General features: G+C 39.8%; 1 protein-coding gene across 1 annotated transcript; it reads left to right on the forward strand.

Annotated features, from left to right (window-relative positions):
• The first annotated feature begins 19,307 nt into the window (after positions 1-19,307).
• CNRIP1 (cannabinoid receptor interacting protein 1) lies at positions 19,308-39,340 on the forward strand. The gene is made up of 3 exons (XM_065891447.1): positions 19,308-19,859; positions 21,949-22,099; positions 38,329-39,340. The coding sequence occupies exons 1-3, from the start codon at positions 19,681-19,683 to the stop codon at positions 38,491-38,493; spliced, it is 495 nt and encodes a 164-aa protein (XP_065747519.1). The 5' UTR covers positions 19,308-19,680; the 3' UTR covers positions 38,494-39,340.
• The last annotated feature ends 32,749 nt before the right edge of the window (positions 39,341-72,089 follow it).

Raw genomic sequence — 72,089 nt, forward strand, 5'->3', positions numbered from 1 at the left:
TCCCCGGTATGTGGGATCTTCCCGGACCAGGGCTTGAAACCGTGTCCTCTGAATTGGCAAGAGGATTCTTAACCACTGCGCCACCAGGGAAGCCCCAAACTTAGAATTTTTATTAGGCTGAAAAGTTGTTGAGTTCTGTGATGATCTAGGTGCTGTGGAATCAACTGTCGATATTTTAATAAGAGCATGTTTAATAATGGTCTATAAAAATCTTAATAGTAACAGGTATAGATTGCTGGAGATTTGGGGGTATAGCTTTGGCGTCCAATGAACAGATAAATATGCCCTCTGGTTTGGTGTTGCTTCAGCTACACTGAAGGCTCCAGAAGACTAAGCACAGCTTGTCAGGGACTGGCAGTGGCACCCTCTGCAAGTGGCTACACAAGTGGGGGAAGTGCTCTCAGTGCAGACATCAGCACCTTTGGCATTACGAATCCCCAGCCTGAATGCAGCAGACCTAGGGAGGCATGGCCTGCTGCGGTGGCAGCCTGAGCTGCAGGAGAGAATGCTAAGAAGGGCCAATGGGGGAAACACACGGTAACTGATAGAGCTGTCCATGAGTCCCCATGAATCATTTCCTGCAGAATTTCCAAAATACACAGGGGACCAGAGAAGGGAGCCAGAGCTCCCATCACAGAAGGTATGTGCACAGCTTGAGAAATACCATGTACAACTGTTGTTGCATAGCTAGATTTTCCCCAGACTTGCAGGGCTGGGGATACACAAGTTCTATATCTACATCGCGGTCACTTGATACCAAGTGTATCTTCAATCTTCAACTTGTTCAGACAAGTTCTTTCCTAAAATGGGCTTCTGAAGATATAGCTGCTTGGAGTTCCAGTTGTCAACTATCCTTCTTACATTTCCTGCCCATGTCTAGATGAGCTAAGTGGCATTAAGTGTAGCTGAGGTCACGGAAGAGATTTTTAAATAAGCTATTTTAAAAGTTACTGACCTCATCAACTCAGAGCTGTTATTCCCGGGTCAGCACAACGTCCTCTCTGCAGCAGCGGCAGTGGTTGCTGATTACTGCCTGACTGTGCAGGACCACAGTGGGTACCAGATCTGAGTGGGTGCCAGGAGCGCTGTGAGATCTCCCGCCCTCTAGCAGCTAACTTCCCATGAAAGATGGAGGAAAGTGTTTCCCAAAAGAATTAAACCAAGTGAAATATCAGATCCTGATTTGGTTCTGAAAATATTTGACAAATTAGAAATAATAAATATACATTTCGTTCCGATTCAAACTGACTTCCCATTTCTTTCAAAAGACACCTTAGGGCTTCCCTGATGGCGCAGTGGTTGAGAGTCCGCCTGCCGATGCAGGGGACACGGGTTCGTGCCCCGGTCTGGGGAGATCCCACGTGCCTCGGAGCGGCTGGGCCCGTGAGCCATGGCCGCTGAGCCTGCGCGTCCGGAGCCTGTGCTCCGCAACGGGAGGGGCCACAATGGTGAGAGGCCCGCGTACCGCAAAAAAAAAGACACCTTTTTTTTTTTATAGGGGAAAAAAGTTAAAATTGGGGTTTATTTAAATATTTAGCAAATAACTCTGGGAAGGGAAACTGGACCAAATAACATCTAAATTCCTTTCTGACACCTAGATTCTATGAAATGAACAGGATTCACTCACATTTGCTTTGTTTGTTTGTTTTTGGACAGTTTGATCTTTTTCAAGCCCCTGGTTTCTAGGATGTTAAGGACAATAGCAAAAGAAATAATTCAGCTCCTCCTGGGAAGGACAGATGTCAATGCATCTAAGACTTACGTTAATCTCCCAAATGCTATAAACCATTTTTTAAATGGCATACTTCTTAACATTTTGATCAACACGAATCAATAATAATAATAATAAGCTAAGATTTATTGAACGCTTACTATGTTCTGGCATTGTGCTAACCCTTCATTTATTTTAACCTCATCTAATCCTCCCAATCTAACGAGGCAACTGTTATGATACCTGGCTTGCGGGTGAGGCAGTGAGCACAGAGAAGTTATGTGACTTGCCTAAGGACCTAGAGATTATCATATTAAGTGAAGTCAGTCAGACAGAGGAAGACAAATATAATATGATGTCACTTATATGTGGAATCTAAAAAATGATACAAATGAACTTACTTACAAAACAGACTCAGACACAGAAAACAAACTTATAGTTACCAAAGGGGAAAGGAGGAAGAGCTATAAATTAGGAATTCAGGACTAACAGATACACAGTATTATATATAAAATAGATAAATAACAAGGACCTACTGTATAGCACAGGGAACCATATTCAATATCCAGTAATAACCTATAATGGAAAAAAATCTATATATATGTATAACTGAATCACTTTGCTGTACCCCTGAAACATTGTAAATCAACTATAGTTCAATTAAAAAATTATTTAAAGGACAAACATTATTCATAAAAATAAATGAGAACACTCAGATAATAAATAAACAAATGGCTTGCCCAAGGCAGCTCAGCTCATAAGGACAATGGGATGGGATTTGATCCAGATCTGTCTCATTCCAGAGCCTACAAGCTCCACACAATACCTGGCATACCGTCCCTCAGGTGCTTGGCAGCCAAGAGAAATCAATTATTAAATTCACATCAACCCCACCCCAAAAAGAGTCACCATTTCAAAAGCAGAAACAAAGCTTCATTGACTCTTCATTTTAAAAAAAAAATGCTTACTGTGTTTTTTATACAGAAGTCACTGAATAAAATATCGCTACGATAAATGCAATCTTGGATTTTGTATAGCAATTTCTTAAAATCTCTCAACAAATCTGAGGTAAGGAAATAAATGCTCACCTTCAAAGGGCTCACCCTGGTGGCGCAGTGGTTGAGAGTCTGCCTGCCAATTCAGGGGACACGGGTTCGTGCCCCGGTCCGGGAAGATCCCACATGCCGCGGAGGGGCCCGTGAGCCGTGGCCGCTAAGCCTGCACGTCCGGAGCCTGTGCTCCGCAATGGGAGAGACCACAACAGTGAGAGGCCCGCGTACCGCAAAAAAAAAAAAACAAAAACCAATAGGTGTTATATATAAAACTCTCTGTCTTAATGCAGAAATAAAACTTGAACACACACACACCTATATAAAATCTCAGAGGAATATCCTTTAAACAATCTTCCATGTAAATCATCTTTCATCAAAGTGCTTAAGATAAAAGTTTAGCAGTAAAAATTTGAGGTTATAATCTTTGGCAAAGGCCTAAAGCGTGTATATTCTAGGTGGCCAATTAAGAGCAGATGTATATGCTCTGAAATTATATCAAGTTGTTATTCAATAAATCAAAGTGATGATAGACATATAGAAAAAGCAGATATATATATTCTACAGATATATATATTCTACATTTCACACCTTATGTCAAAATAAATTCCAGAGATGGATCAAAATATAAATACTAAAAATGATATCTGGAAATTCCTCTCAGAAAATATGAGATAAAATTATTTTTATAATCCCAGAGTGGTGATGCCATAAGAGGTTGATAGATTAAATTACATAAAAGTTAAAAAAAAAACTATGTATGAAAAAAGCATCACGTACAAAGCAAAAAATGTGTCAAATCGAAAAAAATATTTTATTACATATCCCAGGCAAAAGACTTATTTCCTTGATGTACTAAACATTCACACAAAGAAATAAGGTAAAGACAATAGAAAATGGTTAGAGAACATGAACAGGTCATGGGAAAGGAAGTTCATATGATTCTTAAACTTATGAAAAATGTGTGAACCCGAAAAAAGATGAGTGCAATTCTTTACATATCAGATGGCTCAGAGTCAAAAGTTAGATGGCATCCTGTATTGCTGAAGATGTAGGGAAATAGGCACGTGGCCGGTAGGAGTATAAAGGAGAGCAAACTCTACAGAAGAAAATTTGGCTAAATCAAAATTCCAGAAAGCTCATATTCTTTGACCTGGCAAATCTGCTTTTGAGCAAAAATCCTATGGATTTACTTACCAGTGTGCGAATAACAAGTATACAAGGACTCCCCTCCTCCAAGTATAAAGTAGCACCTTGCATCATCCTCTATTTCCTTCTCCTTCTTGGTCATCATAGCACCTACCGATATACAATTTGTTTTGTCTGTCTCCCCCTCGAGTGCATGTGTGTCAGTAAAGGGTGAGCAGCAGACTTGCTTGGGGAGCTGATCCTGGGTTTGCTTTCTCACAGCTCTACTTCCTTGCATAAATGTGGACCACTACATACTACATTTTTGTTATCTGTCTTGTTTACTGAGAGAGCAGCAAATGGGCACTCAAGCCTTGGGCTGACATAACTGGAATCATATAAAGAGACAGGAGGGGAACTAGGGCAGAAAAGTCTCTTTTTCAAGATGAATCACACATACCCTGACCTTGTTCATGGAAACTATGTTTGCACTCCCTGCTGGATCACTGATGAGCCCAAAGAAGTTTGTGTGCTGCTTTCCATGACCTATTTCCATTGACAGAGTACCCTTACTGCTAGACTCAGTCCCATTGAGTCCTGCCAATTGGATTGCCAGTCTGAACGTGGAGCTACCCTTGGTGGCAAGACAAAGCACCATAAGGCAGGCTGCATGCCTAGCATCTAGAACAGGACCTGGCACATATTAAGAACTCTATAAATAATATTTAAATGATAAATGAATGGATGAATGAGTACGTTGCTAAGTGGAAAAGAGCAGGGTACACAACTATGACATTGCATATTATCCTTTGCGTAAAAAGATTAATATTGCTTCCATCTTCACAGGCTAACTCCGGTCAAATGCACAAATAACTCACACCTTACACTTCTGCATTTGGTGGTTGCAGGGTTTTTTTACGCCAGGACAGAGGTTCTTCTTGGAAAACAGTTGGTGGTCCACTCTACCATATATATAAATATGTGAATGATTAATCAAGGTTGTATATCATAGGCAAGAGTGATTTTGAACTAGAAGAGTACAAAAGCAGACATTACTAGGACAGCTCTATTATCTGCTTCCCGAAGTAGAGCGTTCTAGATGCTCTTAGGGACATGAACATGCCACAGTAAGACAAAAAAGGCCCCGAACAAAGCTGGGAGTGGGATGCAGTAGATAGGCGGATGTTAAACAACACAGAAGCATAGTGACCCCACTAAGACAGAAGATTGAAAAGTAATATACCAAAAGTAATTAATCATCTTGGTCTTCCCTATGAAGTTGTTGAAGACCAATCAATGATTTTGAGCGGAGGGATGCTGATAAAAAATAACAGCTTTTAAGGTGTTTGTATTAAGCTTTCTGATCATAGTTAGATAACAGCTAAAAGTACATATATTGAAGCAGAGAAAGACACATTTTTTTCTATTTCCTATATAACAAATGGACAGATGAGGAGACGCTTACAGCTGATCCCAAAATTGTTAAAATTCATTGAGAAATAAACTTAAAAGATAGGGTTACAGCATTGCCTATCTTTATATCACTCAGAATGATCATGAGATTTAATAGAAGACGGTTCCTGCTAACCGGTTATCATAGGGTGGGCTCTGTATCAGGGCTCTAATTCAGGCAATACTTATCTACACAAGTTGTTTTTTTTTTTTATAGACTTTGGCCCATTAACTGCTTGTTTTCACCAAATCAAAGGTAATGTACAACAAAGGAGCTGCAACTATTACAAGGTCTTTCCACTCTGGTTGCTAGCAATGCAAACCATTCCCAGCCTTGTGTGAGTTCCAGGAATTATTCAACCTAGTGCTTTCTGGTGGTTCTTTCCTCATCTCATGGAATTTCACTCCACACGATCAGTTAGCCAAAGGTTCTCAGCGACTGCCCTGCAGATATCCAAAGCATCCTCATCCTCTCTCTCTCTCCCCACCCCCCGTCCCCCTGCCAATCCCCCCCTCACTGATATTCTGCCCTGCAAATTCTAGCCAGTCTCCAATAATTCCGATCTCTGCTCCTCAATCCAGTGTGTCCACTAGGCTCTGTTTCCATTCTCCTTCCTGCACCACAGCCTGGAAGTGGCCACAGACGGCAAGCTGGGACTCTACCATACGGCTCCCCTTGTGTATTTCACAGTCCTATGCTACCTGCCATCCACTGTCTAGCAATAGTTGTCACATATATTTTGTTTAATTTTCTAGTTTTTTATTACAGGAAAGAAATTCTTGTTGCAGTTAAACCTTCATGAGAAGAAACACAAGTCAATAATTTTATTCTTCATAATTTCTCCAAGAGTGATGAAGGGTATCTCCAAGGTCATTGTAAATGGTATTGTGGTCCTGTTTTACACACACACACACACACACACACACACACACACACACACACCAATTCTTATCTTTTAGGGATTCTATTGAATTATTTATGGACTAAGTGATACAATTTCTGGGATTTGCTTCAAAAATATGGGTGAGGGTGAAATTGCAAAGAGGTAAACATTGGCCAAGAATTGATAATTACTGAGGTTGGGTGATGAGTAGTGTCTACTTTTTAATGTTTGAAATTTTTCATAATAAAAAGCTTTCTGAAACCAATTCTAAGAAACCTCTAAGTTTAAGGCCCACTACATGACTTCTACTATGTCAGCTGAGTAAGAACAAATGAGCTAAGAGCAGGCCTTTGATGGTAGAAAGGGCGGAACACGAAGGCATGTGATATAAAAAAGAAACTGAAGGAAAGTGAAACAAAAGCTAATGGCAATCTTCAACTGCTACATCTTATCAGTCCAGAAGACAGCCCCTCCTAAAAAGGGGACAAATGAACTTATCTACAAAACAGAAATAGAGTTATAGATGTAGAACACAAACTTACGGTTACCAGGGGATAAGGATGGGGCAGAGATAAATTGGGAGATTGGGATTGACGTATACACACTACTACATATAAAATAGATAACTAATAAAGACCTACTGTATAGCACAGGGAACTCTACTCAATATTCTGTAATGGCCTATATGGGAAAAGAATCTAAAAAAGAGTGGATATATGTAAATGTATAACTGATTCACTTTGCTGTATACCTGAAACGAACACAACATTGTACATCAACTATACTCCAATAAAATTTAAAAAGAAAAAAATAAGAAGACAGCACCGGGACTTCCCTGGTGGCGCAGTGGATAAGAATCTGCCTGCCAATGCAGGGGACACGGGTTCAATCCCTGGTACGGGAAGGTCCCACATGCCGCGGAGCAACTAAGCCCGAGCACCACAACTACTGAAGCCTGTGCGCCTAGAGCCCGTGAGCCACAACTACTGAGCCCACGTGCTGCAACTACTGAAGCCTGTGCGCCTAGAGCCCGTGCTCCACAACAAGAGAAGCCACCACAGTGAGAAGCCCATGCACCACAACGAAGAGTAGCCCCCACTCGTCGCAGCTAGAGAAAAGCCCACGCGCAGCAACAAAGACCCAACGCAACCAAAAAAATTAAAAAATATATATTAAAAAGAAGACAGCACCAACCCAGGCTGACAATAGCTTCTCCACTTACTGTGTGACTGAGAGGTTGCAGAAGCTGTACCCAACACCATGTTGTTACTGCTGCCGTGACTGCCTGGTCCTTATTTTAGAGAGTGAGATTTCACAAATCGCAAAACCAATCTGTCCTGTCACAAACTCTGGCTAAATGGAACCTGGATCACCATGGTAACAGCAAAGGCAGGCAGTGGAGGAGGGATGCTACTTTGTCACAGAGACGAAGAAGCTGGTGAAAAGCAAAAGTCAGAGAAAGCATCCCATCCATCCCTCAAGATCCAGCCCCGAATTCTGCCTCCTCTCAAGCCCCATGGCCTCCTCCAAATAACTAGGTTTTTATAAAGCACCTAGTCTGTGCATCCAAGGAAGGTATAATTTTCTCCATTTAGCAGAAGGGAAATCTGAGGCTCAGCAAGACTAAGAAACTCTCTAAAGTCTGATAAGCACCAAAGCTGGGATTGAAGCCCAGACCTACCTAGTGCCAGGACCCATGTTCTCCCATCTCTGATCCTGTAGCATTTAGCATTTGAGAGTGCTCATTTAGAAATTATCTGTATTTGCTTTATACTATTTGTATAAAGCAAACACAGTGGACAACATCAAAAAGGCAGACGTAGACATAAAAATAATTTTTAAGCATTTAAAGGTCCAGAGTGTTTTGAGAACTCCTATTTCATTTCCCTCCTCTCCCAAATTTCAACCAAATAAGATCAAAATATTAGAATATAATAATAAGGGGGAAATCTCTTTCCATCATGGAAACCTGAGAAGAGACACATAAACAAAGAGATGCATTAAGGGACCAGCCAAACAAGCAATATTCTAAGACATCGATTTAAATATCACCGGGATAGAAAAAATTATACTGTTCAGTTCAGGTCTCCTTAGATAACTCCTCAAACAAAGAGTACAATGTAAGTTGGTCTTATTCTTGTTCAGTGTCTGTAATAAATCCTTTATTTAAACATTTTAAAATGTGGTAGAGAAAAGAATATTTATCATCACAAACTGGTTTCTAAGGAAGGTGTTTTTGTTTGTTGTTGTTATTTTGGAACATTGTTTAGGGATTTTTTATGTTTTGTTGAACACAAATATAATTTTTATCTTCAGTATAGTTGCCATACTTGAAGACAGAAACCTAGGTGTTCTGGAACGAATACTATGGCCAAGAGGCTGCTAGTATAGAGCATCCAATACTAACCACCCCCGCAGCTGATAAATTCTCACTATATTTTGGTCTTTGCATCATTCATTCAAGATTTAAATTTTTATTTTTAAAATGTATTTTATTGAAGTATTGTTGATTTACAATGTTGCATTAATTACTGCTGTACAGCAAAGTGATTCAGTTATACATGTATATTCTTTTTCATATTCTTTTCCATTATGGTCTATCACAGGATATTGAATATGGTTCCCTATGCTATACAGTAGGACCTTGTTGTTTATCCATTCTATATATAATAGTTTGCATCTGCTAACCCCAAGCTCCCAATCCATCCCTCCCTCACCTCTACCTTTCCCCTTGGCAACCACAAGTCTGTTCTCTATGTCTGTGAGTCTGTTTCTGTTTCGTAGATAAGGTGATTTGTGTCATATTTTAGATTCCACATATAAATGATACCATATGGTTAAACCTTAAATTTTTTAAGACCTATGACTCACACCTTATATAAAAATTAACTCAAAATAGATAATAACTCTAAATGTAAAGCTTAAAACTAAAAATCTTGCTGGGCTTCCCGGGTAGCACAGTGGTTAAGAATCTGCCTGCCAATGCAGGGGACACAGGTTCGAGCCCTGGTCCAGGAAGATCCCACATGCCACAGAGCAACTAAGCCTGTGCGCCACAACTACTGAGCCTGCGCTCTAGAGCCCGCGAGCCACAACTACTGAAGCCTGTGTGCCTAGAGCCCGTGCTCTACAAGAGAAGCCACCACAATGAGATGCCTGCGCACCGCAATGAAGAGTAGCCCCTGCTCGCCGCAACTAGAGAAAGCCACGCACAGCAACAAAGACCCAAGGCAGCCAAAAAGAAATAAATAAATTAATTTAAAAAAAGAAACTTGCAGAAGAAAAATAGGAAAAAATTTTGTTGAGATCTTAGATTAGGCAAAGATTTCTTAGATATGACAGCAAATCATGATCCAGAAGAAAAACGAATTGGAATTCTTCAAAATTAACAACTGAGGTCCTCAAAAGGCACCACTAAGAAAATGAAAAGACAAGGCATCTATCCGGAGAAAACATTTGCAGATCACTTCTGTATTAAGACTAAAACAAATGAAGAAATCTCAAAACTTAATAAAAAATACAAAAATTGACCCCCAAAAATTAAACACTTTGCAGTAAGCTGAACAATGGCTTCCCAAAGATGTCCACAGCCTAATCCCTGGAATTTGTGAATATGATCCTATTACCTTACATGGCAAGAGGACCCCTGCAAGTGTGATTAAATTAAGGATCTTGAAGTGGGAGATTATCCTGATTATTCAGTTGGGCCCAGTGTAACCACAAGGGTCCTTGTAAGAGGGAGGCATGAGGGTCAGAATCAGGAAAAGGTGATGTGATGACAGAAGCAGAGAGAGACATTGGAAGACTCTACGCTGCTGGTTTGGAAGATAGATGATGGAGCCACGAGCCAAGAGTACAAGTGGCCTCTAGAAGCTAGAAAAGGCAGGGAAAGGGATCGCCCAGAGCCATCAGAAGAAACATTTTGAGCTCCAAACTGTAAGACAAATTTATGTTGTTTTAAGCCACTAACTTCGTTGGAATTTGTTACAGAAGGAAAAAGAAATAAACTCATACGTATACATAGATATGTATACATACATATGCATATACATAGGTACATGCATATACATATACACATGCATATACATATATACACACACATTCACTTTGTAATTTTTCTTTAAACTGTTTCTATGTTTTATTCACTACTGGGTATATATACACATATATATGTATATATGTATACACAAGTTTTAAAGAAAAACATTAAAACTTTTATATATATGAATAAAACATAGGAACAGTTTAAAGAAAAATTACAAAGTGAATGTGTGTGTAACCATCACCCAAGTCAAGAAATAGGATATTCTCAGCAGCCTAGAAACCACATATGCCCTTCCATAGCATAAACTTCTCCCTCTTCCTGGAGATGACCATTATCTCGACTGTTTGATAATAACTGTGTTTTCCTTTGTAATTTATATGCACATGTAAATGCACACACAGAAGTGTATCTCTAACCACTATAGTTTTGTCCGTGTTTATGCCCAAGAGTGGGATCGCTGGATCATATGGTAGTTCTATTTTCAGTTTTCTGTGGAACTTGCCTACTGTTTTCCACAGTGGCTGCACCTTATTGGCCATTTTTATATCTTCTTTAAAGAAATGTCTATTCACGTCATTTGCCCATTTTTAAATGGTTATTTGAGTTTTTGTTGTTGAGTTGTAGAAATTCTTTATATATTCTGAAATATTAACCTTTATCAGGTATATGATTTACAAATATTTACTCCAATTCTACGGGTTGCCTTTTCACTTTGTTGATTGTGTCCTTTGACACAGAGAAGTTTTTAATTTTGATGCAGTCAAATTCATCTATTTTTACTTTTATTTCCTGAGCTGTTGGCGTTATATTCAAGAAATCATTGCCAAATCTAATGTCACAGAGATTTTGCCCTATGTTTTTTTCTAAGAGTTCTACAGTTTTAGGTCTTACATTTAAGGCTTTGATTCATTTTTAGTTAATTTTTTATGGCGTTAGTCAAGAGTTCAACTTCATTCTATTGCATGAGGATATTCAGTTTTCCCAACACCGTTTGTTGAAAAGACTATACTTTGCCCCACTGAAAATCATTTGAGCATATATGCAAGAGTTTATTTCTGGGCTCTCTATTCTATTCCATCGTCTATATGTCTGTCTTTATGCCAGTACCATACGGTTTTGATTACTGTAGCTTAATTTTGCTTGTTTTAGAACTATATGGAATCCTATTATTTGTATTTCTTGAGGATCTTGTTTCTTTTGTTTGGCATTGAGAGATGCATTTATATTATTGCATATAGCTCTAGTTTTTATTGAAGTATGGTATTTTATTGTCCAAAACCTATCCATTCTACTGCTGGTGAATATTTGATTCTATCCCCAAATTTTTTTGGAAAGGGATTGTCTCATTGACTTTAAACTTCTTTTTCATAGCCACCTGAGTCTATTTTATAGTCTCTTTTGACCTACCACATCATCGTGATTCCATCTTTTATTTCTTTAGACATTTCATCCATAGCTATTTTATAGTTGTTGTCTGATATTCTAATATCTGGAGTTCTTGGTAGTCTAAATTTGTTGTTTATTGTTTGTATGGAATCTCATTGTTTTCTTTTATCTAGATGGCTTTGGTGATCTTTGACTGTAAGCTGACATTGGGTTGATATTCATCTGTTTAAAATCTGTGGCCCAAGTTGAGGATGCTTCCTCCAGATATGATTTTTATTCACGTCTTCCAGGAGCTTGGAATTGCTGTGAACCTGCAACCACTTTTAACCCATATTTGGAGCATCAGGAGTCCTGGGCTCATCCCTCCCTTCCTCTCCCTCCTCCATCTTGCCACTGACCTAACAGCTTAGTTTCTGGATTGCAGGGCTGATATTGTGATTTCATTTCCCTCCTGTTCAACTCTGTCTTCTCAGAGGCACGAGAGTCACTGAGGTTTTGTTTTTTCCTTTGGAAAGTTCTCTGTTTGCTGTGATACAAGCAATATAATAAAAATTGTGCTTTTTGTAAGTTCTGGTTTTTTTGTAAGAGGAGATATCTGGTCCACCATCATGTCAAAAGCAGAAGACTTTCAGATCTCATTTCTTGGTAGGTTGGTAAGGCATTAAGGGTCTTGCTTGAGAACAATAAATGGAAATTATTCCACTAACCAAACTAGGCTTTTGTCTTATTGAACAAGACAGACAAGAGCTGGATTGTCTCCAACTGAGGACAAAAGCTAAACCTGGAACACAGAGAGTATTTGTAGTAATCTGGGGAAGAGAAAGGACAAAATGGAGTAACTGGAAAGAGGAACAAACTCTACTGGATGAGTTTGATTAAGTTCTTGCTGTTTGGTGAGGGATGTGAATCACAAACCAACCAAAAATATGTCCATTTTTTATAATAATGTGAATTTGGATCTACTTTGGAAGAAGCAATGAAATTCTGAATTTGGCTCTGAGGTAGGTGAGAGTGGGAGCCAGGGCCTATTACTTGTATTGGGTAATATCTGGAGAATGAAACTTACTTCGATCTTATTATTTTGGTCTCTGGCAGAAATGTTTCCACCATATTAAGATGTCTCATAGTTTTTACAGCATGCTAATATAAAAAAATCATCTTAAGAACATTCTGTCTTTTGCAAAAACACATCTTAAGATATCTATTGGATTACTCAGTGTACCTTAAACAAGAACCCACACATACAAAATCCATCCTCAAGTTCAGTGCCAGGAAAAACCTTGTCTTCTTAGAAAAATATGTGTCCTTCTTTTTATCAGACTAAATAACCCTTGTGTTTCCTGTCTCAACTTTTCTCCTTAACTCCCGAAAAGGTCAGATCTAAATTAAAATCACTTGTGGTAACCAGTCCATCCCAGCTGCCCGGCCCCATCTCTGTCTCTGATCCCAATTGTAAAAGTAGTTTGATTATCTTTTCATATTGTATCATAAAAGCAATACATTATTGCTTTTATGATTATACTTTCATATTGTATCATAAAAGCAATACATTAATACATTATTCATTGTGGGAAATATAGACACAAAAAATGAAGAAAAATAGCAACTGTTACTTTTGAAACATTAGTGTACATTCCCTGGTATTACCATCCCCACACCCATCCCAACTTCATTATTATTATTTGGTTGCCAGTAAGAAAAACTGACTCTGACCTATGCAGGGGAGGAAATTTTCGTTTTCTTCTACTCATCTTAGGTTCATTGACTGGGATCCTGCAAATTAGACAGACAAAGATAGGTTAGCAGGGGAAAAACAAACAGAGGCTTATTGACAGGCATATCATATTTGTACCTGGGAATACACAGAGAGCTTATATAGCATCTTAGCAAAGAACAATAATTTTCTAGTGAAGTGACAAGATTAAAGAAAAAGACTTTGGGTTTCTAGGGGCAGGCAGCAGATTATGGGAAGGCAAACATATGGGAAAGTCAATAGTGGATAAGAGCTAATTTCAGCTAGGTTCGTTATGTAGATTCTTCTGGTGCCTTCTCTGGGTTGATAAGGGTCTAGAATAGTCTTGGTGGTTAACTTCTGACCTTCCTGATAGAGAGAGGAGTGGGGTACATCTTTGTAAACTTATGTCCTACTTTTAGGCAAATGGGGAGAGCAGAGAGCTTTTCTTGTATCAGTTCTTCTCAGATGCCTTCGGCTCAAGTTAATCACTATGCCAAAGTGCCGTATCTGGGGGTGGCAAATCCTGCTACCCTTCAGTTATTTAAATAATAAAAAGTATTTATTAGGAGGACACTAGTAAGTTCCCATAGTTCAAGTAGAATGCTCAGGCCTCAGAAAGCACGGGAACCTTGGTGGCCCTCAGCCCGCAGCAGTGAAAATCACAATCTCCCTAGGACACATCTCCAAACTGCTTTTTTTCCCTGCCTGTCGGCCAGCACGGAGCACTGCATTTGGCAACCCCACTAAGACTGCAGGGAATCAGGCAGGGCCCGAGAGCCCGTGCAAATGGATGTGCGGTGGTTCTGTCACAGTCAAAGCAAAGTGGATAAAAAGGAGTGTTTCAAACCACTGGGCCACCTGTTTTTCCTCCTTTGTGTGGTCACAGCCAAATGTTCATGAATTTATGTTGCCCCACACCTATCGCCACTGCTGCGAGAAAGAAACCCTGGGCTGACTCTCATTCTGGTGGATTTCCTGATTGGGCATCAGTTGCTTAGGACTGTGGTTTTCTGCTGCCTCCATGCCCTTCCTGCCTCTCATCCCACCAAAGATAGCTGGGTGACCCAGAGGAGAGAAGAGGGAGTCCACACTGGACGGGAGGCCACAGTCCCCCTAAGTACATTACACATAATTAAAGCAAAATAGAGGTTGATTCTATTTATTTTAAAACTTACTAGTAGATGATGTGAGTCTATTCTAGACCCTCAACAAATGACACTTAAAAAAGAGAACATCCCCAGATGTGTATCCAACACAGTATTTCTCAATACTTATGGGAACACTCATTTATAGAACACTAGTGCAGTCGGTGATATTAATATTAATTTTGAGGAAAGAGTTTTGGCAGTCAAACTACATTTGGGAAACACTGCATACTATATTATATTTTTGGATATGCAAAATGTACTGTATCAAACTAAAGGCTCTAGGAAATTTCTGTCCTGTCTCTCTAATATATAAATATATACACTAAAATATACAGTGATTATATTCCACAGGGTAAGTGAAACTGTAGACATTTTTTCTTTGTTTTGCTTTCATTATATTCTGATTTTGATATTATACTCTGATTTTTCTGTAATACATATATATAAAAAGTTAACAACTCATACAAAATAGATGACAATTTAAAGATTATTTTTTAAAAAACAAAGATTAAATAGACGTTAGATACAACAAATAAGCAGAATTTGTTCTCATCAAACACCAGAAGTGTTTCATAATGCCTCCCATTATCTATTGAAGTATAGCACATTGTCCATTAAATATCTGAATTGGATATCTGAATGAACATAGAAATATCAGAGTGCCTGTAAAGTTAATATACTATTCCTATGTCATTACACAAATATTAATCCCTAAGATATACTCTACTATCAATTTTTAAAGTTCTTCATATTCTTTTGCCAATATGAGTAACAAGGACATTATTTCAAATGTTTTTTTAAATCAGGGATTGGCAAACTTTTTCTGCAAAGAGCCAGATGGTAAATCTTTTCGAATTTGCAGGCCATACAGTCTTGGTTGCAATTACTCAACTCTGCTATTTCAGAGTGAGAGCAGCCGTAGACAATACCTAAACAAGTGAGTATAGCTGTGTTCCAGGAAAGTGTATTTATGGACACTAAAATTTGAATCATGTCCTTCTCACATGTCATTAAATATAATTATTCTTTTAATTTTTTTTCCAACCATTTGAAAATGTAAAATCATTCTTAGTTCATGGGCCATGTGTAGTCCCTTCCCATATCACAATAGCATGCGGGAGAAGTGATGTTAAACGTCATTTCTAAGATGAAGTTATAAAGACTATAAATTCCTGTCTCGGATGCATGCTCTCTCTCTCTCAGATCTCTGCCATGTTGTGTGGTGAGGCCCATATGGCAAGGAACTGAAGCCTCCAGCCAACATCAGAGAGGAACTGGGGCCTCCTGACAACACCCATGTGAGTGAGCTTGGAAGCAGATTTTCCTCTTCCAGTCGAGCCTTCAGATGACTGCAGCCTCAGCTAACAGCTTGCATGCAACCTTATGGGAGAGGAGACTGCAATAAAATCATCCTAGAATCCTAACCCCACAGAAATTGTAAAATAATCAGTATGTATTGTTTTTAGCTGCTAAGTTTGGGGGTAATTTTTTATGCATGCCTATTAATACAGCACCTATGTTAGACCAAGATCTGTTGGGCTCCTAACACTAACCCTTCACATATTGCTGCTCTCAAGACTCCTCTGCTCTGACTCAAAACCCAACCCCTTGTCTGGGTGCCCAGCCTACGAACCCTGCTGTACTAAGACACTCCCTGAAACCCAGACTTAACTCCAGCCTTTGGAATGTCTGTGCGTCACATATGGAACTAGTAAAAGAAGAGGGGGAATTTTTTCCTGCACATTATTTTCCATAAAACACTGGTCAGATTTTCTGAATTTTGTGGTTTAAAGCATCTTTCCCTCTCAAGAAAAAGAAGTTAATTCACTGCTTCTTAACCTGCTGTGTAACTCTCCAGGCCTCCTCAATCACTCTTTTCAGTATCTTTGCAGACAGTATATGGTGCTTTAAGTGACAATGCACAATCTATCCCACTGTTTATTGCTTCTTACTTGTCAGTATTAAAGGTCCTGTGATTGTTCAAGATGACATTTTGAAAAACATAAGGCAGGAAAAGCAAGAAAATAATGATCACTCTGCCAAGTCAATCACATGATCCTAACAGAAGCTTGGAGCCAGGCCAGCCATTAGCAGGAAATCATCGCATTGTATTCTGTGGTTTCAGGGCACTGGAACTTCTTTATGTCCACAAACACGTCCTATACATTTAGAAAGTGACTGGGACTGTGCATTCTGTTCCAGTGTGAAGGGGTTTCAGTCACCTGAGCGTGTGGGCACATGTGTGCAGGAGGAGAAGAGAGACGAGGGGTGGGAAGTGGGGAACACCCAGTTGTTCTAACTTCCCTTATTCAATTTGTTTCTTAATTAATCAGAGAACTCTAAATGCAGAATAAACTTCAAGAGCTCATCAAAAATTCCCATTTGGTCTTTGAACTCCATCGTCGTATTTTCTACAAAGTTAGGCAGCGTCAAGGGAGCTGAATCTGACTAACTTGACAAGGGCTATCCATGATGACAGGGTTACCGGGCACTAGGCTCAGAGTTCGGGCACCAGACTTAGACCCTCTCAGCTCAAATACCCCTCCATCATTTATTTTTGTTTTTGTATTTTTTTTCTTTTTCCTGCCCAGCACCTTCCCTGGGCCTTCTTTGGGAAAGAGCACCCCTTATTTTGGGAGATGATTCTCTCTCTCCAAACATTTGGTTCTAAAAATTCTAGTTCCAGTTATTCCTGAGGTCCAGTTGACCCTTTCCCTCTGCTATATATTGCTTCATCCACTCTGGATGTTGGTGATGGTTGCACAAAGTGAATGTGCTTAATGCCACAGAACTGCACACTTTAAAATGGTCAAATGGGGCTTCCCTGGTGGCGCAGTGGTTGAGAGTCCGCCTGCCGATGCAGGGGACACGGGTTCGTGCCCCGGTCCGGGAAGATCCCACATGCCGCGGAGCGGCTGGGCCCGTGAGCCATGGCCGCTGAGCCTGCGCGTCCGGAGCCTGTGTTCCGCAACGGCAGAGGCCACAACAGTGAGGGGCCCGCGTACCGCAGGAAAAAAAAAACAAAAAAAAAACCAAGGACAGAAATTCAATTCAACAAATATTTACAGAGCACCTACTATGTGCCAGGCACTACTCTGTGTATTCTAGGGATCCAGCAATGAATGACACAGGCACAAATGCCTGCCCTCAGGCTTCCACAGTTTGCCACTATGTAGCTGCCCCAATTTTATCATTAATAGTTTTAAATATACATGTTTGCCAATAGAACATACAACTTCTTTTTAACAGTGGCATAAATCCTATAGTATGGGTGTATGAGAACTGTTCCAGCCATTTATTCATTGGTTAGCATTCAGTTTATGCTTGGTTTTGATTTTCACAATCAATGCTACAATAAACACCCATATTACCATTACATATATCCAATTATATACAATGTAATGATGCCTTTATTTCTTTTGAAGGGCAGGTTTTTTTGAAGCAGGATTTCTGACTCAAGATATATAGATAGACAGATATAGATATATACACATATATATGGTTTAATTTAATAAATTCATCGGATTACTTCTAAGAGGGCGGATTTCCCTACATCTTTACCAACATTGAATTTTAAGTCTTTTAAAATTTTGCCAAGCTGATAGGCCAAATAGTTTGATATTACTGATTCAATTTGCTTTCCTCTGGCTCTTCCGCTAGCGATGGTGAGCATCCTTACATATGCTTATCGACCATTTGCATTTCCACCTAATAATAATTGCAAATATTAGAGTCAGGCACCGCAATGTGCATTCTCTCATTTGATTCTCACAACAACCCTACCAAAAAAGATAGCATCTGCTTCCCTCCCTCCATTTTACAGATGAGAAAACCATTTCCAAGAGACAAATCACACCTTCGAGACGATGCTATTTCTAAAGAAAAGTAGTACTACCTTGAGTAAACAAAAACCACCAAATAGACGCATCCCTACCCATTCGTCCTCACTAACCCGTTTCTCCATTCCCCAGGTGTGCTCACCGGCCCTGGTACTATCCACCAGGTGGTGCTGAAGCAGGTGATCACGCTCCACTATCCGAAGTCATTCCCAGTGGAGCCATAACACCCTTGGTTTCCCCTTGTCTCCAAAATCGCGAGCTGTCAACTGACTTCATGCTTAATATGCAAACCTAAACTCTGCGGGTGTCGCACCGGGTGCCCTGCCATTAATCTTTTGACCGATGCCTCCCCTTGGCCACTGTCACCACCTATGTATGCCTTAGAGACATGCCAGTTACCTGTGACAGGATTAATAGCTCATCCTACAAGATCTGTGTAAATATATGTGATTCACTACACGGTGTCATTCTTGAGACAAGGATATGCATAATGGAAATAAACACCCATGAGAAGATGTAGCCCCTTGAATATATATGGGTTATTTTCTTTTTCTTGCACACATTCCTAGTTCAGCATGGCGTGCAGTCCACATTAGATGGAATTGCGCCTTCCCTCAGCCATGTCCCCTAAGCTTTGGAAAGACATGTTTCCTGAGATTAAAATCACTGGCTAACGGTTTCCAGCCCCGCTTCCCGTCTCCCTTTCGCCTCTCAGCCTCCTCCTGCCTGGTTGGGGCTCGATCTGCAAGCAATGGTATCCGCAGTCCTTCGCTGACAGAGGGGGTGTCCAGATTCCGAGGTGTCGCCCTTTGGTGTAGTGCCACTTAAACCCAGGACCTACCCTCTCCCTCCCAATCCTCTCCTCCCCCCGCCCCGCGCCGCTCTAGGAGGAGTCAAAATGTCTTCTTCCCCAGCTGGAGGGGATTGTAGTGCGTAAACAGGATTAACTCTCTCCCACCCAGCTGCGCTGAGCAGCCCGCGGCCTGCGGGCCGGAGCGAGCCCCTTGGTGCGCGGAGGGCGAGGCACGGGAAGCGGGGGATGGTGGAGCTCGGGACCTCGGAGCTGTCCCTGGGGCGCGCTTCCTCGCCAAGGGGGGCGGGGGGTCATAGCCTCGGGAGCTGCTCCTCGGAAGCCGGGGCTGACGGCCGCGACGGCTCGGACTCCTAGCCGCAGCCTCTCTCCACCACCTCCCTCTCCCTCCGCTCGCTTCCTCTCCGCCCACCGCGCTCTAGCCGCCGGGTCGCAGCCAGCGCAGTCCTCCGCCCCCCCCGAGCCGCCGCGCCCGCCCTCCCGCGCCCAGCCATGGGGGACCTGCCGGGCCTCGTGCGCCTCTCCATCGCGCTGCGCATCCAGCCTAACGAAGGCCCGGTCTTCTACAAGGTGGACGGCCAGCGCTTCGGCCAGAACCGCACCATCAAACTGCTCACGGGCTCCTCCTACAAGGTGGAGGTGAAGATTAAGCCCACCACGCTGCAGGTCGAGTGAGTGCGGGCGCGCGCAGCGGCTGACCGGCCCCACTTGGGGTACGCGGGGTGGACCGAGGCCCCCGGGACAGCCTGAGCCTCTCCTGGGCACCTCTTGCCTCGCACCGCGCCCAGCGGGCCCAGGAGGTTGGCGGGGAGGAAGTGGGGGGCGGGTATAAGGTCAGCTCCGTGCAACCTAGGTCCCGTCTTCTGCCTTACACTACTGTCTCCGCTGTTCTCGCTTCCCTCCACGTCTCGCGGGGTGGGATGTTTAAAACAGCGACAGGAAGCCAGGGGTTGGGGGCTTTTTTCTTTCCCTGTAGAATTTTCATCCCTTCTGTGCAGCCATCGGCGCGGACCCGAAGGCGGCCGGGGTGGGGCAGAGGGGAGAAGCTCGCCGCGGGGTTCACTTACCAAAATCTCGGTCCTCTGCCCCGTTCTGTGAGGCTGAAGGAGAGAGAAAGGCTGAGGAATGAGGTGTAAAGTCGGGGGCGGGTGATTATTGGGGCTCCCTGAGGGATGCTCCCCACTCCTCCATCAACCCTTATGAGCCTGGGACCCCGGAACTGGAAGAGCAAGACGGAAGGCAGCCTCCTCTGCTTAGGCCTAGTTTCCCGGTTTTCCTTGCCTGGTGTTTTTCTTTTTCTCCCGAATTGTCTGTTCAGCCTGGTGATTAGCAACATCCTGACAACAAAAGGATGGTTTTTTTATACTTATTTATTCGTGGCAGGTTTATCTCTTCTCTGCTACCAGAGGTTGATGCATCCAGTAGGCTCTGGCTGGCAAGTCAGTGTAGGAGGGTGCAGTAGCTTATGGGGAAGTATCCAGGACTGGAACCCTTTACCTCTCAGCTTCCACGTAAGCATGGTGTAAAGTCCAGCGTGGAAAGAGGAAATAAACCATCCTATACTGTATCTACCTTTGGCTGAGCTTGGGAGGTGGGGTGGAGAGGGCTTTGAATCCACCTGACACCTTTTATAGCTTAAGTGTCCTCCAGTAGTTGTTAATTCAACAAACTTGTATTGGCCTTCTAGATGCCAGGCTCCAACTGAACGACCTAGAGCCAAACCTGAGTTGTGTCTAATGCTCTTGGTCCATTTACTTGTCCCCATCACTGATAGCTCCAAGCACCCATCATCCTCACATTCCCCAGTGTTCTGTTCAGTGTTATAATGCAGACTTTTTCTTTCCCTTCTTTCCTGGCAAAACCCCTTCTACCAAGTTATCTGTTCTATTTCCTTCAAGATAGTTCTCTATTTTTCAAGTTAATGTAAAAACAAATTTGTGTTAATGATAAAACTATTTTTTTTTGTTACACTTTAATTTTATCAAAGTTTTTCAGTGCCCTAACCCAGTGGTTCTCAAACTTGAGTCTACATCGGAATCACCTGGAGGGCTCGTTAAAACACATATGGCTGAGCCCCATCCTAGATGTAGTAAACTCTAGTTTACTATATCTAGAGTGGAGCTTAAGAATTTGCTTTCTGATGGTTAGCAGGTGATACTGATACTGCTGGTCCAGGGATGACACTTTGAGAACCATTACCCTAACATGAAGAAATGATGCCAGTGAGAATTTTTGGTGTGTGGCTGGCTTGAGGAAGAGTACCCCAAATTATGGGACCCCTGATTGTTGGAACAGAAGAAAAAACCATTAGAGAACTAGTTCAGTGATTCTCAATCCTACCTGTGCATTAGAATCACCTATGCAACCTTAAAATAAATTTTCTAGTACCCAAACCACACCCCAGACCAACTGAATCCTATTCTCTGGGGTTTGAGATGGGGTGGGTATAGGTAGGTTTTTAATAGCTCCACAGATGAGAAACTAAAGAGGAAGACCATTGACAGAGTCTAACTCAGCCTTGTGCAAGTACTTTGGATGAGAATACTGATGTCAGTCCAGAAAGATTAAGTAGTTGACCTAGGGTCACATGACTGGTTAGCTGGGTAAGTCAAGCCCTCTAAACTCTCAGAACTTTCTGCCACACCACAGTGTCTCTGTTAGCCACACCCTATGGGGTTTTTGCCTGGAGTTGTGGTCCAGACCAGGACAGGGTGCCTAAGCTAGTTCCTACCATATGTGGTCAACTCAAGTCCATTGCAGGAACATTTCCATTGGTGGTGTGCTTGTCCCGCTGGAACTGAAGTCTAAAGAGCCTGATGGGGACAGAATCGTATATACAGGAACATATGAAACAGAAGGTGTGGCCCCAACCAAGAGTGGAGAACGGCAGCCCATCCAGATCACCATGCCGGTAAGGCCTACTTGGGTGTTGGACTGTGGTGCCAAGGCAAGCGGAAACCATGGAAAAGAAAATATGAAACATTATTTCAATTCATGGTTTCATATTCGAATATATTTGTTCATAATGTCCAAGTACAATTAATTAAATGATCCATGCTTCTCCAGTGATCAGTTTCATAGTAATTTCTTATGTGGCAAAAATTTAAGTCTCTCCCTACATTTTTGTAATCTGTTCCATTGATCTGTCTACACTTATGCCAAAGCTGCATTGTTTTAAATACATTGCTTTTACAGTACGTGTTTGTGTATTTTGTAATTGGTCACCTTACTGAACTTGCTTACTAAAATTCTTCATTTGACGATCTTGGGTTTTTCAGGTAGACAGTCATAATCTACATATAATTGTGTCATTTTTTGATTTTTTTTTCTGGCCTTCCTGCATTGGCTTATGTTTCTAGAATAATGTTGCCTACTAATAGTGGTAATCCTTGTCTCCAGGGTTTCACTGTTAGATACAATGTTAGTTTCAAATATTTATTATGTTAAAGCATTCTGTTTCTAGTTCACTAAGAGGTATTTTTTTTTAATTGGGAGGTGTGTTGAATTTCTTCTAATTCCTTTTCCCATCTACGGAGATAGTTTTTCTTCTTTGATATATTAATGGAATAAATATAAAATATACTTTGAAATACTAAACTTCCATTTATTTTTTAAAATAAACCCTACTTAATGTCATTTATTATTTGTAATATATTACTACATTCAATATGCTAATATTTCATTTAGGGTTTTAACATTTTTGTTTGTTTGGTTGATTTATTGGCAAATATATAAGGATTTCCTATATATATCAGGCACTGGGAGAAGAGTGGTGAACGAAATAGATATCCCTGGCTTCATGGGGCTTCTTATCTAGAGGAGAAAAACATACTTTATACATGATTATCAATAATAAAGTAGATCATTGTTATTAGACAAAATGTGCTGAAACAGTAGTGGTACCCTTGGGATATATACCAGGGGTCTTAGTCTAGCTCAAGATTTAGGGGATGGCTTTCTTGAGAAAGAACGAAAGATATGTAAGAGTTGAGGGAAGAGGGAGCATTTGAGGAAAAGGGAGGTACAAGGATCAACAGCTGGGGGAGAGCAGAATGTGTTTCAGTGAACGAGTAGAAAGAAGCCCTGTATAGCTGGAGCAGACAGTGAGGCAGAGACTGGCTCAAGGGTAAGACAGAGTTAACACAACATTGTAAATCAACTATACTCCAATAAAAATTTTAAAAATTAAAAAAAAAAAAAAAGATTAAGCTGGAGAGGAAAGTAGGGTTTAGATGTTACAGGACCTTCTTTCCTTATTGAATTTATCCTAATGCCTGTGGCAATTCATTGAAGGTTTGTAAGTCAACTTTGATAAGCAATTTACATACACATTGTATGTAAATACGTTAACACACCAATTTAAAGTATTCAGTTACATAGATTTTAACTACTGTATAATCACCACCCCAACAAAAATATAGAACATTTCTGTCATCCCAGAAAATTCCTCCAGGCCCATCTGTAATCGATGGCCCCAGGCTTAGCCCTCTCTGACCTTTTTGTCTCAATAACTTAGTTTTAACAGTTCTAGAATTTCATGTAAATAGAATCGTAGCATTGTGTCTGACTTCTTTCACTTAGCATAATGTTCTTGTATAACGTCATTGTAGCATAATGTTGTCACATAAATAGTTGGTTCCTTTTATCACTGAGTAGTATTCCATGGGAAGGATATACTACAGTTGATTTGTCCCTTCACCAATAAATGAACAGCTGGGGTGTTTTCAGCTTTTGAGGTTATGAATAAAGTTGCTATGAATATTTGAGTATGAGTTTTAGAGTGAGGATGTTTTCATTTCTGTTGAGTAAATACCTAAGAGGAGATTTGATGAGTCACATGGTAAGTACATGTTTAACCATATAAGAAATATCCAGACTGCTGTACCATTTCATATTTCAACCAGCAATGTATGAGAATTCCAGTTACTTTACATACTTAATTATATATCAATCTTTTAAATTTGGAAATGCAAAAGACCTAGAAGAGCCCAAACAATTTTGTTTCATGGTCTATAATGTAGTCTTTAAATCAGATAGCCTAAATCTTCCCTCTTTGTTTACTCAGTTATTTTGACTATTCTAGGCCCTTTGCATTGTTATATAGATTTTAGAATGAGCTTGTCAATTTCTCCAAAACATGGGGTATTAATTGGGTTTGCATTAAATCTATATGCCAGTTTGGAAAGATTTGACACTTTATTATTGAGCCTTCTGATACATGAATATATCTGCCTATTTAGGTTTTCTTTAATTCCTCTCTATAATGTATTACAGTGTTCCCTGTACAGATTTTATACGTACTTTGTTAAATTTACCATTAAGTATTTCATATTTAAATGCTACTATAAATGGTGGTTATTACTAGTATGTAGAAGTAAAATTGATTTTTTCTATACTCATCTAGAATCCTGAGGGCTTGCTGATTTCACTTATTAGTCCTAATAGTTGTTCGGGATTTTTTTTGGTAGAATCCCGAAGCTTTTCTATGTATGATACATTTTTTTTTTCATTTTTAAAAAAATATTTATTTATTTATTTTTGGCTTCAGCGGGTCTTAGTTGTGGCACTTGGGCTCTTCGTTGCGGCTGGGCTCTGTAGTTGTGGCGCACGGACTTAGTTGCCCCATGGCATGTGGGATCTTAGTTCCCCGACCAGAGATCAAACCCGCGTCCCCTGCAATGGAAGGCAGATTCTTAACCACTGGACCACCAGGGAAGTCCCTCATTAACATTTTATTGAGGATTTTATATCTGTGTTCCTGAGGAATATTGGTCTATGGTTTTCTTTTCTTGTCATTGTCTGGTTTTTGGTATCAGAGTAATAATACTAGCTGCATAAAATTATTTGGAAAGTTGTTCACTCTACTGTTTTCTGGAAGTTTGTATAGAATTAATATTATTCTTATTTAATGTTGGATAGAATTCACCAATAAAAGCATGCATTTCACTTTGTCTAAAGGTTTTTAGTTACAAATTCAATTTCCTTAATTGATATTGGGCTATTCAGGTTTTATTTCTTGAGTTAATTTTTTAAATAAATTTATTTATTTTTGGCTGCATTGGGTCTTCGTTGCTGCACGCGGGCTTTCTCAGTTGCAGCGAGCGGGGGCTACTCTTCGTTGCGGTACACAGGCTTCTCATAGCGGCGGCTTCTCTTGTTGCGGAGCACGGACTCTAGGCGTGAGGGCTTCAGTAGTTGTGGCACACAGGCTCAGTAGTTGTGGCTCGTGGGCTCTATAGCACAGGCTCAGTAGTTGTGGCGCGTGGGCTTAGTTGCTCTGTGGCATATGGGATCTTCCTGGACCAGGGCTCGAACCCGTGTCCCCTGCATTGGCAGGTGGATTCTTAACCACTGCATCACCAGGGAAGTCCCTTGAGTTAATTTTTGTAATTGGTCTTTGATATCATCCATTTATTTCAATTAAATTGTCAAATTTGTTGGCACAAAGTTGTTGGTAATAATCCTCCACCATACTTTGATGTCTTAGGATCTCTAATGATGTCCACTCTTTCATTCTTGATATTAATAATTTGCCATTCCCCCCCTCTACCAACCAGTCTAGCTAGAGATTTATCAATTTTATTGGCTTTTTCAAAAACCCAGCTTTGTTTTCATATGCTCCACTGGCCTATTTTTCTGTTTCATTGCTTTCTGATCCTATCTTTTTTTAAAGTTAGTTTTTATTTGTATGTTTGTTTGTTTGTTTATTTACGGCTGTGCTGTGTCTTTGTTGCAGCGCATGGGCTTACTTGTGGTATGTGGGATCTTAGTTCCCCGACCAGGGATCGAACCCAGCTCCCCTGCATTGGGAGCCTGGAGTCTTAAGCACTGGACCATCAGGGAAGTCCCCTGATCCTATCTTAATTATTTATTTCCTTCTTTTGTTTGCATTAAGGTATTTTAATTGAGGCTATACACACACACATATACACACAGAGTAAAATGATCTCTTTGTATATTGTACAGTTCGGTTTTCCATAGTTGGACTATATGCACTGAAGTGTGCATTTCTTTGAATCTTTTCTTCTTGGGGCTCACTGAATTTCTTGAATCTGTAAGTTAGTGTTCTTCCAAATTTGGGTATTTTTAACTGTTATTTTGTTTCAAATTTCTTTTCAACTTTATTCTTTTCTTGTAGTTCCTCAATTACACATCGGACAGCTTGGTATTATCCCACAGATCTTTACAGTCCTGTCCAGTTTCCTAAAAGAAAATTGGTTGTTCAAATTAGATCATTTCTATTGATGTATACTCAAGCTCAGTGATTTTTTTTCTTCTGCCATTCCCAGGCTACTCTTGTGTTTATTTTCTGAAATTTTTTCTGTCATTGTACTTTTCAGCTCTAGAGTTTTCTATTTGTATTTTCTATAGTTTCCATCGCTCAAGATTCCCTATGTTTGCTCATTGAGACCATGTGCCCCTTTACTTCTTTGAGCATATTTATAATTGCTGGTTTGAAATACTTGTTTGGTAGATCCAGTATCTGGCCCCATTTAGAGTAGGAATGACTTTTTTTTCCTGAATGTGGGTCATGCTTTCCTGTTTTGTTACATGTTTGATAATATTTGATTAGAAACTAAACATTGTAGATAATATATTATTGATTCTAGTTTCTTTTATTCTTCTGAGGATTAGTCTCTTTTTAAATTCTAGCAATTCTAGTAACATTGCTGGACTCAAACTACAAATTCTGTCTTCTCAGCAGGGTAGCAGCTGATATCTCTGCTTAATTTTTTTCAACTTCCAGTTGCTGCTTTTCTAGCCTGGTTCCCTTGTTCCAGTGGAGTTTAGCAGTCAGCCAAGGAATTGGACAGTTTATACTAAGATTTTGGGATCCATCCACCCTGAGGTTTCTCTAAATTTCCAGCTGCTCTGCCAGTCCTGAGCCCTTTGCTTTGATACTTTCAAACCAGTAAGATTCCAACTTCTCAGGTTTGGGAATGCATTCAATTAAAAAAACAAAACAAACAAACAAACAAAAAGTGAACTTACAAATCTTATTCAGCATAATTTTCTCTTTCAAGAATAAAGTCTTCTCTTAGACGAAACCAACCCTGCTGACACCTTGATCTGGGACATCTAACCTCTCAAACTGTGAGACAATAAACTTCTGTTGTTTGGAAAAGAAAGAAGAAAAGAGACTCTTTACTGGTTTGTCTGCTTTTTCAAGCAGAAGAAGCTCCCTCCCACCAGCCCATACAAGCAGTTAGGGAAGAATTATGGCAGAGTTATAGTCAGATTTTGGGTCTCACCTCTTCCGTAGCTCTCTTGTTTCCAGGATTTTCTCCCTAAATTTCCAGCTGCTCTGCCAGCCCTGAACACTGTCTTCTGCCACTTCTCGCAGGTAAAGCTGCCATTTACATGGGCCAGAACTGCCAGGGGATTGGGGAGTACCCTCAAGCAAAAAAGCCGCACGGACAATTCTTAACTGTTATAGTTGAGATCTTTCAAGGGTAACTCTGGTTTCTGTCCTGCTTTTAGTTGCTTTTTAAAGCCTTCAAATAGTTTTTGTTTATATTTTGTCAGATTTTATAATTCTCTATGTAAGTTTCACCCACCAACTCCCCATTTTTAAAAACATTTCAATGTAGGACTTCCAGTTCCTGGTAATGTGACGAGATTTGCATGTTGTTAAAATCGGTCTAGTAGCAATATGTAGGAGATAGGCAAAGGACAATTAGAAGATTCTTCACCATTTAAGATGTGGTGTTAGGGTAAATAACTTAATAAAAAGAATTGGGCACATTTTCATAGTTTGTGCTCTGAAACAATTTACATAGCATAGGACTTAGCTGTTACTTGAAAGTCTGACAGAATTTCCCCATAAAAGTCAGGATCCAAAATAATGGTATTTGGAAGGAATATCCCTAACTTTCAACTTAGTCCATAATGTTTGCCTTTGGGGGGCTTCGAAGATTTTACTGAGTCAATTTTAGTTGTTTTTCTGAGGAAATCATCCATTTCTACAGAAACACATTTTAAAAGGTATTTTTAGACTTCTAGGAAAATATTTGAAGATCACACATCCAACAAAGGGCTGGTGGATCAAAATAAATCTCTTTTAAATCATAAGTGTCCTTCTACCGTAGTGTATCGAGAATAGCATATGTAATTAGAGTTGAAAGGAAACATTAACTCGAAGCAAAACTGCAAATACTAAAGTTATTAGAGGGCTTCCCTGGTGGCGCAGTGGTTGAGAATCTGCCTGCCAATGCAGGGGACACAGGTTCGAGCCCTGGTCTGGGAGGATCCCACATGCTGCGGAGCAACTAGGCCTGTGAGCCACAGCTACTGAGCCTGCGCGTCTGGAGCCTGTGCTCCGCAACAAGAAAGGCTTCAATAGTGAGAGGCCCGCGCACCGCGATGAAGAGTGGCCCCCGCTTGCCACAACTAGAGAAAGCCCTCGCACGGAAATGAAGACCCAACACAGCAAAAATAAATTAATTAATAAAAAAAATAAAGTTATTAGAATTTTATTTTTGTTTATTTTTTAAAATTTTGTTGAAGTATAGTTGATTTACAATGTGTTGATTTCTTCTGTACAGCTAAGGGACTCAGTTATACATATATATAGATATATATATTCTTTTTCATATTCTTTTCCATTATGGTTTGTCACAAAATATTGAATATAGTTCCCCATTGCTATACAGTATGACCTTGTTGTTTTTCCATCCTATATATAATAGTTTGCCTCTGCTAATCCCAAACCCCTATTCCTTTCCTCCCCTACTCTCCCTCCCGCTTGGCAACCACAAGTCTGTTCTCTATACCTGTGAGTCTGCAGTTTCATAGATGTGTTGATTTGTATAGTATTTTAGACTCCACGTATAAGTGACATCGTGTGGTATTTGTCTTTCTCTTTCTGACTTATTTCACTTAGTATGATAACCTCTAGGTCCATCCATGTTGCTGCAAATGGCATTATTTCATTCTTTCTGATGGCTAAGTAATATTCCATTGTGTGTATGTATGTATGTATATATATATATATATATATATATATATATATCACATCTTCTTTATCCATTCACTGTCAATGGACATTTAGGTTATTTCCATGTCTTGGCTATTGTAAATAGTGCTGCTATGACCATAGGGGTGCATTTATCTTTTCAAATTATAGTTTTGTCTGGGTATATGCCCAGGAGTGGGATTGCTGGATCATGTGGTAGTTCTATTTTCAGTTTTTTGAGGAACCTCCATACCATTTTCCATAGTGGCTGCACCAATTTACATTCTCACCAACCGTACAGAGGTTCCCTTTTCTCCACACCCTCTCCAGCATTTGTTATTTGTAGACTTTTTAATGATGGCTATTCTGACTGGTATGAAGTGGTCCTCATTATAGTTTTGATTTGTGTTTCTCTAATAGTTAGTGATGTTGAGCATCTTTTCATGTGCCTATTGGCCATCTGTCAGAATTTTAATGAGAGCCCAAGGGCCAGTGAGCTAACTTTAAGTTGTTCATTCTTTCACTGAACTGGTACTGAGCACTGGGTCAAGTGCAGGAGTGGTCACCATAGATGAGACTGTACCCCATCTTCCAGGTGGTCACAGAGCAGGAGAGCAGACCTCCCCACCTTCTCCCTGGAACCAGTATGGGCTGAGGGGACCAGAGGTATAACTTGCTCTGGTTTTAGAAGGCTGGAGTCATACTTCTTTTGCTATAGGTGTAAACAGAACCCTAGGGAGGAAGATTAACTTATTTTAGAAAGAACTCAATTAAACACTTCTTAATTGGATCTGTAAAGTGAGAACTTCTACATAATTTTGAATGAGAATGAAACAAAGTTATTTTTTTAATGTGAGAATGATTTAGACCAAGTCATGAAACAAAAGATTTTCTTACTCACCATAAGTCTGGATTGCCTGTCCAGGCACGGCTGAAAGGTTGGAGAGCCTTTAGATGCTTTGGGAGGATGTTGTAGTGACAAGGATCTCTATGCTGTAACTAATGAATCCTGAGTCCCAACAGTAAAACCTAGATTCTTCCATATAATTTCCACTCTAGAAGAAGCAGGTGATTGATAGTTGATTGTTCCAACAATGATCGCACAGTGTTTGGTTTGAGCATTGGCCATGCATTTGTATCTTATTTGTAATAGGCTGATTCTAAGGAAAACAATTGAAATTAGAGGTTTCCTGATCATGTCAGCGGCTCTTATGTTAAATTCAAATGTTCATTCTAGTGGTGAAGCTTTCAGCTAGCCTTCATCATTATCCTACAATGTTTTTAAGTTACCAATATTTCAAACTTAAGTTTTAAAAAGTATGGACATACCCCATTCTCACAGACAACACCAAAACATTGAAATATCCAGGTAAATGCAATCAATTAAGCAGGAAGTTCCTGGATTATTAAATTTACATTCTTCACCAAGGGAAACATCAGTGCTATGGGTGCCTGAGGAAACGTCTGGAATGTCAGAATTAGAACTGGAAATTATTAAGGTATTGGGATGCCATCTACTTCTGTAATTAACTGTGATCCCAGGCAAACCTTCATTCAATGGGCCTGTTTCCTCAATGCAAATAGGTGGATTCCACTATCTGATCACTAAGACCACTGTCAGCCCTAACATGGTGTGAAAATTACAAACTTACCTTTAGGGGTGTGGTACTAATTATTTGCTGAAGAAAGTCAGATTCTCAAATACTGTCATTTAGGATCACACCAAATAGGACTGAAATCCCACAAATTTAGGTAGGATTCCTTTCTGGTTGGGCACAGACTCACAGAGAAGTGTGGGGATGCATCCCAGCATTTCAAGGGCTTTGCGTGATTTTCTTAAAAAATTGTAATATATCATGACAAGGTTCAGAAATGTGCATAAACTTTTAAGGCACCAGTAATCCCTACATTTTGGTATGGCTCATTTTCAGATTACCTTCCACATATATACATTCTGTAGTTGCAATAGCTTTTAATACATATTTTGTACAACTTTCTACATATTCATTTTTATAATTTTAAGGGTAACATAAGACTCTATCACAATATATCATAATGATTACACTCTTACCCAGATATTAGCTATATAGATTGTCCAATCATAAAAAGTGCTATAATGTAAAGTTTTGTGCATATAGTTACCTCAATCTGAGTAAAAATACTTGGTCAAGAGAACTGAATCTTTATGGCTGTTCCCACATATGGCCTTTTTGCTGGTTTTTTTTTTTTTAAGATGTACATACTATTTTACAATGTTACTAGCAATAAACAGCATTGAGAATTACTTTAAAAAAATAGATTTTCTATATTACTTTTCACTATCACAAGAATGAACATTTCTACATGTTAATTTAATTTTGTTTCTCCTTGTGTATATTATTCTTTCATGTTTCATCAATACTTCTGTTGGAAATTATTTTTTAAAAAACTCAGACTCCTAATAAAGATAAACAGTCTGTTGTATCTGTCATATTTCTCTCACTATCGCTTTATTTTTATTTTCCATTGTGTAGAAATATAATTACATTAAAATTTTTCATTTTCTGTTACGATTTCTTCTTTTAAAATTAAGACGGTTATTTTTTCCATAGACTTGACAGTCTATTTTGGTTTTCCCATAGTTTTGGATTTTATGAGATTTAACTTTCCTCTTATTCAAACTTGATTTATATGTTTATACTGTACATCATTTTCCAAAAGATTTAAGCTGGTATTTAGCATTTTATGAGTCCCAGCAGCAAAGCCTAGGCTCTTAAATATAATTTCCACTCTAGAAGAAGCAGGTGAATGATTGTTCCAACAGTGCTCGCACAGCTTTTGGTGTGAGCATTGGCCATGCATTTGTATTTTATCTGTAATACGTGATTCTATTACAATTGAAATTAGTATTTTTTTTTTAATTTTTATTCATTTATTTTTTGGTTGCACTGGGTCTTTGTTGTGGTGCGCGGGCTTCTGATTGCAGTGGCTTCTCTTGTTGTGGAGCATGGGCTCCAGGTACACGGGCTTCAATAGTTGTGGTGTGCGGGTGGGCTCAGTAGTTGTGGCTTGCAGGCTCTAGAGCGCAGGCTCAGTAGTTGTGGCGCATGGGCTTAGTTGCTCTGCAGCATGTGGAATCTTCCCGGACCAGGGCTCGAACCCATGTCCCCTGCATTGGCAGGCAGATTCTTAACCACTGTGCCACCAGGGAAGTCCTAGAATTATTATTAATTGAAATTAGAGAAGGTTTCCTGATCAAGTCAGCAACTATAATGTTAATTGAAAATTTCATTCTAGTGATGAAAGCCTTACATATGTTTTAACACTATATTACGACTTTTGTCAAGCTTAAGTATTGTAAATTACAGACACAACCACTTTCACAGGTAATAAGGAAGTCTTGAGATCCCCAAGTAAATGCAGTTAATCAAGTAGGTGAATCCAGCAAGGGAAGCTGAATTAAAGGTACACCAAAGCAACTTCTTACGAGTCTAAGGTTACCTCAGAGTAGTTTGTCAGATTTTTATAAATCATTGGCTAAATGATGCTAGGGTAATTGGCTATTTGGAGGAAACATCACTGCTGTTCTTTCTGGATGCCATACTTCAAAAAGATATTTCAGATGGATCCCAGGGTTATCTGTAAAAAGTCAACTTTGTAAAAAATCAAAGTGAAAAGAATTAATCTAAACCTTAAAGAAATGGAAGAAATCTAAAGGTGAAAATGGAAAGCTTTGATTACATAAATGTAAAATTCCTGTTAAACATTGTAAACAAAGTTAAATTTTCCTTAAAAGGCAATTTAAATTAAAAGGCAAATGATGGTTAGTGAAAAACTTATTTGTAACATGGATGGTTAAGCTGTGTTGCCTCGATTTGCCGCTGCGCCACTAGGGAAGCCCCAAGATGCTTATTTATACTGATTTTATTTACTAAGGAAATAACATCATGTCTCTATCAATATAATCTCATTCTGTGCTCCCAAGTCAGTGGATTTCTAAGTGACTCTATTCTTGGTGAATTTCACATGTCTCCAGTGGATTTGGGTGGAATGGTGAGTAGAGAGAAGTACTCTGGGAATTCTAGGGCATCTGGTTGTAAGACCACCCTGGAAATTGTTTAAAACAAGTTCTTCAGATTCCTCATTTATTACTGAGCACAACAAATGAGTCTCCTCTCTTTGGAAGCTGATGGGTTCTCTTCCACATTGGTTATGAAATAAAAGTGTACCAAGCCTTGCAACTTATAAGAACACTAGGGCAAATAAAATGTCCAGGTACGTAGTAGAGTGTCAGTGTCAGAATAGACTGGGTGGCTTAAACAGCAAATATTTATTTTTCACAGTTCTGGAGGCTGGAAGTCCAAGATCAAGGCGCCAGCAGACCTGGTATCTGGTGAGAACAATCTTTCTGATTCACAGACAGCTGCTTTCTTGCTGTGTTCGCACATGAAGGAAAGCAGAGAAAGACAGAGATCATCCCTCTCGTGTCTATTTTTATAGGGGACACTAATCCGATTCATGAGGGCTCCATCTTCACACCCTAATTACTTCTGGAAGGCCCCACTTCCAGATACCATCACGTTGGGGATTTAGGCTTCAACATATGAATTTTGGGGAGCTACAAACACTCAGTCCATAGTAGTGTCCTAAAGCACTCTACACACGGCAGTTCATAGATGTTCTCACTCAGGGAGAAAAAAGAAAAACCATTCAGTACCTGTTAGCTCATTTGCTTATATAAATAATTTGGTACATTGATTATAGTTTCTAGATAGGAATTAGGAAACCTAGCTTCTTGACCTGCCTCTAGCATTAGCTGGCTACACAGTGTAGACCTAGGCCAACTCACTTAACCTCTCTGAATATTAGTTCTTTCATCCTTAAAATGGAGATGTTAAAACCAGTCACAACACCAATGTGGAATGACATGTGAAAGTAATTGTATTAAAAAAAAAGAGCTATTAAATGCACAGAATTATACCATGTATAATTGCATTACCTGGGAGCCTGCCTGGGTGAATTTTCCTTGGAAGGCACAGATGGGTTGGGAGGGAATGGAGAGCTTGTAGTTGCTTCCTCTGTTCTTCAAGAGTAATGTCAGCTTTGGATAGCACATCTGTTCTTAGCCAGAAGAGAAGAAATCCTGAGTTAGGTAGAGAGATGCCCAGGAAATAGAACTCTAGAAGGAAGAATAGGAAGAAGGTTAATGGGAAGTTAAAACAACTAAGGTGTGGGAGAGAGGAAGACATATGCCTATTTAGCAGCAGTTAAGTTTACTTTAATAAGACCTTGGGTCCAACATTAATAACAGAGAAACAAAGTAGAAGCACCTAAACATCCCATATCTTTAGCTGTGACTTGCTGTCAACAGACTTCTATTTTGGTCTCCTGTGTTGCTGAGAACTCTTAGATTGAGACTTTATTAATTTTAAGGTCATTCAGGTGTAAGTGTAGTGCCTTAAGGCTTTTTGTTTTGTTTTGTTTTGTTTTTTTGCCTGTGGTTGTGATCATCTTTGTTTGTTTGTTTTTGTGACCAACTTTTATTTATATCTGTTTCAGAAAAGGTATTGTCTTTCCCACTTACCTAGCCTGATATCAAGCTGCTCCCTCAAAAGTTTAGCTGGTGTTTGTAAAATATTTTTATAACTTAATTTAATTCAGTTGCACTTAAAATGTACAGTGTCCTGTGCTGGTCAAAAATAATAATAAGTCATCTTGGTGATTTGTAAAATGAGATATCGGTTTATTATTACCACCATTACCCTATTGTAAACAAAGTTGTAATATTTTCATTAGCATATATGTATCCTTAATAGAATTTATTAAATCCCTAGGGTTCAAGGGATATATATGTTAATTTTTCAGGGGTGATAGATCCATTTCACCACTTAAAATATTCTTTCTGATTATAAAAGTAACTATTTATTGCAGAAAACCTAAGTAGAAAAGATATAAAAACAATTTCTTAGAGAGCTATTGTTAATATTTTTTCATTTTCTTTTCTCTATGCATCTTATTTTGTGTATTTGAACTCATAATGTATATAAAGTGTTTTAATCTTTTTCCTGTTAAAATTGTAATCATTTTCTTTCATCATTAAAACTAAATTCCTGTTTAGTGATTATATAAATTCATAGTACAGATATTTCACCATTTTCATAATAATTTCCTAAAGTTGGATGCTTAAATTGCTTCCAGTATTTGGAAATGTTTGCTAAGCTGATAGGTGAATAATATCTCTGTAAAGTATGTATTTCTTTAATTACTAATAATATTACACTTGAATATTTTTCAGATGTTAGCCAAGTTTTTAATGAACTGTCCAGTTTTATCCAAATGTTCTTAGTAGTTCTTACTAGTTAATTCATATAATATTTTATATTAAGGATATTAGCTATTTGGTAATACTTGTAAATACTTACAATTTGGCTTAACATTTTTTCTGATTAGTAAAAGTAAAATTCAATCATTAAATTTTTAAAGTACAAATAAGTACATAGAAGAAAATAAAACTTATTCCATCAGCATTCACATGTGTAATTTTAATGGAATTAACACTAGACAGTCTTGTTGGTACTCTGCTTAGTTCAGGTGACAATATAGAATATACTAGAAAAATTTTATTAAATATTTACATTTAGAATTGTTACATAGTATTCCACTATACACATATGCCATAATTAATTAAGGATGGAAAGTTAGTGTTCAATTTTTCACTACTCGAAACCCTGTGGTATTCTTAAGATAAATTATAAGTGAAATTACTGGACCCAAGTATGTTCACACCTTTACTTGATACAAATTACCCTTCCGGAAGGCTATGTAATTCAGTTCCCACTGGCAGCGTTCAGAATACCTGTTTCCTTGGTGCTCACTAAAAATCCATAGTTCTAATTTTTAATCAACTTTATTGTATAGTTTACATATAATAAATGTACCCATTTTAAGTATACTGATCAATGAGTTTTAACAAACACATACATATACTCTTGTAACCACCACCCCAATCAAGATGTAAAATGTTTCCATTACCCCAAAAAGTTCCCTCTTGCACATTTTCATCAATCATCAATTCCCTCCTCCTACCCGAGGTAACTTGGGTAACCACAGATGTTTCCTGTCAGCATAGATTATATTCTATCACTATAAGTTATATGGAGATATATATATATATATATATATATATATATATATATATATATATATAAATGGAATCATATAGTACATGTATTCTTTGGGGTCTAGATTCTTTTGCTCAGCATGTCTTTGAGATCCATCACTGTTGCTGCCTGAATCGGTATGTTCTATTATTGAGTAAAAAGCCATTTTACTGATATACCAAAATGTGTCTGTCACCAGGTGAATGATGAAACATTTGGGTTGATTCCAGGCTGGGGCTTTTGTGAATAAAGCTGCCTATATGTGCACAGGTCTTTAAGCTATGACTCTCTAAAAAGAGATCCTTCATTTTCTTACCTGGGAGAAGATTTGTGGACTCTAGGTATATCACCTTCTGTTTCAGGTCAAGCAGATTTCTCAAAGGCAAGCCGTACCTTGTTTTAGGGTCCGATTAGCAGGATGAGGCAATGGGGCAGGCTGTGATTTTGAGAGCATCTTGGAAGGCTATCTGGGGAGCACCTGATCTCCCTCCTCCTGTAGCAGCCGCAAGCATAAGGCTCCTGTTGCTCACAGCCCTCCCCCACGATGTCTTCTGGCTCCTGACAAGTCTAAGAACCCTGCTAAGTCAGGCCTGGCCTCTTCCCGTGACGGGGGGGTGGGTCAGAGGAGAAAATAACGACAGGCATCATGCTGTTTACTGCCACATCCCCTAAATAGCTCCAGGAGGCAGTGGCAGGGTCAGGCTACCCTACAGGCCACTTGAGCCCCTGCCCAATGGCCTCTAGGGTATTCTGTGCCCTCTTCTCAGCTACATGAGAATTGTGTGCTCAGGACTCCGTAGAATTCCGTGCAGTATTTGCATGGCCTTCCTTCTGGAAGTGGAATGCAAACTTCTTGAGAGCAAAGGATCACGCCTTATACAAATTTTTCTATGTACGAGGCACACAGTAGGTGCTCACATAGGGTTTTGGGTCATGTAAAATCAGAACCTGAGACATGGGCATGGCTTATAAACACTCAATAGTATTTGAAAGTTAAAGTAGGATCTTTAACAAACAAATGCTTCCGATAACATAGTTTTCCCTGGAATTGAAATTAGTGATGGGAGGGCAGTTGTAGCTTTTGTTTCGTGTGGCTGCGCACATGTTATTTTGTACAGCTATTTTTCGAAAAAGAAACCAAAGACGATCATTAAACACCATTCCCTCTCTTCCCAATCTCCCTTCTGTGGCAACCTCTGAAATTCTGAGATTCTAAGAGAAGTTTCCAGAACCTAAATATGGGAAACAGATACATTTGGGGAGTTATTTGTATTTAAAGGCAATATGATAACAAATGCCATGAGTGGGATGGGAATAAGATTTTATAGAGAAATAAATGGTTTACAGACAGCTTTTCAGGAAAATCTCTCTCATAATAAAGGAAGATAGTTCATTAGAGTAAGGGCCTAAGCTTTCAGACCACAAGAGCCTGGAGTGATTACACAGATTACACCTCCTTACACAGTACATCTGTTTCTAAGTCTAAAGTCACTCTGCTCGCTGCATGCCGGGCAGTAAGTCGGGAGACAAGTTATTGGGGGAACTTTATTTGGAAAAGCAGCAGACTGAGAAGGTGGCGGACTAATGTCCTAGAGAACCGTCTTACCCCAGTCAGAATTCAGGCTTCGTTTATACTAAAAGGTGAGGGGCAGGGGTGAAGGGGGAGTTGGTTGGTGCAAACTTCTTGGTGCAGGAATCCTTTGTTCTTGCAGCTGTCCATGGAGGTCAGGTCACGATGTTCCCGTAAACCTCCAACAAGACAAATGTTATCCTCTGTTCTGCACTTTTTATCTTTATATGAATGGGAAAGTGTTGTACTCTTAAAGGTCAGAGCCTTGAGAATGGGCCGTCCTGTATATTGCAGGCTATAGGCAACATTCTTAACTCGAAGCAAAAGCAGTAGAATACAAAGGTTGAAGTAAAAGAAACAGATCTAATATGGAGTCAGATTTGTTCTTCCCTGTTATATCTCTTTCACGAACATCAACTCTTATGTTTGCTCATGGCAGAATGAGGTTTTGATGGGGCGTGTTTCTCTTCCCTCAGTTCACTGACATTGGGACCTTCGAGACGGTGTGGCAGGTCAAGTTTTACAATTACCACAAGCGAGATCACTGCCAGTGGGGAAGCCCCTTCTCCGTCATTGAGTACGAATGCAAGCCCAATGAGACCCGCAGTCTCATGTGGGTGAACAAGGAGTCCTTCCTCTGAAGATGGCGCTTTCTGATGCTGTTGGACAGTCTCTTCAAAGATCCACTTTTAGATAACCCAGCACAAGCCTTCACCAAGGCACACCACTCCGTTGCTGTCTCCCATTGGGTGCCAATTATCTACTAGCCCTGATTATTCTGAATGTGTAATTCCCCTCTGATGCAATGTCCCTGACATAAAAGGTCATGATGTACCCTGCCCGAGAGACTCCCTTTCTGTATTCTGTGTTGGTGTTCCTCCCTCCAGTTGTTCTTGGTCACGCTGGTGGCCACTTGGAGGAGCTCTGTGGAATCCGCAGGCTGTGTCCCACACTTAACTTTCCCACTGAATGACTGTGCTGTTTTGTTTCCAAGTTGAGTGCTTCCCTCTTTTTTGTTAAATGTCAAGTAAAAAATAACAGTGTGCTTGGGTTCCATCCCAAGTGTGCAAGGGTAACATGTAACTTGGGATGTTTTCCATCTGTGTCAAAGTAGCCTTTGTGAAAATGTGATGCAAACAGCAGTCAATGGGACTCAAGTGTTGTGCTTTCTATAAACAGCTCGGCTATTTCAGGGAAGAATAATGACGAAAGAAAAGGACAAATATTTAAGAAGTGTTTATAACGTATTACAACTCAAATAATGTAAGGTATTGTGCTGTGGCCTAGTGGAAGTGGGAACGAGCCTTGTGTGGACCACTGTTAAACAAGGTGACCAAAGTGACAGGGTTAACTCTTTGGCAAGTGACTGTGGTGTCCAAACAGGCATGCTGATGGCCTCCCTACATTCCCCTCCACTTGAACTTTGTAAAACTGTGTATGGAACTATAATCAACTTTTGATATTTCTTAATAAAGGCATTGAAAATCATCCTTGACTTGCCTTCTTAATTTGGGCAATATCTGTCTAGCAGGTGGACCTCTGCCCCAGGCCAGCTCTACTAAGATTGCTACTGAATCCGGGCAGGTACCGCTCACCACACGACAGGTCAGTAAATCAAGAGATGAAGTGGAGGGGCACAGAATAACGACTTTATTCGGAAAGCCAGCAGACCAGGTAGATGGTGGACTACTGTCCCAAAGATTAGAATTCAGGCATCTTTTATATTAAAAGGGGAGGTGGTGTGGCTGTTTGCTGCAGACTTCTTGGTGCCGGAATCCTTTGTTCTTGCAGCTGTCCACGTGGGTCAGGTCACGATGTTCCTGTAAACCTCCAACAAAACAAATGTTATTTTCTCTTCTGCAACTTCTTAATCTCTCTATGATTGGGAAAGTGTTACACTTTTAAAGGTCAGAGCCTTGAGAATGGGCTATCCTGTATATTTCAGACTCTAGGCAACATTCTTTTACCAAAGGTGCAGAGCCAGCATGCCCAAGCACAGGCAACAGAGCACAAGGATTAGAGCTAAAGGAATAGATCCAATATGGAGTCAGGTTTGTTCTTCTCTGTTACAAGACCACCATCTATGTTGCAGGGTGAGGGGGATATACCTGGAGTAGAAATAGCACACTTAACCCATAGATCAATTCTGACCATTAAACAGGGACTACTCTACCGGCTGCAACAAAGCTAGCACAGGCTTGGGCTCTTGGTGGACAATCAAAAAATGCTTGTTCCTGTCCTCTCTCTATTCCTCCTTCCAGGGTGACCACACCCCTATCAGCCAGCTATATAGCTGAGCAGCTTTAGGATGTGGTGCTGTAACAATGCATGTACCTCAGGATGGAGACCTCCTTGCCTGCTCCCAGGCACTGCAAGGTACGTGGCACAAAGGCTGTACTCCATGTAGATTGAGGATGAATTCCCTAAGAAGCAAAGAAACGTTCTCTTGAAAGGTAACAATATTGTAATGTTCACTTGGGAAGCACAAATCCTATTGGGTTGGAAAAAGTTAGTTGGGGATTTGTTTTTTTGCTGCCTGTGAACCTTCCATGTAAGAATATGCAAGGTTAATGAGACTATTGCAAAGAATCAGTTTCTTGTGGAAATGAATTTGGAAGGCTGGCCCCAAACCCTCTGCACCTGTGTTACTTACCTGCAATGAGGCTGTGCTTCCAGCAGGGCGCAGTAATGCCTTGGAGTTGGGCTAATCGCGAGCGGTGTTAAAAGAGAGGAGTATGCTTCTCAATTCGCTTGTTTTTCAAAAACGATAGTGTCTATTAACTGCTGCTAAATATAAGCACTAATCCGCTCCTAATTACTGTATTTTAAAAGCCAACACTCTTCAAACACTGAGAGATTTAAAGCAATGGGTTTACCATAGACAGAGGCTTAAGTTTTATTCCAGGATATCCAGTGGAAATGCAGTTATGAGAAGGTGGGCAAATGTGAAAACTACATATCTTAGCCTATTGAAACATTTGATGGGTAAATATTTTCATTTGGGAAACAAGGACTCTCAAGCTAGTGACTCATCCATCAGAGTCTTAGTATTTGCTTTGAGGGGTGGAAGCAATATTGCGGCTTTTGCCCATTTCCATTTTTGAGTTGGGAATGACTTAAGGCAGGGCTGGGGGAAACATGGCCCATGTCACTGGACACACCGAAGAGCCCCAGCCCAGAAGCTGGAGCATCAAAGTCCCAGAGACACACTGGGTGAGTTCAACTTTTCACCATCATTCTGCTTGTGGGTAAGATGAGTTCGGCTAGTAGACTTCTAAAGCACATTAAGAAAAAAAAATTAAGAAAAAAAAAAAGAAAAAAAAAATAAAGCACATTAAGATTTATGGTCTGTACCTCTACTTTATTCTCCTTATTTTGTTTAAATGTGTGCGTCCGCGCATGTGTGTACGTTTCCCTTGAGGCTAAGAGGTAAGGTTGAATCAAGGGAGGTGGGGAGGGGATGGAGATGAAGTAAACAGGAAATCTTAACAGCTAATCTGCCACCTTAAGTGATCTCTCCTGGCATCTACTGTTCTACTTATGATTGGACTCAAGCCCAGTCTCTCTGGCTACTTCTCAGCATAGCTCTCCTCCTACTTCCAGATTCAAGTGCTCAGCTATATCAAGCTGCTGAGTTGTAACTTTGCCCCTCAGCCATCTGGAAGCCTATTTTTATACAAGTTGTAGCCATGTCTTTCTACTTCTAAGCATTGGGTGGCTACCCAGAAGCTTGAGGAACTAGGCCATCCTTCTAATTATTATGATGACTGAAACACTTTGGAACAGGTGGGAGAGTAGAAATGCCTTGAATTTCTATTTTGTGACACCTTGCTTATTGAGAAGTCACTTATCCAACCATCTAAGCCATCCAGATCCCAGTTGGGAACAGAAAACATGCCAAAAAGTAAAGATCTCTGTTACAGATGTCACCAAGTCCATCCACTAAAGGCTTGGGTCTTCTCTCAAAGCCTCATGACTCATATTTTAAAGACGTTTCTAACTTATAAGGTGATCTAGTGTCTGGCTCTTAGGAAATTGGATGCAGAATAATTAGAGGAAAGAAGGCAATTTGTAGAGACAGATATACTGAAAATAAATTTTTTTCACAGAGAGAGGACCAAGAAAAAAGTTGAAAGAAGATAAAATAAGTCAAAAACTATAATAGATAGGGACATAATCCTGAATTAAACCACAATAGTTTCTGTGGATATCAAATAAGAATTGATATACATCATCATGACTCTTATTTAGGAAGATTATCCATTATTTTCACAAATGTTTCATCATGACCCAGTGTTTAAGAGTTCAGATTCTGGAGCCAAGATGCCTCAATTCAAATCCTTATTAACTGTGTGACCTTAGACAAGTCACTTAATATCTCTGCGCTTACATTTTTTAAACTAATTAATTATTTTTGGCTGCGTTGGGTCTTCGTTGCTGCGTGCTGGCTTTCTCTAGCTGCGGGGAGAGGGGGCTACTCTTCGCTGCGGCGCGCGGGCTTCTCATTGCGGTGGCTTCTCTTGTGGCGGAGCACGGGCTCTAGGCGCACGGGCTTCACTAGTTGTGGCACGTGGGCTCTAGAGCGCAGGCTCAGTAGTTGTGGCGCACGGGTTTTGTTGCTCCGTGGCATGTGGGAATCTTCCTGGACCAGGGCTCGAACCCTTGTCCCCTGCATTGTCGGGTGGATTCTTAACCACTGCACCACCAGGGAAGTTCTGTGTTTAAAGTTTTTCATTTGGAAAATGGAGATAATAAAAATATTTACTTTAAAGAGTGGCTGTGAGGATTAAATACGTTAATGTAGATAAAATTAACTGTGACTGGCACATAACATTATTACTTGGTACATTTTGTTTAAAAAGTCAGAGAGGACAAAATACATTTTTAAACAAAAGTGTTAAAAATGCAAAGAGGAAAACTGAAGGTGTTTAAAAGAATATTCCGTGCATGGGTGATGGTCAAAGCTTGTGCTCTGGTCTTATACAAAAAATGAAGAAGAAGAAGAAGATGATGAAGGAGAAGGAGGACGAGGAAGATGAGGGGGAGGAGGGGAAGGAAGGAGAGGAGGAGAAAGAGAAGGAAAAGAAGGAAAGAGAGGAGGGGGAGGGGGAAGAGGAGAAGAAGGAGAAGGAGAATGTATGTAGAGACAATATTTTTAATTATTTAAAAATAAATAGTTTGAAGTAATGTATTTTAAGGTATGTTAGGGAAAGACTTTCTCCACAAACAGGCTTCATACGCGCAGGCTCAGCAGCCATGGCTCACGGGCCCAGCCGCTCCGCGGCATGTGGGATCCTCCCGGACCGGGGCACGAACCCGTGTCCCCTGCATCGGCAGGCAGACTCTCAACCACTGCGCCACCAGGGAAGCCCGTAGAGTCTCTTTTACAAAGACCCAGTTCTTAATAATATGCAAACATCCGGACAGAATCAGAGAACTTAAAATCTGAGAAATGTCAAGAGTGATGTCATAAGTTCTATTTGTTATTTCTTCAAAATCTGATAAATGTCAAGAGTGATGTCAAAAGTTCTATTTGTTATTTCTTCTTTTTTAAAAAATAAATTTATTTATTTTTGGCTGTGTTAGGTCTTTGTTGCTGCACACCGGCTTTTTCTAGTTGCAGCGACGGGGGGCTACTCTTCATTGCGGTGCGCGGGCTTCTCATTGTGGCGGTTCCTCTTGTGGAGCACGGGCTCTAGGTGCACGGGCTCAGTAGTTGTGGCGCACGGGCTTAGTTGCTCCGCGGCATGTGGGATCTTCCTGGACCCGGGATCGAACCGTGTTCCCTGAATTGGCGAGCAGATTCTTAACCACTGCGCCACCAGGGAAGTCCCTATTTGTTATGTCTTTTAATCCTCCCAACAGCTCTGTGAGGTAGGCAGCGCATGTCATATGTCCGTTTTACAGAAGAAAAATGTCTCAGATTTTGAAAAATAAGGCTCAAGTTTAAACAGCTGATTTTACAAGAAATGACTTTATTTGAGCCTCAGTTTTCTCGTTTGTGAAACGGTGACAATACTATCCACTTCAGAGTGTGTTAGGATTAAATAATGTCACAAGCAAAACACCTTCCTTCTCTTCTCCTCATCACCCTCCTTCTGATGCATTTTATTTAAAACGACTTCATCCTGTGCCCACACTCCCGCCGTGTTTGTTTTTTTAACCGGTGGTTTTGCCTGCCTTTATTTGCAGTCTACTAGATCAATGCCTTCCCCCCCCCAAAATTACTGTGAATTGATTAAGTCTGTATAGATGACTCTAAATTATTGTCAATAAATAAAAGCATTCCATTTCTAGAAACTCAGTTCAGTTAGAAAGCTATAGCTCTCTGCACAGCAAATTACTTGAAGAGGACCTTGACTATTTGAAGTCATAGGAACTAGTGTTCGAGCACTAGATAAGACTAATTCTGTTTTTTTTTTAGCAAGTATGGTATTTTATTCCACATTTACTGACCAATGAAAAATACGACAATATTTTTGGCCTCACTCTTGTGCTGGAATAGTAATCTTGACAGGCACTCTAGCCTCTGCCCACGGTGGATTTCTGATTCTCCTTCAGGTATTCAGAGCTGGGACAGTCTCCTTGACACCGCACAGCCTGTACCCTCTGCTTGGAATGCCCTGCTCCATTTTCTTCCTAGCAGATGCCTTCAAGTGCCAACTTAAATGTCACGTCAGCTATGAAGTCTTTCCTGACTCCTCTAAAATGTCGAGTCAAGAATAATTTTGAAATCGTGTTTATTCAAATATTTTCTTTGATGACCCCGTTTCTGAAAAGCGTCACCAGCTTCCATCTAACTTCTGCCTTTCTATAGTTCTCTGGATGGCTTCCACGTTTTCTGACTGACTCAGTGAGAATGAACTGACTCAATAAAAAAAAAGTGATGAGATTCTAAAAAGAGCTAGCTGGATGGCTGACTGGCTGGGAAAAAAAAAAAAAGCCAAGGAGCTTGCAATATATTAGCCTTTAATGGGTTAGTCCTGCTCCCTTTAAAGGAGACTGAAAGAAGGCAGGTAGATGAGTAAGAAAAAGCATCTGAGTTTTCTCTCTGATGTTTCTTGAAGTGAATATGCCTTTTCATGTTAGCGTTATTAATGATGACAGGGTTAAGGTGTGCAGTGCTTTGAAGGAGTCTATTTACGTCAGGGTCGTCATTTTGTGCTGCCCACAAAATGTTTCCAGCGCTCCCCTGCCTAGGCACATGACAGGACTGCACTCTCATGACTGGGGTAGGGCCATGTGAGAGGAGCTCAGGCCAATGAGTTGTGAGCTGAAACGATGTGTGTTGCTTCCAGGCTGAAACAGCCAACCGCCTGTGCAATACCCAGCAGAGCTCTCTTTCCCTTTGCCATGGCAACCATCCGCTTTCAAGATGATCCATCATCCCGCATCCTGGAGTGAGAAGACATGAAGCAGAACCCTAGCCAAACTTTACTGGACCTAGAGCATAAGTGAGAAGTAAACTTTTCTCCCTAAACTTTTATTGTGAAAAATGTTGAAATAGGCAGAAAAATTGAAAGAAGTGTAAAACCGAAATCCCCAACCCATCACCTGGATTTTATAGTTAACATTTTGCTATCATTGCTTTATCACTTATCTATCCATCCATCCATTCCTCTATGCTACATCAATCCTTCTTTTTGGAGGGGGGGAAGAATGAGAAACTATTGTAAAACACTACTGAGATTTGGGGGTTGTGTATTATCACAACGTAATCCAGCCTTTTCTGTTCTACAGCATCTGAGTTGCCCCGGCCAGCTACTCCCTTTTTCTGCTGAGGACCCTATAGTGGAACTACTCCAAAAAGAAAAATTGTTTTAAAAGTTAGTTCTAAGAAATCATTTCCTGCCAGGGAAAGTTAAAAATCCTGGGATGAGTTAGGAGAAAGATTAAGCCATCTTTTTTCTCTTATGGGCTTAAAAATAAGATAAACTCTGACTGAGCTAGTTTGGATAGGGTTCTGTTTAGAGGCGGGTTGGGGTGGGGGATGGATTAAATGGGGAAAAGAAACGCAGAAAAATCACATTCACTGTGCGCCTGTTTTGTGGCAGATGTTCTATGTATAGGATCTTGTGACATCCTTCAAACCACCCCATAACATACATAAGATTTTCATTGTTAACATGAGGATTATTAAGCTCAGAGAGGTTAATATCACAGCTAGTGTGAGTGGAAGAGGCAGAATGAAAACCTAAATGATTCCAATACATTTATCCTCCACTAGAAGTCAAGGAGGTATGGGGATATATGTATATGGATAGCTGATTCACTTTGTTACACAGCAGAAACTAACACACCATTGTAAAGCAATTACACTCCAATAAAGATGTTAAAAAAAAAAAAAAAGAAGTCTACGAACCCTTGATCTCTGACAGCCCCAGAAGCTGACATTTCCCTCCCACTGAAAGGGCTGTCCACAGAGAGACATGGCCCATGAGCTAAGTAGCTCTTGCTTGTCTGAGTAGGAAGGGAGAGCTGAGCCAACTTGCTTGGGAAGACAACCTAAGAACCCATTTAGAACTTGGGATTGTGAGAATCTGTCCTCATCCTATAGAAGTAACTCAATCCTGAATGACCATTCCCTTCAAATATTGAACACAGGTTATCTTCTTTAACTTTGCTATGGAGCTTAACCTTTCCCTAGTGATCTTTATGAGATTTAAGGCCTTAAAATAAAACTTGGATACTCAAAGGGATAGCATGAGGGAGTTTCCTAGGGGATGGAATTGTTCTGTATCCTGGTAGTGGTGGTATTTGCATGAATCTATAAAGGTGTTAAAACTCATAGAAATGGACGCAACACACACATACACACACAGAGGTAATTTTACCGTATGTTTACTTTTTCAAAACCTGAAGACACTGATGCAGAAGGGCCCCCGAGACTAGAAATCAAGCTGTCGGGGTCAAACCATCTCCACAAAGCATCAGGGAATAAAATTCCAGAGGGCAGACCACTGAACAGACTTCCAAGGGGTAGGTGCCAGTGCAGTCCTCTCCTCTTTCCTTCATTTATATAAATCCTTCCGGAAAACTGACAAGTCAAATGTTCCTCATAAACCATCAGAGAAGAGTTCAGTGTTTTCCACAGACGGTCTGCTGATCCTCTGTGTGTCTTCATCAAGGCTGGAGTCATGAGGCTGAAAACCAGGCAGGCCAAGGAGGCCACACCTGAGAAGGCAGGACCTAGCAAATGTGGGTCAGAGAAGAACCTAAATCAGAAACTGGGTTAATTCAACTGGGTTAACTTCAGTGGATCTGAGGAAATCAGAGTGTGAGAGCTGAGAGGCGTTTACCAGAAGGAAAGTCACAGGAATGAGAAGTCAGGGCAAGTCTAGGCAGATCCACGTGGCCGAGTCTGGAACGCCTGAACCCCAGAGAACTGGAGCTCTGCCCCTGGTGGACATTGGCTGCCTGAAAGTCCCACCTCTGCACAGGAGCCTAAGCCGTGTCCACCTCTGTCTCTGCAAGAGACCTTTGCTTAGTGGTTTCGAGCCTTCACTTTGGCCAAATACATGTGGTCCTTGGCAGTCCCGCACTGTCTAGAGCCCGTGAATCTTTTCGGAGCTCATTTATCTCAGGAGGGAAATTGCCTGAGCAGACTTGAAGGCAGGGGTGGGAGCCACCTGCTGAAGACACCAGGGAGCATTTGGCAGGGTGGGTGGGGAAAGGAGATGGAACAGAGGAGAGGGGGCTGGGAGCTATCCCACTCTTTCTCTCCCTCCTGCATCTGGTGCCCCAGGAGCTGCTCTGAGCAATGCCTCTCGAATGCGTTGGCGTGAACTTGTACTTGTTCCTCCCTCAGGGAATGAGAGAAGACAGGCTGAAAGCTGCTAAAGTGCTTGGAGAACATCCAGGGAGAGGCTTGTCAGAAATGCAATATATTAATGAAAACAGCTTGGGCCTGGCTAAATAGTGACTCTTGGAACAAAACAAACAGATGGGAGTTGACGACAATTGATCTGAAAAAGAAAGAGTCCAGCCCCTGTATACATAGAACCTGGTGCTTCGTGAGAGTCTTCACGGAGTTCACTGCACCGTGGTCTTCTTCAGCTTAGGCTAGTATTCATTTATTCTCAGGAGCGCCAACAACCACTACATCAAGGCCTCCCTTATGGGCATAAGCACATTCTCCAGTGTCTGCCATCTCCAGGAACAAACGTTCTTTGCTTTTTCTTTTTCTTTTTTTTTTTTTTTCAGATTATTTGCTTTGCATTAATAATCTGCAAGGGCCTCTCACAGGCCATCGGAGTGATCTCAGATGCTTGTTAAAATGTAGATTCCTGAGCTCTACATTTTCACACCTGACAAATTAGGTGGACTCTCTGAGAGTAACTCCAAAGCATCTGCACGGTGGTTACCAAGGGGGAGGGGGTTGAGGGAGGGATAGAGTAGGAGATTGGGGTTAGCAGATGTAAGATATTATGTATGCAATGGATAAACAGCAAGGTCCTAGCACAGAGAACTATATTCATATCCTATGATAAACCACAAAGGAAAAGAATATTTAAAAAAAGAATGTATATGGGGGCTTCCCTGGTGGCGCAGTGGTTGAGAGTCCGCCTGCCGATGCAGGGGATTCTGGAGCACAGGGGATGGTGGAGGAGGAAAGAGGCAGAGCCTTGACCATGGGGAGCTTTGCACAGAGGCTGAGCAGCTTTGGCTTTGACCTATAGAAAATGGAAGCTGGAAGAGTATTTGAAGCACAAAGTGACCAGATGCTGTGTGTGGTATAGTGTGATCTCCCTGTTCAGAGCAGGGAGAGGAGAAGAGAAGCATCTGCCACGGTGAGGGGTGAGGAGGCCAAACCCAGACAACTGCACACGTGGGGGCAGAGAGGTCTCTGAGGAGAATACGGAGAGAGCTCAGGCCACAGGATGGAGAGGTAGAGGGGCTGGAGCTCAGGACAGGGAACAAGGCTGGTACACATCCAGCAGGGGACGTGATAATGGCCATTCTGAGTCAAGAAGCTCATCCAAGGGAAGGTACTTTCAATGCTCACATACCCCCTCCAGCTCAGAATTTGAAAGCCAACCTGACATTGGAGCTTGTGAGCATATTGTCATGTCTGGGCCCTTTGGTGATAGTTTCTGCTGTGCTAGGGAATAGGTTTAAAGATATCTGGTAAGTCAGACAACAAGGTCCCACTGTATAGCACAGGGAACTATAGTCAATATCCTGAGATAAGCCATAATGGAAAAGAATATGAAGAAGAATGTACATATATATATATGAATAACGGAGTCACTTTGCTGTACAGCAGAAATTAACACAACATTGTAAATCAACTAGACTTCAATTAAAAAAGATATCTGGGAAGTGGAAAAAAATCACCCCATAATATTTAGTTTGATTCCATTTCTTTTTTTTTTTTTGCGGTACGCGGGCCCCTCACCGCTGTGGCCTCTCCTACTGCGGAGCACAGGCTCCGGACGCGCAGGCTCAGCAGCCATGGCTCACGGGCCCAGCCGCTCCGCGGCATGTGGGATCTTCCCGGACAGGGGCACGAACCCGTGTCCCCTGCATCGGCAAGCGGACTCCCAACCACTGCGCCACCAGGGAAGCCCCTCCATTTCTGTTTTTAAAAACTAAGTGCAGGGAGACAGACAGATTGGGAAAGAGACAGAGAGAAGGAGAAAGAGAGAGAGAGAGAGAGAGGTCGGGATTTGAGGAAATACATAGCAAAGGCAGGTTACTATTAATAAGAATAATAAGGAAGAGCAGTGGGGTTGGGAGAGGGAACAGAAGGACCTTTGACAATTTACTCTGAATTCTCGTGCATTTTTAAACTGGTCTTAACGATGAGTTCTACTGATGTATGCTTTTTGTAAGTTTTTACAGCAATTTTTAAAAAGATACTTACACATATTCTTGGCTGCCACTAGGTGGTACCGGCGGCAGGACAGACTGGACGACCTTGAAGCTTCTTGGGCTCCTCCATAACACCTGAATGTGGGTCTAACTTCCTAACTTCAAAGAGTGAAACGAATTAATGCACCAACTGTTAGAGCTCAGGGCTCCAAGCCCCAGACTTCCCTCTTATTCCTCTTTAGATGTGAGAAGAGAATTTTCTATTTAATTGGTATAAAAATATTTTCAAGTAAAAAAAAGTTCTTTCCGTATCAATCTAAGTTGTACAGTTTGGTTCACATATATTCAATCATCTCAAGAGCTCCATCTTACAATGATATTCCCAAGTCAAATCTTAATCAGATGCATAAAAATAATAGAACTCTTCTCTGTGATGCAACCTCATCACCCGAGGTTCCCTAATTCCAGGACTAGGCCTTTCTTTCCATCCACTTACCCTTAATTCTCTTGGGCAGTCACATCTTCCATCACCTCAGTTGATGTGGGCAGAAGACAGAAATATTACACTTATCTTCTTTCTCCATCCCACGATAATGCAGCATTTGTGATTTCAACAGGGCTCTTCAGCAGGGCTTATCTCCTCTCCTATCCTGGACTGGTCTAAACTAGCTAATGTTTTGTTCTTTCTTCTAAAGCAATATTTCATTCCAAAATCACGTGCCTAAGATTCCCAATCCCCAAGATAGCATAGCCTAGCAGGAAGCAGTGAAAATACGTGCTCTCTTCAGGACACCAATGTGGCCAGCCTGGCACACAGAAGCTACTCAGTCCCCATGGGTGGAATGCCAAGAGGTGTCTGCAGTGGCTCTCGCTTGGCTAAGGCATGCTTCTCATCGTAATCCCCACTGCACCTGGCATGATTTTTCACCTTTTTATCCCCAATTTCCACCCCATCCTTCCCACAGGGGCATTGTGCTGAGTTAGTCTCTGGATAAAACCCAAGAAGGGCACCAAGGTTACAGAGCTGTACTTGACACTCCCTGTGTGGCCAGTTGAGCCACAGATAAACACCAGAGGGGAGAGTCAGGAACATTCCATGCAAAAGGACACTAGATATTAAATGAATATTAGCCACTATCCATCATTAATAATAGTAAAGACTACTGTTCATTCGAGTTCTTGCTATTTGCCAAACCCTGTGCTAAGTATTTCATACATTTCATCTTACTTGATTTCCTCAACCACCCTGTGGTTGAGCATTATTGCTCCATTTTACAGATATGGGAACAGAGACTTGGAAACTTTCAAGTGACAGGCTCAGGTTTATCTATTTTCAAAGCTTGTCTTCTTAATCCTTATCCTGTTCTGAAGCTAGTGAAGGGCTCTGATTGTTCAGAGATCTGTTTACACCCCATTTGAGAGACTACTGAGAAGCCCAAGTCTTCCTCCTCCCGACCCTGTAGTTTATTATCCTCTCCAAGGGGAGAGAAAATATCAAGGCGAGAAAGTGAATGCAAACATCCACATGCTTTGTACTAATATTTAGACTTCATCATACACTTTTTTTTTTTTTTTTTTTTTTTTTGCGGTACACGGGCCTCTCACTGTTGTGGCCTCTCCCGTTGCGGAGCACAGGCTCCGAATGAGCAGGCTCAGCGGCCATGGCTCACGGGCCCAGCCACTCCGCGGCATGTGGGATCTTCCCGGACCGGGGCACGAACCCGTGTCCCCTGCATCGGCAGGCAGACTCTCAACCACTGTGCCACCAGGGAAGCCCCGTCATACACTTTTTAAAGGTAAGAACTATGCTTTTCCGTTACTTCTTGTCTCCCCTCAGCACCTCCCAATATGCTCCACCCACAACAGTTTTTTAATACTGTATTGCCTCAGTGACTGGCTGGCCTCTTGATCACATCTGGGGTCAAGAAGGTTAGTGATAGGATATAACCCAAGGTTTGTGATTTTCTGTGGCTCAAGATTATTTTTCCCATCTGTTTTCCCTTACCATGAATCCTTGAAAAGGAAATGTCATTTGGTTTCCAAATTGAAATATTTCATCTAATGAGATGAGTCCAATTTCATTATTTTAAGAAAACCTTTTCAAGTGTGGTTGGTTGAAAGGAGTAAACAAGAATAAATCTACCACTACCTTCTCTTTCCTAGGAACTTGGAGCTGGAGCTTGTTTTCATGATATAATTAGGCAGGGACTTCTGTGACTTAATTTAAAAGCCTGAAGTATAATCACCTTTCTTTCTTTCTTTTTTTTTTTTTTGTTTCAAAACAGTTTTCTTCTCTGCTACCCCCGGGTGAACCTGGCTCTGCTTTTCCAAATTCAGTGATGCCAGGTCAGCAGGGAGCAAATTTGAGACTGTACAATTCCCATCAGCTATTAGCTGGGGACATCTTTCTGTCCCTAAGGTCTAAGTTAGTTCTAAAGGACAGGTTTTCTTTTCAACAAATATGGTTATCCCTATTAATGGTAATGGGTGTTTCACGTGAATGGGCAGAAGACTCCGTACCCCTAAGTTTTTCCCAAGCCTGAATTACGTGAGGCCAAATTAAACACAGTTTGAATCTCTGGCTCCGTCCTCCTTTGTGTTCAGATAAACGTTGATACTCGAATAAGATTCTAAGTAATGAAATGCCAATACATGTGGCTTCTGCATCTGTCATCTAAAGGATGTGCCTTTAAAAATGGATTCCTTTCTTCTCTGTTTAATTCTTGGCCTGGTAAACCACTATAACCCTGCGAGGGAGGCAAGGAGACATTTCTGAACAGTTTTTTTCTGCTCCAACATCAAAAAGCTTGTGCCAGTGAGTGAGATATACCCAGTACTGCATTAACATCCTATTCTGAAATGCTTGTACCCTAGGCTACCTCCATTGATTTGATCAGTATCAGATACTCTGACGTCATGAAGTGAAAAAGAGGCATGAAAAGAAAAGCGACTGAAATATGAATAACAAACTGTTCAAGAGGAGACAGCCAGTTCTAGAGGACTGGCTCCACTCACTTAGAGGTGTGTACCAACGCCAAATAAGACGAAATAAGAGGCAGCCTTGTTTGTGTAGTAGTTAATAGGCCCCAGAGGGGAAAGGGACAGCTCAATGAAACAATCTTGCCTAATTTTTTCTTAGGTTCTTTACTCTATTTCATGTAACTCATGATTTAGAAAGGTCTCTAAAATATGACAGTTGTAAGAACATCGATCGGCCAAGGCTCTTGAAATGTATGTTAACAGCTTTGATCTCGTTGTCTATGAAGCTATCTATGGAAGCAATTTCACATGTATTTAAACTCAGTAACTTCTACAAAGGAAGGCCTTTACTGGCATTTATAAACTCTTCACTGGAAAAAAAGTGGGAAATAATATGATTAATAGTGAGCTGAAGACTTTCATTTCTTCTGAAATTATTTTTAAGGATATAAACAACTCACCCCCTTCTTTGCTGGTATTAACCTACAAAACACAAAAAGTCAAATTGTGGTTATTTTTTCATGACGGTTGACCTCAATTCCTGACTCAGGAGACAATATAAAGCAGTTCAACTGGTTTTGTCTTGTTTGAGAAACTAAAATTAAAATCTCAGGCGTTATTTATTTTAATCCACAAACAGGAAGGGAAGCGGTCTGTGAGAAAAAGTCATAAAGACAATTTCCCAAATGTGTGGATCTTTTTAAACTTAGTACCAATCTAAAAAAAAAAAAAAAGGTGCTTTTAAAAAATATTTTTAATGTGGGTTTTTTATGGCTCTCTCTAGTTGCAACCGGACACTTTAGGTTTTATTCTCATCTTTCAGCTACTGGCATGTCATAATCTACTCTAGGGAATGACTGCCTAAATTACTATATCCATAAATATTCTAGTGGAAAACATTTGCAAGGCTTATTTTCAGAAGTATGCTGCAGTACCTCGACGCTGAATCCTAGCTCATAAGACCAAATTCAATAAATGAGGAGAAAAAAAAAAAAAAGACCGAATTCAATTCTATTTTTCTGTATTATAGTCAACAATTTCCAGGTGTTACTTTGAACACGGCAACTCCAAAAGTATAACAGAAAAGAGTTATATGGATGCTACATAAACCAATATTGCAGTTTATTATGGAAAAAAACCTACCCAGTGATGGTGATTTCCATCTTTCATACTACCCAATACTGATGATCAAGGACCCTCTGTTATCTACTCTTGGCTAGGATCAGTGATTTCTTGGAAAACAAAATTTGGACAATGTATGTTTTTCTGACTCTTGACACATTCAATCTCTTTCTGTTTTTTAAAAGTCATACATCAGACTCCTGTTGTCAAAGTTTTATCTTTTGAAGAAGAAATCACACGAGGTGTTTATTTATCAAAGTTAACTGAGTTGAAGTCATAATGGCTAATTCTGGCTCATTCTTCTAATCACAACTTACTTGGTTAAACCAGTAAATGTGCTTTATTAACTGAATATTTGAATAAGTAGCTGTGTATACACTGTGTTATCAATTATAAAACTTTCTATACTAGTCACTGGTCGATCTATAACTGGGAGGGGTATCTGTGTTTCAACCAGTAAGTCTTTACTGAGTGCCCTTTAAACACTCAGAAGAGGAGATTGTAAAATAATCTGTGGGTTACCTTACAAGTTACAATGTTGAGACAAAAATCGAAAAGTAAAACCACAATAAACATGTAAATCACTTATCTGCGTAGGGAGAAAATCTTTTATTTTCTTTGTTGCTTTTGATTTTTATTGTTTTTATTAAATTCCATTTTTAATCCATTTATAGGAACAATCTGAAATTTACTAAGTAAATTTAGATCTCAAAGTTGGAAGTGTTAGTCCTACCAACATATGATTTGTGATTGCAGGTCCTGGAAACAAATAGCTAACATTTTTGAGAGTCTCAGGAGGACACATAAACCACTTTCCCTCAACTATATCAATCTGAAGAGAAGCAGAAATGTTTTTATACATAAGGAACGAGTCTCTTCTTAAGTTGGAAACACACAGGGCTCTGATTCCAACCTTCTCTGATTCCCTTTTCTGGCTGGGCAACTTCTTCCACATATCCCCAGGGTAAGTCGCTTGGCCTCATGGAATCTTTGTTTCCCTGCCTGTTAAAAGGGGAGGAGGGGTAATAAAGCTGTTACCACAGGGTGTTGGTAAAAATTAATTAATATTTATAACGTGCTCCATCAATGTCCTCAGGTAATTCATAACTCAGAATTATATGGCACTTGATCACTGCTTAAAGTTTTTCAAACCGTCCTTGGTTTTTCGATTCAGGCAAAAAATATAACAAATCCTTATACTTCAAACAGTAGGGTGAAGCGTAGGAACACTTGTCTTTCCTAGGAACAATTATTTTCCTGAGGTGAAAATATTAGCATGTTACAAAAGCTTATTTCCTCAGCTTTAGACTATGAATAGAGTAGCTTTCATTTATAGCTGATAAAAGCCAAAGGAAGAAGGTTTTTTTTTTTTCTTTATAAAACCCATTTTAATAGCTTATTCTGCCATCTTTGAGGATGTTTTCAACTACTTACTATTGAAAGGGAATTGGTTCGTCTATTTTACAGTGATTTAAGTCTAGCATTTAAAGGACATGCAAGGGGTCGTTTGGTTGATGTCTCCTGCCTGCAGTAATGGTATTGAGCACTTACTCTGCAAAGCCACATTCTTGTATTAGAGATGAGGAAACCGAGGCTCGGTGAGCTAAATAACAGAGCAGAGGTTGAAACCCGCACAACTTGACAGTCCATGCTCTTTTCACCACCTGAAACAGCCACTTCCAAGAAGTTATACCAAAAGTTCCCCTGCTCTGTACAGACATGCGTTTCTTCTCTGTCCCCATCTTCTCTCTGAGCTTAAAAATTAAACTAAGATATTCTAACAGAACTTCAATCCCATCCCCAGAGAGCCCAAGAGCACCTCCAAATCATGTGGTAAAACTTACTTTGAAGGATAGACAGTTTATCACTTTAAAAAAGACACTTTGGGGCTTCCCTGGTGGCGCAGTGGTTGAGAGTCCACCTGCCGATGCAGGGGACACGGGTTCGTGCCCCGGTCCGGGAAGATTCCACATGCTGCGGAGCGGCTGGGCCCGTGAGCCATGGCCGCTGAGCCTGCGCGTCTGGAGCCTGTGCTCCGCAACAGGAGAGGCCACGACAGTGAGAGGCCCACGTACCACCAAAAAATATTTTTTAAATAAAAAAGACACTTTTATAAATTTTTATTGAAGGAAAAATAAAAGCTACCTATATCCTTTCTTGAGAATTGACTTAGCCCACTCAGTCTTAGTAATTTCTTTTATCGAATCAAAATGCATGTTATATTATCAGTCTTTAAACTTTGTATTGAAGCATAATACACATATAGAAATAAAGTATACTTAATTTTTGAAATGTCTAAAATCCATCCCATCTTCACCTTGTGAAGACAAGATGCCATTTCACATCTCAGGAAAATGTATATAAGGAATAATGAGCTCTAATGATGTATAAATTAGCTCATATACCTAAGAGTGCTTTGAAAGGTTAAGCTCATTATTTATATTAAGGCATTGTTGGTAAAGCATTATTATAATTGTGATTATCACTTACATGATAATATATTTTCTTATGTCTTTGGACAGCAGGCAAGACAAGATAAAGATAATTAAACAGTTGTAGGCACACTATCACTAACTTTAAACAGTGATTAACAACCTATACAATGTATAAATACGCACAAAATTTACCTCCACATAAATGGAATAAATCATCTTCGTTGCCTATTATTGGAATGATATGGCCTTAAAGTGCAGAAGTACCTAAGAATCTGAATAGCAATTGAGAGAAGTCAGTCTTAAGTAGATATTCATCTTTGTCCTTTCATTTTGACTCATATTCCTGTTTAATATTCACTCACAATTAAATGGGTGGAGAGCCTTTATCAAACTCACATCACTGTTGTAGGCTGGTAAATATCAGACCCCCAATTATGGAGACTCAGTGATGCTCCTGGACTGGGAACACATATTTATTGAAATATTACCCATGAGCAGAGGTCTTTTATTGTAGTTGGTTGCACTCCTCTTTTCTCTAGACAATGAATCAACTCAACCCTACCTTTAACTTAGGTAGAAGGACATAGGCCACCAAATATCCTGCCCTATGCCAAGACTCAAATTAAATGAAAACAATGTAGCCATTCCCCATATACTACCTTGAAAGATTGGCTTGGACTTAATCCCTATTCTCAGTGTCTATTATGGCAGGTACAACATCTAAGCGGCCCTCTGGGTACCATGTCTCAGCTGTGCAGCTCCCTTCTGGTCATGGGGCTCTGGCACCATTAGCAGAAAACACCCCGAGGAGATCCTCTGAGGGCCTGAATTCATCTTTTGTCTGCCTGGTGAAAAACATAATTCTTCTCCAACAATTCCCTTAGGGTTTTCCCCAGGGAGTAACATATAACATTAAACCAACTCAATTTGAAGGACAAGTTAGCTGGATGAGAAAAATACCAATGTTCCATAAACTTACTGACTGAAACCTCAGTAGTTTGAATTTAACCTATTAGAAGTTGATTAGTTATACTTATAACACTAAATCCTGGCTGTAAGATTTCAGGGAAAAAAAAATCATATTTTTAAAGAGTATTAAATATAAATGCAGGTATTTAAAAGATCATAAAAACTTTTTTATTTAAGAGCTTTGTTGAGAGTAACTTATTTATGAAATTTATAGTCCAATATAATGACTTATTTAAATCATTTGATTTTCTAACTTCTCTTTAGAGTTGAAATTTTTACACTGTTTCAGTTCCCTCCCAAATTTATTTATATAGAAATAAGTTTGGGACTTCCCTGGTGGCTCAGTGGTTAAGAATCCGCCTGCCAACTCTGGGGACACGGGTTCGAGCCCTGGTCTGGGAAGATCCCACATGCCGCGGAGCAACTAAGCCGGCACGCCACAATTACTGAGCCTGTGCTCTAGAGCCTGCGAGCCACAACTACTGAGCGCACGCACCACAACTACTGAAGCCCGCGCGCCTAAAGCCCGTGCTCTGCAACAAGAGAGAAACCACCGCAAGGAGAAGCCCGCGCACCGCAACAAAGAATAGCCCCCGCTCACAGCAATGAGAGAAAGCCCGCGCGCAGCAACGAAGACCCAATGCAGCCAAAAATAAATAAATAAAAGAAAAAGAAATAGGTTTAAAGGTCTTCATTTTGTAAACATTATATGGTCGCAGAATTTAAAAAATAAAACAAATAACCAATTTAAAAAAGAAGTTACGGGGTGAGGGTTGGAGAGGAATTAGAATTAATCCATTGGTTATATAATACGTCCTCCTGCTAAATCAGACAGAGGAATTCCGGGTCAGTGGATAAAAGCTATTTCAATTTCCCTTATAAATGCTTGCTATTACTTTAACAAATCCCGTGGTGGGAAAGTGCTTTCAAGTATCCAAAATCAATGATCAAGAATGAGGGGTCATTATCTGCATAGAAACACTGTATTTTTGGTACAATTAACTCAAAAATGAAATTCATAAAGAAACTAAAAATAAGTAAACAGAAAGTCTTTATGAATCTATTTCAGAGACAAGTCTTTTGACTAATCCAGAAAGTATTGGCCTTCCCTCCCCTTCCAACACTCACTTGATTTCCTTAACTCATCTAGTTACATAACTGATTCTAAGACTTGTAAACAAACAGCCCCATTGCTTGACAATTCTGGATCTGTGGGTTTGTACTGCTGTTTCCCTGTGGAGGTTGAGAGCTGTGTAATGATTTATTCTTCCCCCGCCCCTGCCTTCTTTTCCTATTTTGCTCCTTTTTTTTTTTCTTTTCTTTTTTGTCAAAGTAGGTTAAAAAAAAAAATCCAGGGGAACTAAGTAAGTGTGAAAACAAACCCTGGTGCTACAGGATTGAGGCCACCAATTTAAACACCCTAGGTGCAAGGAATGCAAAATGTGAGGGTCTCATACTCAGATGAGCTCCCCAGAAGGAGACTACTAATATGTAGTAATTTTCAGCATCCCCTGGACTCCAAATCATATGTTTTTGTATAAGGCAGCTTTAATTCCCCTGATTTCCCACGCATGAAGCTCTTACAGCTTCAAAGAGAGCTCTGCATGCAAAAGGTACATGGGGGTGTAGTTCAGGAGGAGAATTGGGGCTAGTAGGCAGAACGTGGGTGAATTAACATTCAGGTCTATGCTTTAATTCCAGTGCTACCTTCCAGTGGTGTACCCCAGTTATAACACTGACTGCTGGCAAATTAGAAGTTTTCTATTTCGGTAATTAGACCTAATCAATTACCTGGAATTAAAACACACCTAATTCCACCATAGAGAAGTTAGATTCCAGATTGGTTCTTAGGTTGTGGATTTGATTTATTTTTGATAGCATCGATTAAGAACAATTTATAATATGGCATGTGTGCCATGCACACACTGTGTCACTGATGGAATCTTCAGGAAACATTTTCATTGTGTAATAATTTAATACAGATAAAATAAATACAGAATAAATTAAGTATTTTGAGTTTTTAAAAATCTAGAAATTTATGCGGGCTTAAGTGAAGGAAGACAACAGAGCCTTTAAATACCTTAAGTGATTACATGAAATTTTAACTAATTCTCCTTTTGTGTGTGTGCTTTTTTTAGGAGACCTTTATTTATAAAGATTTTCAAACTGTTTTCTCTCCCATTTATCACCTACTCTTCTAGTGGTACGGGCATTCTAAATTATTTCTACGCCAAAGATTCTCTTGGAACATTAGAGTCTAATCTACTAGTAGACTTCCTTCTTTAAAAAAGCTCCAGGGGACTTCCCTGGTGGTGCAGTGGTTAAGAATCCGCCTGCCATTTCAGGGGGCCCAGCTTCGATCCCTAGTCATGGAACTAGATCCCACACGCCACAGCTAAGAATTGGTGCAGCCAAATAAATAAATATTTTTTTTAAAAATTATTTTATCAGGGGAACTTTTTTCTATCAGTGTATTCCCTAGCTTTAGTTTTTAAATTTATTTTCAGGTGTGTATCCTGAATAAGAATGCCCGATTCTCTCTGACTTTGATCCATGTGATCCTGGTTGAAATGAAAGTGGCAGGTCCCAGTTTTGCAGCCACTAAAATGAGATTCTGAAGTGAAATAGTTACTGAGCCCAGGAAATAAAGAGGAGCCTCTTTGTTCTCTCAGAGGCTGCAGTTGGAGTTTGCTGGGTTTGGTTCTGGCAGGTTCACAAGGTCTGTTAGAAACAATGGAAGCATAGACCTTTAGAGCTGGAAGGAATGAGGCTTAGTCCTCATTTATTCTAAATCCTTCATGTTAGAGATGTGAAAATGCATCCCAGATAGGGATTGTGATCTTGAGAGGCATGTTTTCTATTTTTATTTTTCTAAAGCCATTTTTAAAATTCCGGTTCATTTCAACAATATTTATACCCTACTAACACACAGGGACCCCCAAATTTGTTGTGATTACTCCATCCACCTGGTGGAGGAATTGGAGGGAAGGACTATTTTGCTCCCCTGAAAAAAGCGAGCAAATGCAGAGCAAAACTCTGGACAAAACTTAAGGACCTGGATCTGATTCACCAACCTCCATATTAATAAAATACACTCTCTGATGTACTTTATATAATCACAAACTCCAAACATGAAATATAAAAATAAAACAGTATTATGGAGGACTACATGTTCAAGCAAGGAAACCATAGCTGGGTTTAAAATGAAAAAAAGATAGTTTAAAAATTCACTTTCTTCGTATATCTGCTTCCTGTGTATCTTGGAAACACATTTATTTACTGTATAAACAAAGTTGTGAGTTTTTTAAAGTTTACTCTTACATATGATTATCTAATAGGTAGAAACACTAGTTGAGAAGACAGAGGAGAAGATTATATTTCTGCTATTTCTGCATAATAGCCCATTCCAAATAAGAAAAAAATTCCAAATGAGAAAAAGTTGGTGAGTCTGTGGTCATGAATGTTCCCAAATGTATCCATGATTTGGCTGTTTTTACAAAGTCAGAGAAGTTGGACCATTGTCTTTTCCCTCATCTCAACTTCTGGGCTTGCTATCTGACAGACTAAAGGCTCACGTCATTGGTAGCTTTAGTATGGCCTTCTGGGATGATTCTTTATGGAGGGAATTGACCTTTGTTTAAATATGCTTCTTAGGCTTAGGGTTGGGGCCCTGGAACCATTGTTACCAGAGCTCTCCAAAGCCTAGTGTGTTACATGAACAAAAGAGTTACAAGACAGAATGACCTTATTTTATTTGATTATTAGTTTTTAACTTTTTTATTGGGGTGTAGTTGATTTACAATGTTGTGCTAGTTTCTGCTGTACAGCAAAGTGATTCACTTATACATCTACATATATCCACTCTTTTTAGATTCTTTTCCCATATAGGTCATTACAGGTATTGAGTAGAGTTCCCTGTGTTATATAGTAGGTCCTTATTAGTTATCTGTTTTATATAAAGTAGTGTGTAGATATAAATCCCAATCTCCCAATTTATCCCTCCCCTCCTTTCCCCCTGGTAACCATAACTTTGCTTTCTATATCTGTGACTCTATTTCTGTTTTGTAAATAAGTTCATTTGTACCATTTTTTAGATTCCACATATAAGTGATATCATATGATATGTTTTTCTCTGTCTGAATAACTTCACTTAGTATGATAATCCCTAGGTCCATCCATGTTGCTGCAAATGGCATTATTTCATTCTTTTTATGGCTGACCATTGTGTGTGTGTGTGTGTGTCTGTGTGTGTGTGTGTGTGTGTGTGTGTGTGTATACATACACTGCATCTTCTTTATCAATTCATTTGTCAATGGACATTTAGGTTACTTCCATGTCTTGGCTATTGTAAACACTCCTGCAATGAACATTGCGGTGCATGTATCCTTTCAGATTACGGTTTTCTTGGATATATGCCCAGGAGTGGGATTGCTGGATCATATGGTATTTCTATTTTTAGTTTTTTAAGGAACCTCCGTACTGTTCTCCATCGTGGCTGTACCAATTTACATTCACACCAACAGTGTGGGAGGGTTCCCTTTTCACCACACCCTCTCCAGCATTTAGATCCTATTTTATTTTATTTTTTTGATAAATTTATTTATTTATCTATTTATGGCTGCGTTGGGTCTTTGTTGCTGCGCGTGGGCTTTCTTTAGTTGCGGTGAGCGGGGGCTACTCTTCGTTGCGGTGCACGAGCTTCTCATAGCGGTGGCTTCTCTTGTTGCGAAGCACAGGCTCTAGGGGTGCGGGCTTCAGTAGTTGTGGATCGTGGGCTCAGTAGCTATGGCTCACGAGCTCTAGAGCACAGGCTCCGTAGTTGTGGCGCACGGGCTTAGTTGCTCTGTGGCATGTGGAATCTTCCCGGACCAGGGATCAAACCCGTGTCCCCTGCATTGGCAGGTGGATTCCTAACCACTGTGCCACTAGGGAAGCCTAGTTATTATTTTATTTTAAAAGGAAAATCAAACACATAAAAACGGTGAATGTGTGCATACACACACACATACACACACACACACACACACACATACACACTCACACAGGCATACACCATGGTTATGCACCAAACAGCAGTATAACATAGTGGTGAAAAGCTTGAGTTTTGGAGTCACACAGACCTGAGTTCTACTTCCAGGCCCAGAACTTAATCTCCACTCTTCTTAGACCCACACAATTATTTTCAGTCAACTAAAAAGATTAAAAATACGGTACGAGTTTCAAAGTGCTTAAGTTTGTATCTTTACAAATTGTTCATACTCATTCCCATACCCTTCCAGTAACACCTATGATTCTCTATACCCTGCTAACCAGCCAAGCTCAGATCCCTCCTTGCTTCACCAACGCTTGGTACTGGAGCACTCTTTTGGGGTTCACAGTTCTTAAACTCAGTCTTTACAGGGCCTAATTCTTCCACCCACCACTGTGTAAACATCCTGCAGACCCTGCCTGTCCAACGCCTATTCATTCTATGACAGGAACATGCGCACTTCAGCCACTAGTTGATTTGAGTCTGCCGAGCCCCCTTTCCTGATCTCAACCCTCTAAGTCCTTACTCGTAAACACACACCCTTTGAGCACCAGGACCACTTTGTCTTCGTCCTCCAAAGACCAGTCTTTTCCTCAAGGCATCTGCTAAAGGCAAATGATGAATTTCAACATCTCTGGTGTCCCGATTAATGAGGTTTTATTGTACACTGAAAATATCCATTACTAATCAGATCTTGACATATTTAGTTAACTTAAAATGACTACTATTATGCAAAAAGTTTTCATTTTATCAAACCCTTCTTTATCCTATATCATTAAGAAGAGTTTCCTGTATTGCTGCATAACTTAGAAAAGGTAAAAACGAGAGATATAGTCACAGTTTAAAAGGACCATAGGGTTTCAGCCTTCTCTGTTAGAAGAAAGTCTTTCTTCTATAGCATCAAAATTGTTTTGTAGTGAATAGCAGATTAAAATATATCATGGGGGGTTGTGCTCTTACTTTGCAATTTATTCAACTGCATGACGGACAGGTTCTGTTCAGTCATAGCCAAGTATTTCCCCAGCATTTAGACATTGCAATCAATTTTAAAGAAATTTCTGTAACCTGCTTTCTGCAAATAAAACCATCCTTTGGCTCTTGGGTGGATACATTCTAATGGCTAATTTTAGTGTTTTATAGAATCCCATAAAAGGAAACAAGGAAACAGGGAGACCCAGGGACTGACTGTGGGTTGGAAGAGAGTGTAAGGTGAGGATATCAAAGCTCAGAGCTTGAGATTGGCGTAGGGGCGAGAAAGGAGGGGGTGGTGAACAGGAAGAGCACAGTTAGAATCTGGATTTCTGGGTGGACCTGGATGCAGTTGTTATGCTGGACCGGAGGCTCTACTGTTTCCTCCTTCTATTACTCTTCACTGTTCCCCACTGCCTTTTGCAGAGTCCTTTTGTTTCTTGGCAAACTGTGCTTCTAAGGCTACTGATGCTGACGCTGGGAGAGGACAAAGATCCTGCTAATTGTAAATGTGTTGACAGTGAAAGAGAGAGTCTTGTCCGCTGAGAAGAAGTAATTAATGATTATAGTAGTGTCTTGCAACTAATATGAGCAGCTATTTAAGAAAAAAAAAAATGGAAAAAGCTAATTGAGACTAAACACAACCATCATTGACAAAATTTGTGTCTAGGGTGGAACGGGCCCTGAAACTCAATTGCTTCTGGGCAAAGGTGATCTGCTTGTATGTTAACCTCTCTCTTCTTTTTGATTTGTCACTCAGAGTGGTTAAGAGAATGTTATCTGATTTTATGACGACCTGAAGATGCTCTTTAAAATCACGGAAAACAGAATTCACCGGACGAAACTTATTTACCAAACATTTCAGCCTTACTCAAAAATATACAACATTTTAATTCAAACACTTTCCTAGAAATACAGTCAACTTCCCCAATCTGACAAAATGCATAAAATATATCTACACTGCAATTTCAAGCTAGGACCTTGAGAATTTTAACACTAGTTTAATTTGCCAATTTTACGGAACAAGTTCTATTTTATAGTATTATAAATTTTTTGGATCTCATATATGTTCATAACTTCTTTTCAAAAGAGGAGATTACTTTTTAAAAAGCATACTCAATTTTTATGATACAGTCTTGAATATGCAGGCATGGTTCATTTACTGAATATTCTTAATTTACAACATTACATTGTATGTTTTTATTTCTTTAAAATATGCCTTTTTGGGCTTCCCTGGTGGCGCAGTGGTTGAGGGTCCGCCTGCCGATGCAGGGGACGCCGGTTCGCGCCCTGGTCCGGGAGGATCCCACATGCCGCGGAGCGGCTGGGTCCGTGGGCCATGGCCGCTGAGCCTGCGTGTCCGGAACCTGTGCTCCGCGACGGGAGAGGCCACAGCAGTGAGAGGCCCGCGTACCGCAAAAATAAATAAATAAATAAATAAAAATATGCCTTTTTGTTTACTCTTACATTTTCTGGAAGAACAGCATTATAGAGAATATGCTAGTGAAAAATTCAAATTTTTGTTCCAACCAGTTTGTCCTGAAAAAGCGAATTTCTATGATAAATTAATCATTACAAGGAAAATTGATATAACTAGTCAATTCTTTTTTTATAAAAAAGATATTTCTTTTTAAAAAAATGTATTTATTTATTTGCCTGCATTGGGTCTTAGTTGTGGCATGTGGGATCTTTCATTGGGGCGCGTGGGCTTCCCTCTAGTTGTGGTGCATGGGCTTTAGAGATTAGTTGCGCCACGGTATGTGGGATCTTAGTTCCCCGACCAGGGATCGAACCCATGTCCCTGCATCGGAAGGAGGATTCTTAACCACTGGACCACTAGGGAAGTCCCCAAAAGATATTTCTAATTTAAAATATTGCACAAGGAAGAACCCATTCCAGCAGAAAAACAGAATGCGAATTAACTACCCAGAATGGATCTTGGGCTTATGACTATGTTTAGTTATGATGTTACTTTTGTTGAAGCAGATTGTTTTCATGTATTCATAAAATGTAAATGTAGAGGAACTATGTTGCAGTTACATTTATGTACAAATAATAGGCTGGTTTAATTTTCTGTAATTTACCTTACTTAGGATACCATGGAGAGAAAGAAAAATATGATATACATTTTTGTGTAATTTTTTGAGTAGTGCATGTACTTGATAGAGAAAAAACATAAAGTTATGTGTATCCCACATACCATTTTATAACCATATACATTGTATAGGCTATGTGTGCAACTGATACAAAATTATGACAAAATAATTCACACAGTTGACCCTAGGTCATTGACAATTTCAGAAGGTATCTTCAGCTGTTTTCAGTCTCTGAAGATTTAATTTTCGGTTGCATGTATAGTTCATTACCTGGCTTTGATGCAACATTTTCATACGTTACTTTCCTCTTCATTGAAGAATATGACTGACAGATCAGTTTTGCTTCTCTTTAAGGTCAAATGAAGTTTTGAATGAATTGGATTCACTATTCAATAGAAAACAGAGTAAGTAGCCACTGTCAAGTCAGCCTTAATTAACACATACTCTGTAAGTAAATAGTGGTTGGTAATTTACTAGATAGTCTACCTTCCAGTTTAACCATTGAATATATATTCTATAATGGTCAGCATAGGAGAGATAGATTAATTATATGGAAAAAGTTCTTACTTAACTAGAAGGATATTTATATATTAAAGGTATGAACTTTTTAATTGTCATCCACATGTTATTTCCCCATCATATGCAGAATGGAAAAATCATCTTTAAAAATGCCACAAACAGAATCAAAAGTCAAACTACAAGCTTGGGGGAAATCATCCTAACACATGATAAGGGGATCATATCCTTCATATACAAAAAGTTTTTATAAATCACTAAAGATGACAAATTTCCCCAAGAAAAGTGAGCAATGAACAGGTATGTCACAGGAATATATTCTCAGCAGTTGAGTTAAAAGATCAAAACTTAAGAAAAATGTTCAATATTACCAGTAAACTAAGAAATGCAAATTATGATGAGGTGCCAGTTTTTAAAAAACCTACATTTAAAAGAAATCTCAATACATAGTTTGTACAGTTGTTGGGAAATGTGCACTGCTGGTGGGAGTCTACAATGGGTACAAACTTTCTTGAGAGTAATCTGAGACTCTGTCTCTCTGTCTCTCTCTCTATATATATATTATACAAAACCTTTAAAATGTTTACACCCTTTGGTTCTATAATTCCACTACTATGAACGTATCCTAAAAAAACAATCAGAGATGTGCACAAAGATTTACAAAAATGTTTAATATACTGTTGTCTGTAATAGGAAAAACTGAAAACAACCAAAATCAAGTTTTAGAGTCATTAAATAAATTATGGCATACATTAACATTAATGAATATATAAAAATTAAAAATCACATTCTTGAAGAATATGTATAGGTGTGGGAAACATTTCCAAAATAGTAAGTAGAAAAATATAAGACAGTAGGTCCCAATTTTTAACATATATATAATATACTTATATATTATATACACTTATATATTATACATACATAGTTTTTTTCCTGTGTATATACATAGAAAAAAGATTGGATACACATCCAAATATAAATAATGATATCTCCTGCTAACATGATTACAGATGATTTTTCTTTTTTGTAATTTTCTGTATGTAAAACGTTTTCCATAATAACCATGTTACTGATCCAATGGTTTTCCCCCAGGGGCCATTTCGAATTAAGCTCTTCCACTTATGTCACTAAACAATTACCCAGGGTCCAGTGGCACGCAAAAGCGAGAACCAGGCTTGCTCAAAAGTGGACCGTTCAGAGTAGTTCCCTCTAGTGGAAACGATGGAGGTAAAGGACAGGTTACTAATGCCTCGTATTGAGCTTCAGAATTCCCCACTCTCCACACATCCGTCTAGGAAATGCCATCCTAAGCTATGCCCCAGGTATGGTTTACCATACCGTAAGGGCACGGTTTTCCCTTAATGGCACTGCAATGGCATTGCATTGCCTCCTCACTCCCAGGAGAAGTCTGGGGGCACTTCTGAGATCTGCCATCTAAAATGAGTAATCCCTAGTACCTGTGGGTTATAATCTGCAAAATACTGTTTCCTTTTCTAGGGCTTAGCCTGATCCTTGTGTGCCTACCTTTTCATATATCAGCTGGGTTAAGTCAGTGAATGGATATTCTATGCCAAACCAATCTTGTTTTGCCAGCTTACTCCTTTCCTTTCCTTTGGAAGCCAAGGCCTACCTTGAAAATTCCCTGAGAAAAACCCTGGTCATTGAAAGAAGAGGATTCAGTATGCTGTATGCTCAAAGTCCTGATTCAGCACTAAGGAATGTTATTTTTAGATGGAATATAAAACTGAAACCCTGATCCCTTATTTACTAAAGATCTCTTAGGAATCTCTGTGAGATGACAGGTTTCATACTTTATCCCTTATACATTCGCTTTGCATTTTAAAACTTCTCTATAGCGTCCTGATTGCTACCTGAAATCTGTATTAATGCTGTGGGTAAAATATGGAGATCAGATTACAGTAGAAAATAAAACTCTTTTGGGCTTCCCTGGTGGCGCAGTGGTTAAGAATCCGCCTGCCAGTGCAGGAGACACGGGTTCGAGCCCTGGTCCGGGAAGATCCCACGTGCCGCGGAGCAACTAAGCTCATGTGCCACAACAACTGAGCCTGCACTCTAGAGCCCGTGAGCCACAACTACTGAGCCGATGAGCCACAACTACGGAGCCCATGAGCCAAAACTACTGAAGCCCGCGTGCCTAGAGCCCATGCCCTGCAACAAGAGAAGCCACCGCAATGAGAAGCCCGCACACCGCAATGAAGAGTAGCCCCCGCTTGCCACAACTAGAGAAAGCCCACACGCAGCAACTCAGACCCAACTCAGCCAAAAATAAATAAATAAATAAATTTTTAAAAATGTCTTTAATGAAAACAAAGTAAATTAACTATTAATTCTATGCAGTTGCTAAAAATATTTTTATAACTTTAAATTTATTATGTTTGTCGCAATACAGTTAGATGTTGAAAAAGCTACGTTAAACATTTTAATATAGAATATATGCATTTTTTGTCAGTAAAAGTACTGACAATAATCTTTAAATTTTTAATTTTTCAGTCTCTCTCTCTTTCTAATATATCCACATTGCAGTTTTTTCCTGAGATTAGTACATTTTCATTTGTTCAGATATACTTTTCTGTTTTGTGTGTGTGTGTGTGTGTGTGTGTGTGTGTATTACATGTTTGTTCAAATGCCAAGGGCACCTAAGCTAGTTTCAATTAACTTGTATTTGAAATTTGCTTACCCTCCTAATAAACAAACATTACTTACTGGTTGGTGATGAATATTTTCAGGTAAAGGACTTTGATGAGTGCTGTTCGATAGGACTTTTTTTGATGGCCAGTATGATACCCATTAGATACACAGCTATCAAGAACTTGAAATGTAGCTAATGAGACAGAAGAACTGAATTTTAATTTTATTCAATTTTAATTAACTTAAATGTAAACAGCCACAAGTGGCTGGAGGCTACCACACTACACCACACAGACTTAGATTTAAACAACTATCCAAAATTCATAAATGGAAAATTCATAATTCATTCAGAAGTGGACTGGAGCCAGAGGTGGGATTAAAGTAGGGTCTCACTCTAGTGCTACACATTGTCTTGTGTGGAGCATGTGGGGATAATGTGAGTGTGCAAGTATATATGAGAGTTAACAAGTATGACAAACAGGTTTTCTCTAGTGTTATATCTGTTTTTCATTTAAATCATATTTTCTGTTATGTTTAGGTAAATGCTATAAGGTAAATACTCTTCGTAAACTAGTAAAATGGAAATACTATCAGAGTCCAAATAAATGGCTTTTTCTTGGTCCTCATTTTTATGTGTAAGAGAGCAAAGAAATAAGAGAATTCTAATTCAGAAAAACTATTTCAAGACACACTCTAGGACATCTCAGTGGATATATATGAATGTAAACCAATTCCCTGCGCTACTCCATCTGTCTTGGTCCTCTTTGACCACACTGCTGGACCACCCCTTTCTCTTGAACCCCTCTCCTTCGGCTTCCTGAGCATCCTTGCTGGGTCTCCTGCCCTTCTGCCTAGTCCATTTTCTTTTCTGTCACTTCTTTCTCTTTTAGCCACTTAAATGTAGATGTTATCTTTGGTTCTGCCCTTGGTCTGGCCCTATTGCTTCTATGCTTTCTGATTTCTGTCCTCTTTCTCATGGTTTCAACTGTCATCTTTATGCAGATAATTACTCAATTGTAATGTACTTATCATATAGAAAAATAATCAGTATAGAAATATAATAAAGTGCATCATGTAAAAGGTGTTAACATATTGCCTTTAAAAACACTGTGGATTTTTTGTTCAGCACATAGAATTAGATGTGGATTTAAGAGGTTCAGGAATAAATCTCTGGACGCTCCTTCACGCCCTTTCCTTTTTTGTCCAGTATATAATACAGGAATAACTTATACAGCCAATTTACCACATAATTTTTGGAAACTTTTCCTAATTAAGAAATATTTCTAATCTGGATTTCATCTGAAAAGTAAATGATAGAGAAGATTTTATTTTGAACAGATTCAATATTATTAATTCTCTTTCTGGGAATTAGAAAAGTTGCATATGCTCCATAATTTAAAAAGTAGTTATGCTTAAATTAAAAAAAAATTCCATCCAGCACTTGGTATACATTTCCCTTAAACTCATTAATTCATAAAGCTATATATTTTTAACAGCACTGTTTTCTATCATTGTGTTTTTAATAGCAAATACAGAGTTTCAGCTACATTATAATTTAAGTAGGCTTTTGTTAAGAAGGCCATTGTTTATAGAACTCTCTGTGAAATGGTTCTATGGAGAAATGAGTTTCCCAGATGGAACTCAGAATCCTTGGCTCAAACCTCTGCTACTTAGCAAGAGGGGAGCTAGCCACTTCCCTGCCATCTCAGGTGCCAAGGAACCTTTGCTCAACCACACCTTGGAGCAGGGGGCTAGCTGGCATCCCTGCTTTCTTCTCAGTATAAAAAGGGATTCTGGGAAGGAAGGTGATTTCTTCCCCATGCAACCTTGGTGCCCACAGCAAAGAGAACTGTGTGGGAAACTAGGTGGCAGAAAGGTACAAAATATTCTTAAATCTTGGCTTCTTGAGCTGGGACATATATATTTTATCTAGGAGGAGAAGTAGCCGTTTCCTCTAAATGTATGTTAACAGATGTGTACTAAAATGGAACAGACATTACTGATAAGTTGTTTTAATTGAGTCTCTTTTTCAATTGGCATTTTCTTCCCATGTACGCATATAAAATTAAATGTGGTTTCTCGTTAACATTAGTCAATATAATCATGAATGAAAGTGGGTATTTTAGGGTAATACTGCACTGGAATATCTTAAATAACTACAGAAGTGGTAATTTAGCTCCTCTGCCACTCTTATATACGATATATAAGTAAATAACAGCAATCAGACCTTTATTATTAGGCAGATTTCTGGATATCACAATGATCTGGATAAAATTACCTGTGACATATCTAATTTCTTAAAGATAACCATGGAGATACTGAAGCCTAAAGCTGCTGTGGTCAAATATGACTGTAAACGTTACTCTCTCTCTTCCTTAAAACTTAAAAACATTTTTTTCTACTTAGCAACTTTATTACGATCTTGGGGTCCTTTCTTTTTCTTATCACTAAGTGAGGGGACATTTGAAGATTTCAATTACAATCTCTATTATTCAGTTGATTCCCACATCTCTCTCCCTTTCTACCCTGCACCTCCGGCTTCTTTCTACTTGGGTGCTTCCACAAAGATATCTCACCAGCAACACAGATTTAGCATTTTAAAATCCAATCTCATCTCTTTCACTCAGCAATCAAACTTCTCCTGATTTCTTTATTTTTCTCAATGGTAACACTATTTCCTGTCATCCAAACTAAAACTAGTCATCTTATATTTCTCCCTCTTCTTGTTCCCTACACCTGATAAGTTGCATAGTCAGTCCATTTTTACTCCATGTCTTTCCTACTGACCCCTTCCTTTGTCCACCATTGGTACGTCTCATTACTGCATGCCTAGCTGTTACCATTCTTGTAACTGGTAACTCTATCTTAAGTGTCTCTCCTTCCAACTCACCTCCATAATGCTTCCCAAGAATCATCTTTTGGTTGCTAAGTTTTCTAGGAATAACAATCCACTTATTAGATATGTCCTTTGCCTCTTCACTTTTCTCATTATTTAAAAACATGTGCGTTTTGGGCAGGGCTATTTGGTACCTGTTGCCTTAGTGGAAAATGACAAAAAGGAGAGTGATTATTTATCATACTTTCTTTTTTGACCTCAGGGGAAAAACAAGGATATTAAAGGTGCGTTTTGGATTTACCTCTCTTAATGGTTTCCGAATAATTTGTTTCAGTGTCAGAGATGTTACCTGCTACGTGTCTGTATTTTATGCAGTATACACAAAGCTGGGAGAATGTAAGTGGTGAACTCTGGTACCTTTGCAGGATGGGAAGAAACAAGTGAACTGGCCTTGTGTCTCTTGCTTTCATCAGTCACAGAGGGCTAACCAACCTTTCACAGTGCTGAGCTCCTGAATTCCTGATTTAGGTTCACAATAGATATCTGTTAAATGATTATACTCTGAATTGGCTCAAATCATGACAAAATTATGGGTTACTCTAAACCTACTGCATCCCATATAGCTCAAATTCCTTCTTAGTATTTAATCCTCAGTCAAAATGATAAATTTGATTTTCACTAAATATGTCTGAGGGACACACAAACGCAGTTACAGTGATTATATTATCTCTGAGATGTGGAGCTGAGGGGGAGGAATGCTTAAAATATTGCACTTTAAAAAAATGAGCCTGTCTTAATTATATGATGAAAAACTAATTAAAAA

Source organism: Phocoena phocoena, chromosome 14 (genome assembly GCF_963924675.1).
Source record: "Phocoena phocoena chromosome 14, mPhoPho1.1, whole genome shotgun sequence".
NCBI lineage: Eukaryota > Metazoa > Chordata > Mammalia > Artiodactyla > Phocoenidae > Phocoena > Phocoena phocoena.

Excerpts from the sequence above, each read along its gene's own strand:
- CNRIP1 (XM_065891447.1), top strand. The coding sequence starts at position 19,681 with ATGGGGGACCTGCCGGGCCTCGTGCGCCTCTCCATCGCGCTGCGCATC. Across the intron at positions 19,860-21,948 it reads CCCACCACGCTGCAGGTCGA|GAACATTTCCATTGGTGGTG; the intron begins GTGAGTGCGGGC and ends AGTCCATTGCAG. Across the intron at positions 22,100-38,328 it reads CCATCCAGATCACCATGCCG|TTCACTGACATTGGGACCTT; the intron begins GTAAGGCCTACT and ends CTCTTCCCTCAG.